This window comes from Lolium perenne, chromosome 3, assembly GCF_019359855.2.
Source record: "Lolium perenne isolate Kyuss_39 chromosome 3, Kyuss_2.0, whole genome shotgun sequence".
Lineage (NCBI taxonomy): Eukaryota > Viridiplantae > Streptophyta > Magnoliopsida > Poales > Poaceae > Lolium > Lolium perenne.
The window spans coordinates 143,602,400-143,674,488 of NC_067246.2; the positions used below are offsets into that span (position 1 = coordinate 143,602,400).

General features: G+C 44.6%; 3 protein-coding genes across 3 annotated transcripts; all 3 read left to right on the plus strand.

Moving 5' to 3' along the window:
• Positions 1–11,176: 11,176 nt before the first annotated feature.
• LOC127326925 (uncharacterized) lies at positions 11,177–13,233 on the plus strand. The gene has a single exon (XM_051353708.2). It carries the CDS (start codon positions 11,336–11,338, stop codon positions 12,938–12,940), a length of 1,605 nt encoding a protein of 534 aa, XP_051209668.1. The 5' UTR covers positions 11,177–11,335; the 3' UTR covers positions 12,941–13,233.
• A 14,977-nt stretch (positions 13,234–28,210) lies between these two features.
• Positions 28,211–32,520, plus strand: LOC127327084 (protein ABC transporter 1, mitochondrial). Its single transcript, XM_051353866.2, has 8 exons — positions 28,211–28,802; positions 28,921–29,146; positions 29,232–29,384; positions 29,508–29,666; positions 30,147–30,306; positions 31,388–31,497; positions 31,722–31,838; positions 31,938–32,520. Exons 1-8 carry the CDS (start codon positions 28,300–28,302, stop codon positions 32,325–32,327), a joined length of 1,818 nt encoding a protein of 605 aa, XP_051209826.1. The 5' UTR covers positions 28,211–28,299; the 3' UTR covers positions 32,328–32,520.
• Positions 32,521–32,766: 246 nt separating this feature from the next.
• LOC127327085 (pectin acetylesterase 3) lies at positions 32,767–38,366 on the plus strand. Its single transcript, XM_051353867.2, has 9 exons — positions 32,767–33,338; positions 36,263–36,345; positions 36,423–36,552; positions 36,631–36,919; positions 37,012–37,126; positions 37,242–37,319; positions 37,553–37,658; positions 37,749–37,888; positions 37,962–38,366. Exons 1-9 carry the CDS (start codon positions 33,134–33,136, stop codon positions 38,061–38,063), a joined length of 1,248 nt encoding a protein of 415 aa, XP_051209827.1. The 5' UTR covers positions 32,767–33,133; the 3' UTR covers positions 38,064–38,366.
• The last annotated feature ends 33,723 nt before the right edge of the window (positions 38,367–72,089 follow it).

Here is a 72,089-nt window from a genome sequence, read left to right on the forward strand (position 1 = left end):
GAACTGTTAACACTTACGTCAAAAAAGTTGAATTGTTAACACAAGAATTCATCTCCTTCAAAAATATCTTGCAACAAAAGAGCCATGAAGAAATAATTAAATATGTGCAAGAAGTTATAGATAAATCTTGGGAAACTTTGAATGCTATGGATGAAAATGGAACTCTGATGCTTGATGGGATTCGTAGCATAGAAAACAAAAAAATTCCTACGGCAAGAACGAATAACAAGCCAAGATCTAATCTAGTAGATGGTAGCAACGAGATGAAGATGAGACTAACCCTCGAAGATTCCAAATCCTACGAGATTAGATCTCGTTGTTGATGTAGTCGATCACTTGCCGCTTTCAAAAGCGCGTAGAAGATCTTGACGGTGCCACAATCAGGCAGCACCTCCGCACTCGGTCACACGTACGGTGTTGATGATGATGTCCTTCTCCCTGTTTCAGCGGGCAGCGGATGTAGTAGATCCTCCGTGGAATCCCGCCAGCACGACGGCATGGTGGCGGTGGTGGTGGAGAAATCATGCAGGGCTTCACCATAGTCGTGCAAGAGGGAGGAGGAGGAAGGGGCGGCTAGGGTTTGGGGAGAGGGAGCTTGGGCTACGACTTGTGCACCTCTTGGGCCCCCCCTTGCCCTCCTTTTATAGGTGGAAAAGGTCCTTGGGTCGTCCAAGACCTGCCCCCAAAGTTTGGGAGAGTTCCGGTAGGTTTCTGTCAGCCGAAACCTACTAGAACTAGGACTCTTTTGCCAAATCCGAATCTGCCTTAGGGGAAACTCCTTAACCCTAAAGGAAAACATGGATACACCTATTATGGAACCCTACGGACCTCCTTAGACAGCCCGGGTCGTCCCGGACACTTCCGGAACCTTCCACAATATTCCGGACTATTCCGGTCCTTCGAAAACCTTCTAGAAGCTCCGGTCAAAACACCGGACTTTTTCCGAACCCCGGAAAATGACTTCCCATATATGAATCTTATTCTCCGGACCATTTCGAAACTCCTCGTGATGTCCTGGATCCCATCCGAGACTCCGAACAACATTCAAACTCCATTCCATATTCCATATCTACTTAAAACGACATCAAACCTTAAGTGTGTCACCCTACGGTTCGAGAACTATGCGGACATGATCGAGACTCCTCTCCGATCAATAACTAATAGCGGGACCTGGAGATCCATAATAGCTCCCACATATTCAACGATGACTTCATGATCGAAAGAACCATTTACATACGATACCGATTCCCTTTGTCACGCGATACTTTACTTGTCTGAGGTTCGATCATCGGTATCTCCATACCTAGTTCAACCTCGTTACCGACAAGTACTCTTTACTCGTACCGTGATATGATATCCCTTGTGAACCAGTCACATGCTTGCAAGCTATTTGGATGTCATTCCACCGAGTGGGCCCAGAGTATATCTATCCGTCATCGGGATGGACAAATCCCACTCTTGATCCATATGCCTCAACTCATACTTTCCGAATACTTAATCTCATCTTTATAACCACCCATTTTCGTAGTGGCGTTTGATGTAATCAAAGTACCCTTCCGGTATAACTGATTTACATGATCCCATGGTCAAAGGACTAGGTTACTATGTATCTGAAAGCTTATAGCAAGTTTGAACTTGATGACTTGATCTCATGCTATGCTTACTATGGGTTTGTGTCCATCACATAATTCACCTAATGATATGATCTTGTTATTAATAACATCCAATGTTCATGATCAAGAAACCATGATCATCTATTAATCAACAAGCTAGTTAAACGAGAGGCTTACTAGGGACTCCTTGTTGTTTACATAACACACATGTATCAATGTTTCGGTTAATACAATTATAGCATGGGATGTAAAAATTTATCATGAACACTAAGATATAACAATAACTAATTTATTATTGCCTCTTGGGCATATCTCCAACAATGCTTACCAATGATAAAAAAATGAATAATTTAAAAATCTTAGTGAAGTTAGGGAACCACTCTTGTATCTTGATAAATGTAGCTTGAATGAATCGATTGCTATACTAGAAATTTTTGCTACAGATCCCACTATCAATGTTAATCAAGCTGGATTTTGTTCTTATATTGCCAACTATGTTATTAAAGAAAATATTCAGAGGTATAATAATAAGGCCATGATACCACCTAACCTTGGGGATGTGTGGATTCCCAATATTTTAATATCTATTGACAAAGAAACACACCATGCTATTCTATTCTTGATCTAGGATCTAGTGTTTCTGTTATCTCTAAAGAGCTATATGATTTACTTAACCTTAAAAATATGGAAAATGCTCTATTGATTTATTACTTGCTGATGATTCAACCAAAAAAATGCATTAGGAAAATTAAAAGATGTTATTGTTGAGTTACATATGACATATGTACCTGCTCATTTCATTGTTATGGACATAGGAAGAAATGCCTCTAGTCATATTATCCTTGGAAGACCTTTTCTAAGAACAACAAGGGCTATCGTTGATTCAAAGGAAGGGAATGTTAAGTTTTAGTTCCCTCATAATAAATGTACGTAACACTTTCCAAGGAAGAAGGAGGTATAATTTATGCTACCCCATAATTTTCATGTCACTTGAATCAAATAAGTAAGCCTAGCCATATGGCTATAAAGAAAACGCTTTACGGGAGGCAACCCGAGATGTTTTTATTTGTGCTTTTTATTTTGCATGCTTTCTGTAGCATGTTAGTTTTCTTTTAGTTTACTCTCTGAATTTTAAATAAAATATCAAGTTTTTACCCATTTGGATGTTTAAAGTTGCAAACATAATATGTAGTTGTTGATTCCTGCGCTGCATTTTTTAGTGCACGATTTTTCTATTTTTACTCCTAGCTCCGAAAAAATTGTCCTTAATACTGTAGCTTAAACCTTTTATCATCTATATTTTTGTAAATTTAATTAATTTTATGAGGTGTCTAAGTCAAGCAAAAAGTTCAGTTTTGCTGCAGCAAAAATTCTGGACAGTTTCTGCCTTGTTTTGATAGATGCATTCTTTTGTGTATCAAAGTGATTTTTACTTAGATCTTTTGATATGCTAGAATGAGTAGACCATTATTTTTTGTCTGTTCATGAAGATATAATTTTATTCTTGAGTAAAATATCAGCAAGCATGATTTATTTGTACCTCTAACGTCACCCATAGAAAAGAATGGGCAGAAAAGTTTGTGTTAAAGTTTTTTTTACAGGGAATGGAGGAATATCACACTAAGATGATTCAAGTATGATTAAGATCATAATCTTGGGGATGCACATGCAACCCCACTGCACTCATTTTAAAGTCCTGGTTTGAGCAATATAGAATTTTCGCAAAAACTTGAAGCGTCCTTGTTTTATTTGTGTCTAGTTTTGTTTTGTTTTATTTTGTTAGAGGACCATCATATTTAGTATTTATGATGCATATGCATGATATACTGGACCAAAATCTTTATCTTTGAATTTTCAAACTAAAATAAGTTGCATACTCTTAAAGAAAAGAAGGAATGCCTAAAAGCTGAAATTTATTTTTGTGTATTGTATCTCTAGTTTCACATGCTCTTTTGAGTGTTGATTTGTTATGTGACTCATTTAGTAATAGTTCTTGCTAGTATACATATATGTTTAACTTTAAGTATCATTGTTTGATTATGAATGAATAGTCTATGGATATTATTGCATGCTTTTAGACCTCTTGCTAGCCAAAAGATTTGAATTCTTACACAAGCATAGACTTGTTTCCAAGCTCAACTCAAATTTAATGGATATCATACCTACCTACATAGCACTTTATATTCCAAGTATAATGTGTGTGTTTGCCTCCAACCTTTTCAAAATTTCCTTTTTTGTGTAATTTAAAGCTCATAAGAAAGTAAGATTTGGTAGGGAATACCACTATGCATCTTGTTGGTTTGACTGATTATGAGTAATGAGCTAGACTGTAACCATTTTACTGGGGAAGTGTTTCAACATTGGACTTTTGGGGTATTGCACCCTTCGTTGATCATCATTTATTTTGTCTTGTTGATGCCTATCTCTTGTGAAATAAGTATAGGTTTATTTAAGCAAGTAAGCATGCATTGTTAGAGAAGAGTAATGGGCCGCTAACCGAAGCCATGCTTAATCATGGTAGAAGTTTCAGCAACGAGCATTCTCAATTGGAAGAGTGAAAAAAGAGTTGTGTGGAAGAAAAAAAAGAGTTGTGAAAAAAGAGTTATGTGAAAAAATAGTATGAGAAAAAAGTGAGAGAGAGTTAGAGAGGATGCTCATGTTTGTTGTTCATGTTGTCCCGTTATGGATGGCCTATAGTTGAGATGGTTGAGATGCACATCTCCGTTGGTCCGTTATACAGGTGACATGATGCAGCCCGACCTTCGGTCTTCGCCACATCATGTGCATCAACGCTGACGCGTCACGCAAAGGTGAATCTTCTCCTTTATGCGTGCCTACAAATGTCCATGTGGAATGGTATGCTACTTCATAATCCATCCTATGCTTATGATAGGGATGCATCGACAAGCACAGAGGGAAGGGAGGATGCCATGGATGCTCGAAGACTCAATTCCGAGGTCGTGGAATCATGGAAGAGGAGACAGAAGAAGAGATGGTCAAACCGGCACCACCGGATCCCGCGCCGATCCAAACTGGTGCCCAATCCGGAGTGCGGGAATGCACGTCGAACTACACCAGCGCCCAGCCCGGCACCGCCGGTCTTACCGCCGAAACACATCACACTATGTACCTTTATCCCTATGTATGCCTAAACTACCCCTCCTTTAGTGGCTCCCTATATATAGGCTCCCACCTCCCCTTTCATGAGGCAAGAGTTGAACTAGAGAGAACTTAGGTTTATGCCTCCACCATCCCTTTGGGATAAGGGAAGCCCCCTCCTTTGATTACCAAATCTATTGTATCATGGCACTCCTTATATGATTAGTCTCTCACATTTGTGATTCTACCGCCGGTCTCTCACTCGTGTGATTCTACTGATCATATACCGATCTTTCTCTCGAGAGATTCTATCATGACAGTGGTTCGAGCTGTCGGGAGTAAACCGAATTGTATCGGGTTGTGTTTTGTGTGTGTTCATCATGTTCTTCGCCGAGTTCTTCGTGTTCACCCCTCTCCCCCTCATGTTCTGGGTCAAATTCATGAGATCAGGCCACACAATCGAGGCTTAGCCTGCATCATATGGTATCAAAGCAAAGGTTGCCACGAATTTGAGACCCCAATTTCACCAATTTCGTCCAAAAATTACCCCAAAAAATAGCTCGAAATTTGATCTCCGGATTTGTTTCATTTTTTGTGGTTTTGGTCCACTGCTTTGATGTCTTTTGTGCTGATCTACTAATTCCTCCATTTTTCTCCTTTTAATTCCACCAATTTTCGTCAAGATCTGAGGTTTTTTTTGCTTTGTTTTCGTGAAGAACACTGGAGGAACAACTTAAGCTGTTCTTGGTAGTTTCGGTCAATGCCAGCAGCTTGTCTCCCCCGCGTGCGGCCGCCCTAGCAATCACCATTGTGTGCATTGGCTGCCGGTAGGACCTTGCCAAGCCCATCCGCCGCCGCCCCTAGCCCATCGCGCCGCTAGCCCGCATTCACCGAACCACGCCTGGCCGCCCGAGCCCCATTACGACACTTCGTTAAAACATATATGTCGAAAGGTCTTGGTAACCCGGAGTTGAGTAATAAGAGGTGTAGTCCTTAGCATTCAAGAAAATAAGGCAACACTTACTCTTAAGAGGTCAAACTCATGACACATAGATATCTTTATACATGAGATAATTGGTACCCCATCCTTATTATTATTGTTGACTTGAATTGCATATCTCAAAATCATTTTTTATGATCTATACTTTTTATTTTTGTTGGAGGTTTAGCACATGCATTCCCTGCTTACTTTCTTGTGTTCAAGAGTCAAAAGAAATATTCCTGAAAAGAGGACACACGAGTATTCCAACAATTCCATAGGATCTTCTCAAGCATGCTTTATGATTCATAATACTTGTCATTCATGTTACTTACAATGCTATTTACTTTTATGCATGCTATGTAGAATGTAAGAGTTATCTATTTATGAGTTCATGTTACTTGTTGTTATTCTTTATTGATTGAACCTTGTGATACTTTGCATGATTAAGAAGCTATATATATATATTATAAACTCCAAAGTTCATGCTAGTTTTATCACCTTTATGCTCGGGGCGAGCATAGGTTAAGCTTGGGGATGTTGATGCATGTAAAATGCACACATGAACTTTTTTCCTTTATCATATTGAATTCCCACATATTTGCACATATATGATGATAATACCATGTTTTACATTGATTTATGGGGATTTACCAATGATCCCATTTATTTGGTTTATAACCCTGCAGAATAGGAAAACTCTGTTTCGCGTATTTTTTCACTTTTAGAGACCTATACGGAGTCAAATTGACCTGAGATTTTTGGAGCATCATTTATTGGAAGGAACTTAATGGAATTTTGGAACACACCTGGAGAGCACCACAGAAAGACAAAAACACCAAAACGGAGGCTGCTGCAGAGAAGATTTGAGGGGGAAACTCCGCCGGGATCACCGCCGGAGGGATCTCCACCTTGTCCAACATCTTCATCACCATCATCGTGACCAAGGGAGTAGTCCACCTCTGGACTACGTGTTTGTGGCAGTGGCTTGATCTATTTCTCTCATGTTCTTCATAGTACTTAGTGCCATATGAGCTGCCTATCATGATCACGGTCATATTTGTAATACCTATGTGGTGGATCCTAATACCTATGTGGCGGATCATTTTTCTATGATATTGTTATATGAGATTTGATCGTATTATATTTGTGAGATGTATTGATAAATGCATATTATGTACCTCGTTCTTAAGTTTATGTTTCGATCCAACATATATGCAAGAACGTGTGTGGGGTGATGTGTTCGTTAGATGAAGTAGCAAGGTTTTAGTAATTGGATAGTGATAATATGTTCAAGAGCTATTATGGATTTGCCTTTCTTTTGCTACCTCATTAGGGATAAAGTGAATGCATGTGATATGTTCATCATGTGACAACAATGATGATCTTGTTTGTTCAAGATAGCATATTTGATATTCAAACTTCATGTCAAAGTACTTGTTGCTATGCTCTGTTAATTCTTAATACAAGATTGATGAAGTTTCATTCTTATGGAGCATAAGAAGGTTGTGTTGCATCATCTCTATACTAGAATGTGATGCCCATATTAATTATGATCTTACATATAATATGATTTGCACCTTCATATCTCGTTGATGAATTTCTTTTTGTCCACCACAACTTTATGAGAGAATAGTTAAGTGAACCCATGAACCTCGGTCCATTTTTTGTCATAAGGAACACATTTATCTTGCATTTACATTGTTTTCTATTAGCTGCACTATTTTGTTCCGAAAATATAAAAATATTTACTTTTCTTTTTTGCATTCAAAACACCAAAAAAATCAATCTCTTTACAGTTTTTTACTTTGTTATTTTATCTAGTTTAGTTTACTACTTGTTTTTATTACTACTTGTGTTATTTACTTATGCGAAACCTTGTGCTTGACAACCACACGGTGGAGTTGGGGAGATAAGGTATTTACTTACTTGCAGGATTGCTTGAAGAAGATAGAAGAGAAATACTTTTCCATCCAGTTCCCCGAGAGTTCGATAAAAACCCTCGAGTCACCCTTGTGGGGAAGATACTTCCTTGATATTACACTCTGCACTTGGAGCCCAACGTATCAAGATGTTTTTGGCGTTGCTAGTAGCCGTCATCAAGTTCCAAGCATCTTTTGTTTCAGAGATTCTATGGTTTATGTGTTTAACATCCTACACGTTGAATGTCTCATCATGAGTACCCACACTACATGCAAATTTAGTTAGGATCACTTAATTAAGCTTGTCATTGTAAACATATAATTTCCTCAAGAGCGTCAATTGAGGTACCTCTTGCCCCTTGGTAGGAATAGCCATGTTTGATTTTTTTGGCGGGTCATATCCATACTTCAGAAGACAAGAAAACCGACCGATGAATCATCTCAGCACTTCTTTTTATTTACTATATGCATAGCTTTTTATAAAAAGGCTTCACAGAATGTTCATGCTGTAAACTTCCATAATGATGCATACAACACCGTGGGTTTCCCAATGAAGCGATCAACCCTAGCCAGCGGCGTACACGATGTATATATAGAAGGAGATAACGATTCGTACCACGAGGGTCTCACTTCGCCCATCATAAGTTTGCCACATTTATGAATTTGGATCACAACAGAACTCAAAACTGAAGAGGTTTGTAATTTGGACAAATGCTTCTCAAGATATTTTGTTTTGAAATTTCAGTTTAAAAATAAAAGGGAATGCTCCATCGCACCCGTCTCGTGTCCCCCCTCTCTCGTCCGAACCCCACTTTTTTGGTTGCAACACTTAGCATGAACACGATACTTATCATGAGGAGAGATTTTGATACTATTATATACATATTCAAAAAATATTAATCATATAAATTATTATTCTAATAATCTTGATCTACTCATACTAAATCTTGGTCAAACGAAAATGTAAAATGTGTGTGTGCCTTACAAATAATGGGAATTTCGAGTACGGAGTTGGGCCGTCGTTAAATATGATAGGTCAGATCTTGTGTGGCACTATGCAATTTGATGATGAAGTTATAAATGCTCAAAATTTGAAACCTTCATAGTTTCTATTTATGATGGCCTTCTATTAATGGAAGGAATTTCAGAATAAATTCAAGGTTTTTGTCATATAACATCTTAGCGTCACGAAAATATGCCATCATAACATGCCAAATCTGACGTGAGATTCAGGATCCCCCATCACCCCCATCACGGCTCCTGGTACCCGACCGACCACCAAAAGCAAGGGGAACCGACAAAAAGGATGTTGGAAAATCTCTTGCCCCTCCTGTGCGATGACGTCTAGGGTTCCCTTCTCGGATAACATGGCATAGGTCCCTAGCCTCACCACATCACTAGCATCGGCTCATTAATAAGCTCTCTCGTCGGGACCCCACTCGTAGGGTAATATCAACCCACAGAAAGTTGGAGTTATTGCTATCATAGATATGACCTTCCATAGCATCGTAGCAAAATAACAAAAACTGTAAGGTTGTCAACGCATTTTCTTCATACTATTAAAAAGGACATGCATGTAATTTTGCATAAGTTGCATATATTCATGTTGTTGTAATCTCCATTGCGGATGGACAAACATTATTATTTATGGATCTATATTCAATGTCGAAGCTCGACATGCTATTAGTGCGGGCATTTCTATTTGCGGAGTATGACCCGACACTCAAATTATAGCCAAAACACAATTAGCTTGCAAATGAAAACTGGAACTAGGTCAATGTAGAGTTACCACTTTTGCACAATTCTCCCCTCCACTCGATAAAATTAGGTCAAATCAAAATCCATCATCCTCCCCGTGAGGGTGACACTTAACAAAAAGATTTTTAGCAGTCTTCCAATGATAGCTTTGCTCCCAACTTTGTCAGAACCATGTTCGAGAAAAAATAATCTTATTTTTCCTGAACTTGCAAGAGAAATAATAATCTTCAAAGGGTTTGTCACAAATTACAACCATGGTTATTTGATGAATTTACTAAGTCTTTGGAGCCTCATGTAAGAATCCACATGGCTAAACCACAACCGAGGGTCTTTCCTGAATTTCTCCTAACTTTTTGGGTCTCACGTAAAATTCCACCTGGCTAAACCACAACCAGGGGAAACCGGGGCCGCCGTTGTTTCTCAATCCTTTCCGGATCTTCTGCGCACACCCGGCTAGAAACTGAACTAGAGATACAAAGCTACACTAAGCAAATAATCCACGAGTGGTTTTCGTAAAATATGATATGTCGGATCTTGTGTGGCATTGTGCAATTTGATGATGAAGTTATAAATGCTCAAAATTTTGAAACCTTCATAGTTGCTATTTATGATGGCCATCTTTTAATGGAAGTAATTTCAAAATAAATTCAAGGTTTTTGTCACAAAACATCTTAGCGTCACGGAAATATGCCATCATAACATGCCAAATCTGACGTGAGATTCAGGGTCCCCCACCACCCCCCATAACAGCTCCTGGTACCCCGATCGACCACCAAAACCAAGGGGAACCGACAAAAAGGACGTTGGAAAATCTCTCCCCTCCTGCGCGATGACGGCTAGGGTTCCCTTCTCGGGTAACATGACGTAGGTCCCTAGCCTCACGACATCGTTGGAATCGGCTCATTAATAAGCTCTCTCGTCAGGACCCCACTCGTAGGGTAATATCAACCCACATAAAGTTGGAGTTATTGCTAGCATAGATATGGCCTTCCATTGCAATCGTAGCAAAATAACAAAAATGTAAGGTTGTCAACGCATTTTATTCATACTATTAAAAAGGACATGCATGTAATTTTGCATAAGTTGCATATATTCCTGCTATTGTAATCTCCATTGCGGATGGATAAACATTATTATTCGTGGATCTATATTCAACGCCGGAACTCGACATGCCATTAGTGCGGGTATTTCTATTTGCGGAGTATGACCCGACGCTCAAATTACAGCCAAAACACAATTAGCTTGCAAATGAAAACTAGAGCATGTAGAGTTGCAACTTTTGCACAACTCTCCCCTCCTCTCGATAAAATAAGGTCAAAATCGAAAGCCATCATCCTTCCCGTGAGGGTGACGTTTAACAAAAAGCTTTTTAGCGGTCTTTCAACGATACCTCTGCTCCCAACTTTGTAAGAACTATATTCGATAAAAAGATAATCTGATTTTCCTTGAACTTGCAAGAGAAATAATAATCTTCAAAGGGTTTGTCACAAATTACAACCATGGTTATTTCATGAATTTACTAAGTCTTTGGGGCCTCATGTAAGAATCCACATGGCTAAACCACAGCCGAGGGTATTTCCGGAATTTCTTCTAACTTTGGGGGTCTCACGTAAATATCCACCTGGGTATACCACAGCCAGGGGAAACCGGGGCCGCAGCTGTTTCTCCATCATTTCCGGATCTTCTGCGCACACCCAGCTAGAAACTAGTGCGCAAAGAATCCACGGGTGGTTTTCGGCGTATCTGTGGGCTCCCCACAAAACCGACACCGGCCGCGCCGAGGCTCCAACGCTGAAACCAGCGGCCGCGCCCACGCCGCCCACTGTCCAGTCTCCAGTCTCAACGGTCAGCCCCTCGCCCTTTTTATACGCTGCCTGTTTCCACGGTCAGGTCAGCGCTCAAACACAATAGTCGTGAGCAACAAGACGACCAGTGCTTCAACTTCTTCTGCTTCAACTTTGCAGATGGAGAGAGGCGACGGAGGAGCGGGGATGGGGCAGCGAGGGGTGATGCCGTCGTCTGCGGCCGCGGCAATGCTGGGGATGGAGATGCACCTCTCCCACCAGCCGCAGCAGCAGTCGCAGATGCACGCCAATTCCGCCTTCCAGCAGCCGGACCACCACCACGTCGCCGGCGCCGGCTTCCAGCACCATCAGCCCGTGCCGGTCAGGCAGCACGCACCGCCGTCCTACTCGTCCTCGCCATCGCCATACGCGGCGCCTTCATCGATGGCCGTCAAGGCGGGAGGGCACAAAGAGGACGAGATGGGCAACGGCAACGGTGCTGGCGCGGCGCAGCAGCAGCAGCAGCAGGCTGGGACGGGGGCTTGCCCCTGGTCGCGGATGAAGTGGACCGGTGCCATGGTGCGGCTGCTGATCACGGTGGTGTACAACGCCGGCGACGACGGGGAGGGTGTTTCTGCAGGAGGTAGGACGGCGGCGTCGCATGGGAAGGCGGCGGCGCACGGCCATGGCGGCCACGGGCAGCAGGCGGCGGCGCAGCAGAAGAAGGGCAAGTGGAAGTCTGTGTCCCGGGCGATGACGGACAACGGCTTCATCGTGTCGCCGCAGCAGTGCGAGGACAAGTTCAACGACCTCAACAAGCGCTACAAGCGCGTCATCGACCTGCTCGGCCGCGGCAAGGCGTGCAGGGTGGTGGAGAGCCCCGCGCTGCTCGACGGCATGGACGAGCTCACGCCCAAGGCCAAGGAAGAGGCGCGCAAGCTGCTCAGCTCCAAGCACCTCTTCTTCCGCGAGATGTGCACCTACCACAACCCCGGGCCCGCCGCGGCAGCCTCGCACGGCAACGACGACGGCGCGGCCTGCTTCCACCACCCGAGGCCGGCGTCAATCGCGCCCTCCGCTGCTGCTGCTGCATCGTCTGCCGCTCGCCAGGTGGTCCACTCCTCCATGCGCGCGGAGGTGGACGACGACGACGACAGCGATGACATCCGCAGCAGCAACGAGGTTGAAGAGGATGACGACGACGATTTGGACGACCGCGGCGGCCACATTGATGGCAGCAACCGCTTTCACCAACAACCCAGCAACGGGTACCACAAGCGCCGCCGTGATGAGAGCGCGGCGGGTGCGGGGGAAGACGAAGAAGAGGCCGACGGGAACAGGCGCGCTCGTAGGAGGACGCGGGTGGCCGAGGATGGGGCGTCCGCCCTGCAGCAGCTGCAGATCGAGCTTGCCGCCGTGATGGCGGCTGGCAGCGACCAGCAGCAGGTGCGACACTGGATGCGACGGCGCGCGGTGGAGCTGGAAGAGCAGCAGGTCATGTACGAGTCCTGCGAGTACCAGCTCAGGCGGCAGCGCCTCAAGTGGGAGCGCTTCCAAGCCAACAAGGAGCGGGACATGGAGCGCCAGCGCCTGCGGAACAGCCGCCTCCGCCTCGAGGGCCGCCGCATGATGATCATGCTCCGCCAGAAGGAGCTCGACTTGGACATGGCCGAGGCCAACTACTCCTCCTCCGTCGACCACCACACCGGCGCGCAGACCCCGCCGCTCGCCGCCTTCCACCAGCAGCTCGCATCCAGCCCCTCTACCACCGGCCACCCCAACTAGGAACCAAACACCCATGCAAACCTTTGCTTTATCTTTCCATTCCTACCAACCAGTACTATAGTAGCTGCTTTATCTTTCCATTCCTAGCAACCAGTCTTTCCATCCCTAGCAACCAGTCCTTTCCATTCCTAGCAACCAGTACTATAGCTGTCTCTCCTTTTAGTAATTTTAGTAAGTACTAGTAATATGATGATCAAAGTAGAATTATTCCAGTTCTAGGTCGAGCAGGTGCGTGTTTATGTCAGTCTGTGTGTGCCCGTGCAATGTCAGAAACTCATAGCAACATCATTTCACTTTTTTGGGTTTACCTGACTCTAAAGAATTTGTTTAATCTCAATATTACTTTACTCTTCATATAATATTTAGTCTAAGTCAACGGAGTATGTTTTAACCAAATATATATGGTAATATACCAACAAATATGATATCGATATGATATGATATCAAATGCAGTAATATATAGGATGAAAGTACTGATTTAATATTATAGTATCTTGATAGATTCTCTTATATAATTAGTCAAACTTTGCACCATTTAACTTTAGTCAAATTTAATTTATATGCAGAATAATACGGAATAGAGTTAGGTCGCCTAGCTTTTGGTAGTGTAGCACGATCTTTGATTTTGATCTCTTGTGTGCAGATGTTGCATGTCGTGAGTCGTGACACAACTGTTCGTGTAGTCTTTTGGTTCGCTACTCACTATTTTGCTCGAAAATCATGATACAACTGTGTTTTTTTTTAACTCTGTGTGATCATTGTTCTCCTGGCATTCTCCGGCTGGAACCTCGAGATGAAACATCGCCGAGGCATCTCAGGGACCGAGGTTACGCTATGTGCCGCCATGCCGCTATATGAAAGAATTCTCAGTATACGTCGGCAACATGATTTGGAGAATGTGAGTGGGGAAGCACTTAATAAAATCAAAATAAATAGATATGATCGAGTTATTTTTCTTTTAAAAAAACTAGTGTTCACCTAATAAAAAGTAACCTTGGCCAGCGCTGATGCTAGAACTGATAAAATCATGATACTATTGGGAAAATAAAGAAATATACTAACCACTCTTAACAAAATGCAAAATATTTGGTTATGATTTGATGGATCATTTTTATTAGTACTACCTCCGTATCCCGGTTCATAGGACTTACGCGTATCCCTAGGTTCTTAATTTGACCAACATAATATTATGATTTGATGGATCATTTTTGTCACAATCGCTAGATCTTCATAAATGCACCTAAACAAGGCACAACAGTTAAATTGGAATAATTTTACATCAATACACCACATACATTAGATCAACATAATCGTATCAAAACAGATTGTATTCCTTACTCTTCATAGTTCGTTCATAACCCATTAGATCACATAGGTTTACCTAAACAAATTATTATCCAGTATAGATCACATAGGTTTACCTAAACAAATCATTATCCACGATATTCATATAACTGCATCTAAGCAAAAATCACATCCATTATATCTACATTTTCCTGAAAGGGGAACGGAGCCCCATCTTTTGCATCAATGCGATTGTTATATCTACATGTATCATATAAAGATGTATCAGGCACGTGTTTAGATCTCTGTAACTGTATCTAATCATATCACATGCATCCATCGTAGTATAGTTGTAGACAATATACCATAACAGATAGATCTACAACATGATAAATCTAAACTTTAAGATCATCATAGTCACATTTAGACATATTCGGTCATCATTTTGGTAGATCATCTATTTACTACTAGATATAAATATTTAGAACTTAATAGCCATACCTAAACAGAGCACATCCGTTATATCCCCGTAATTATGAATAAATCTACCACTTTCATTGGATCTTCATAGTTTACGGAAATCAGATCAAACATGTTTCTGATGAGCGGCTTTTACACTCATTTTATGCTCTTTTAAACCGCATAATTATCAATATTTGATGAGATTATTTCTCTTACCTTCCACTAATCATGAATGATTGCATATATGTGCAAATCTCCCTTGTCATGGGTTTCCTTGTAGAAATTGACGTTTTGATTATGAAATCTTAGTAACATGGGAAGAATGGCGTGATGCAAAGTTCCCCAAGTCAAGGGGATACCGAAGGAAATCAAGAAGCGACATAACAAATGGTGTTACGGCCAGGCGTGGCTATATTGTGGCGCCATACCACACGCTGGCGGCTTCATCAAATCAAGACTTACACCTTTCGTGAAGTGGCCACCATCAGAATCGCATCACAAGACCTCTGAAACCCTCTCTCGTCCACTACCTATATAAAGGAGAGGGGGCAACCACCGAGAGACACATCCATCCATTCCTCGGCGCGAAGCAATACCACCACCGTCACCTCCATCTCCATAGTCATTCCCCTAACTTTTTTCATAGCCATACACTTATACTACTGATTTCTCCCCGGTTGTCTATTCATCTATTATCAATTACAATATCTATGATTGTTGAATTAATCACTATGTGGATATAGTCCTCTCGTGCTAAAGGCTAAGGCCTAGCCTCACATCACACATGCACTTTTGATATGGGGTTGTTAGTTTAATTGGTTCATTATGTTGAATATATTTGTTATTTTACGTAGACATTGATCCTAGGACATGTAAGGTACTCAAGATCCTAAAAGAGTGATCACGGTTGAGGCACAAGCAGAGCAGAGTGAAGCTATGCGTGAGAGTAAGAGGGTACAATAGCTGAACGCAATTCTCTATGGAACAATGATGATGTCACATAATGCTAATGTGTTGGTTTGTTTATCTTAATAATTAAGGCAATCCCGCGTCAACAGAATAGGGGCTAAGCTTGGACAATCGCATCACATTGCTGCGGCAGTAGGATGTGGTGCTCCCGGATCACCCTCTTATATACATGTTTACATAAGTATCTATTATTACTAACAGATACTTAATTCTTTATCTTTTATATCCCATTATGCGTGTGCACAATTGAGGTGAAACCTACGCTTGGCTTGTTTCCATTTATTTGTTAAACTTAAAAGATATTTTTTGTTCAAGTAAACATAAAACATTTTATAATTTAGAGACTCCTTAGATACCACATTTCCAAATAGTTACCTACTGGTTAGATAAAACCTAGTTCTCTAGGGGAAAACTAGTATACTACACCCGTAATCCGGATCAAACGTATCAATTACTACCTCAAACCCCTCTCGTAAACTGTTTCTAATGGTGGCATGGTGAAACCCTTCATTGGTGCCTCTTACGAGTGACGGGAAGCCTATCACTTGTGACCGAAACAAATGACCTAGGTTCCTCAAATACATCAACATGAAATTATAATAGTTATGTGCCAATGGTGGTGTTCACATATGTGACAATGTGACATGTTTTACCAGATGAGCCGGCCAGAGGTAAAATTCATCACTGGTAAAGTCCACATGAGTGATAGTCCTAGTAAATAAATCTTCACTTGTTCCAACCATATCATTCTACTTGATAAAATACCAACTTTTTACTCTCACTCACTCTAGCATATGAAATCTAACACATTTCACCTCCCATTATATTTATCACATCCTAACGGTACCTCTCTTATCTCATGATCTATCCCGAACACATCACCTTCTAGTATTTCCCATCCCTACCAATTCCCATTCTTATCCTGATATGGATCCACTAGATCCGGGCGCTTCAGAAACAATCTTGCGACCTTGAAGCACTCAGTTTCATGGCCATGGAGTCACTCGCATGCTCCGATGATGTTGGTATCCGTCTCTAAAAGTGCATCAAGCACCATGTGTGATTTCGGTAATTATTAACAATTTCTATGGACTAATGTTTCATTAAGTTAAATTTGAATTGTTTTTCCATAAGCAATGCTTGAAGACCATAGTTGGATTCAAGGTTACCAACAGAATAAAGTGAAAGAAGATGGAGTTCTTGTGTGAAACTCAAAGCTTGTCTCTCGCTCTAGCTTATTACTTAAGCCATCGTGATTTGGCCAGTGGTGTTATAGTTGCTAGTCCAACCAATATCTTCCCAGGGGAGCACGTCCATACCATTCCCCACCATAAAATATCATTTACTAAAAAACACTCGTATTAATGTGCATGAGACATTTCCAAAAGGAAAAATGTTGTGGGGTTTATTTTGACTATAGGTAACATTGTGGAGTGAAGGTATTTATTTAGGGGCAAACTGATGTATTATGTCCAGCGAATGAGCAATGCCAGCCACTGTCACATCTTCATCTCTAGCAAAGGAGAAAAGATGGGGGAATTGATCACAGAGCAAACCATTGTCATGCCAAGAATCCATCCAAAATAGCACTGTGGCATCACTGCCAATAACACATTTAGTGATACTTCTGTAATCATGGATGAAACTAAAAACATCTCGCCACCAGAAAGGTCCCCTGCTCGAATGTGCATGAGGTGCACCTCTAGGGTATAAGGACCAAATTAGATTTACCCAAAGGATGTTTTCTTTGCAGTAGAACTTGTGAAGTCGCTTCAAGAGAAGAGCTTTATTTTGCAGTTCCAGGTTTAGTACTCCTAGCCCCCATAATTTTTGGGCTGGCATACCATAGCCCAAGCAGCCAAAGAATGAACCAGACTCGAGGCATCCTCCTTTGTGAAGGAGATATGCCCTAGAGGCAATAATAAAGTGGTTATTATTTATATCTTTATGTTTATGATAAATGTTTATATATCATGCTATAATTGTATTAACCGAAACAGTAGTACATGTGTGATATGTAGACAACAAAGAAGTCCCTAGTATGCCTCTTAAACTAGCTTGTTGATTAATGGATGATTAGTTTCATAATCATGAACATTGGATGTTATTAATAACAAGGTTATATCATTATATGAATGATGTAATGGACACACCCAATTAAGCATAGCATAAGATCTCGTCATTAAGTTATTTGCTTTAAGCTTTCGATACATAGTTACCTAGTCCTTATGACCATGAGATCATGTAAATCACTTATACCGGAAAGGTACTTTGATTACACCAAACGCCACTGCGTAAATGGGTGGTTATAAAGGTGGGATTAAGTATCCAGAAAGTATGAGTTGAGGCATATGGATCAACAGTGGGATTTGTCCATCCCGATGACGGATAGATATACTCTGGGCCCTCTCGGTGAAATGTCGTCTAATGTCTTGCAAGCATATGAATGAGTTCATAAGAGACCACATACCACGGTACGAGTAAAGAGTACTTGTCAGGAGACGAGGTTGAACAAGGTATAAAGTGATAACGAAGATCAAACCTCGGACAAGTAAAATATCGCGTGACAAAGGGAATTGGTATCGTATGTGAATGGTTCATTCGATCACTGAAGTCATCGTTGAATATGTGGGAGCCATTATGGATCTCCAGATCCCGCTATTGGTTATTGGTCGGAGTGAGTACCCAACCATGTCCGCATAGTTCGCGAACCGTACGGTGACACACTTAAGGTTTGATGTTGAAATGGTAGAACTTGAAAATGGAATGGAGTTCGAATATTTGTTCGGAGTCCCGGATGAGATCCCGGACATCACGAGGAGTTCCGGAATGGTCCGGAGAATAAGATTCATATATAGGAAGTCATATTACAAGTTTGGAAATGATCCGGTGCATTTATGGCAGGTTCTAGAAGGTTCTAGAAAAGTCCGGAAGAAATCACCATGGAAAGTGGAGTCCCGGAGGGACTCCACCTTGCATGACCAGCCAACCCTAAAGGGGAGGAGTCCAAGGTGGACTCCCCAAAGGGTGGCCGGCCAACCCCCTAAGGAAGGGGTAGGAGTCCCACCTTGAGTGGGATTTCCCCCCTTGAGTAGGTTTCCCACCTATGGGAGGTTTCATTGTTGGGGTCTTATTCGAAGACTTGGATACCAACACTTGGGGATTTCCACCTATATAATGAGGAGGAGAGGGAGGGGGCTGCCCACTCTTGGCCGCACCACCTAGGGCTGCCCTTGGGCGGCGCCCTAGCCTCCCCCTCTCCCCAAACCCTAGCCTCTCCTCCTCCACATAATACTCCCGCAGCGCATAGGCGAAGCCCTACCGGAGTTCTCCACCACCACTGCCACCACGCCGTCGTGCTGCCGGATTCAAGGAGGAGCTACTACTTCCGCTGCCCGCTGGAACGGGGAGAAGGACGTCGTCTTCATCAACACCGAACGTGTGACCGAGTACGGAGATGCTGCCCGATCGTGGCACCGTGATCAAGATCTTCTACGCGCTTTTGCAAGCGGCAAGTGATCGTCTACCGCAGCAATAAGAGCCTACTCTTATAGGCTTTGGAAATCTTCAAGGGTTAGTCTTGATCATCCCCTCGTTGCTTCCGTCTTCTAGATTGCATCTTGGCTTGGATTGCGTTCTCGCGGTAGGAAATTTTTTGTTTTCTATGCAACGAATCCCTACACTTTGCCCACAGGCAGGGCCTTCTGGAGAGATCAGCAATATGAATGATTTTTTTCTGAACCTTTAGGGAACAAAGGTAATGCAATGGCAAGGACGATAATACTGAGCATACAAGCTGTAATCTGCCACCAAAATCAAGGAATCTCGCGCTAGCAGTAAGCCTTCTTTCAATCTGATCGGTTATAGGTGATAGGTCTTGAATTGATGGTTTTGTTGTGCCCAGAGGGAGGCCGAGGTAAGCAAACGGCAGGGTTCCCATTGCCGTTTCGAAGCATCTCGTGATGATCGGGTGTGATAGAATCAATAAGTACATACAACGGGTGCAAGACAGTTTTGCACATGCGGATACTAAGGTGGCCTTGACGAGCCTAGCTTGTACAGACATGGACTCGGAACACGTGATACCGAAAGGTAGAGCATGAATCATATGGTTGATATGATGAACACTTTGAGTGTTCGCCATTGAAATCACACCTTGTCTCGTGATGATCGGACTTAGGTGCGGTGGATTTGGTTCGTGTGATCACTAAGACAATGCGAGGGATATTGTTTTGAGTGGGAGTTCACCTAGATTTTTAATTATGTTGAATTAAAATTTGAACTCAATTTATCATAAACATAGTCTGAGTAGTATTTTAAATTAATTTATAGAATTGGCATCCGTTTACTACTATGCGTTAGTCTTGTAATTGAGATAGAAATACTGTTAAATCTGACAAATAACTTTACGGACTGGTGCCGTATTGTTAATGAATCAAGAAATGATTAAGTCCTATTGCAAACTTTTAGTAAACCTCACATTGCTGATTCAAAGAGCTATGGTTTCAATTAGTACCTAAAATTATCTTGTCTCCGTGAAACTTGAAGTTCAAATCTATTTGAAAAGTAAGGAGCTGAAAATTTAGTTTTCAGAAATAATCAAGGTATGAGATATATGTGATATCTAAGACCTTATTGCAAGATGATAGAATATAATTTGGTGAGACTACATAAACTCATAAGATTTATGGGAATGTACGAAGGTTGAAGACGCAAGGCGTCCCAATCCTCCAACCATTGGGGCACTAACAATATTCGCATATCCATGAAGTGATCGTCCTTAGTATGCACCATTGCTATGACTCGTCGTTTCGAAGCATCACGTGATGATCAGATGTTATAGATTCTACGTGTGCATACAACGGGTGCAAGCCAGATTTGCACATGCGAATACCAAGGTTAAAACTTTACGAGCCTAGCATGTACAGACATGGTCTCGAAAAGTCGTCATGATATGATGGATAAAATTATGAGTGAAGTTGTTCATCACAGTACAAAGTTACTAATAGTGAAATCTGAAACACTTGTCATATGATGATCAACTTCAAAGTAAGAACCTCAAGGTTATTGGTATTTGACCAACAAACCTAGAAGTTATTGATGTTGAAGTGTTTTTCTGAATAATGAGGAAAGCTAAAAGAGAAACTGCAAAAGATATTTTGGCAAAAAGAAAAGAAAAGACTAGAAAGTCTAGCTCAGGTGTATATAAATGATATACATGTTATGGTTGTATTCCTAGTTAAGTCACACTATGAAATTCTTGGGTATTAGTACTATATTGGTTGGTATGAAGTGTCATACAAAACAACGCAATACAAGAATACAATGGCCTAAGTGACTGACAAGGAATATGATAAGGATGCACGTCTGGAACAAAATAAAGTGTTATTATGTTCGTCGTTAGCATTCTATCTAGCCCTTAGAATTTATAATAAAGAACTTAATAATTGTTATTTTGCTCTGGTCAAATGAAAACAATGGGTTGTTCAAATTATGACATTACTCCATGTACGATGGATAAGTTATTATAAATCTTAATGGTGAAACACACATACATAACACTGATGCTAAAATGCCATAAGGCAAATGATTTGAATTCCACTTATTTGTGGAACCGCCATTTAGGTCATGTTAGAAAGGAACGCATGAAGGAACTCCATGAAAATGGATTTTGGAGTCATTTGATTTTTGAATCATTTGGCGCTTGCAAATCTTTTCTAAAGAGAATGATTAAAATACCGTTCATAGGCCAAGAGTTGAACGGGCAACTAACTTAGTGAAAAATACATGATGATGTATGTGTTTCACTGGGCATAGTTGTGTGCGGAAGATTCTTCTACTTCATGAAAACTTTCAACAATGAATTGAGTATATATATGTGGATATATTCAATAAGGAAGAAGTTTGAAATATTTGAATAGATTCAAATAAATTCAGCATGAAGTGGAAATCATCGTAATAGAAAAGTCAAATATCTATGATTGGATCATGGTGGAAATATTTGAATTACGAATTTTAGCGAATATCTAAGAGAGTTATGAAGTTGTTCTACAACTCACGTTTCTTGGAGTATCATAGTGATGATGAAGTATCCAAAAGACGTATCCAAACCTTGTTGGATCAATGATGAGATAAAATATTGATGCCATTATATTTTGTGGATTATGCTTTAGTGACTACCGCTTTTACACTTAATAGAGCATCATCATGATCCGTTGAAATGACACCATACGAGTTATGGTATGGGTATGAATCCTAATAGTCTTTTCTTAAAATTTTGGTATGCATAGCATAAGTAAATAAGTTTACAACCAAACTCGGATGAATGTCTTTGTCGGTTATCCCAGAGAATTTAATTGGGAATTCTTGCCACGAGACAAAGACAAAAGTGTTTGTCAATGTTTCTTATTTCTGAGAAATTGTTTCTAGTGAAGTATTTGAGTGGGAGGACAATATAATTTGATAAGGTTTATGAACCTGAGCATAATGATCAGAGTAGCGCAGCATCGGAATTGGTTTCGGAAGCGGCCATTACGATCATGGCTCCCATGACTACAAAAGTGTTTTAGCCATGGAGATCGAAGTACATATTGAATCTTGTAGGTATGGTTTACTTTGTGATCAAATAAATGATTTGTGAACAAAGGATTGATTTTGAACAATGATAAACCAACTACAAACAAAGAAGTTATGATGGGCCCTGACTCCGTTAAAATGGCTATACGCCATGAAATCCAAGATAGATGAATACTTTTTGAAAGTAAATGGATCTATAAAATTGATGGACTTGGATGAAATATCTTTGAAGAAGCTTGACTTGTCGAAAAGTTGTTTACGACAAAGTTCAAAGAGTTGACTACGACAAGATTAGATCTTCCGTAGCAATGCTTATAGTCTATATGGATTATTCTAGTAATCACTACATATTTCTTTTATGAGATATGTTAGTAGGATGGCAAAATACATTACTTATCAGAAGTGTGTATTAAAGGTGTATACAAGATACAACCAAGAGTTTTGCTGGTCCGTGGAATACTAGATAGGTATACGAACTTCAATTGGATGAAGTAAGTATCACGGAGTTGGAATCTTCACCAGATGAAATAGTCAAAGAGTTTTTGATTTCATCAGAAACGATGAAGAGGCTTGCATTTGCAAAAAATTAAGTGGGAGCGCTAAGACATATTTATAATACTTTATGTAGATGACATATAGTTGGTTATAAATGATGTAATTATATACTTGATTAAAAAGGTTTCATTGAGAAATTAACTTCAATGAAAAGATATGGACTGAAACAAATTTAGTGTCAAGATCTATGAAGATAGATTGAAACACAAAATAAGTTTAAGTCAAAGTACATAGAATGGATATTGAAATAGTTCAATATAGAAATAATAAGAAGATGTTCTTGTCATGTGAAGTTTTAACAAGACTTGAGTGTATCTGACACTCAATGAGTAAAAACACATGAGTGATTATAGATCACGAATAATATGTACACAATCAGATATCATGTGCTATAAAGTGTTATGAGCATATACCAGAATGATTCATATGATGATCATTGGACGAGAGTAAGAATATCCTTGAGTACTTTAGAAGAACTAAGGATATATATATATTTTTGTATGAAGAAATGACAAACAAATCGCTGTAAGGTGTTACACCGATATTGGTTTTGTCACATATAAAATATAATTTCAATCTCAAATTAGACTAAGTGTTGTTTAAAAGGTAGCACAATGAGCTAGAAGTTGTCTATGCTAGATTTAGAAGAGTTCTAAATATTGTGACGGATTCTACAAAAGAAGGCAGAGTATATCATTGTTTTGACAATGACAAAGGATGTTGAGTCAAGAGGTTCTTTGAGAACTTGGTGTAGTTCCGACAGAGTCAGAACTTTGAAACTATATTGTGTGTGACAATATTAGTGACATATTTCAGACCGTGGAATTAAGGTTCCACCAGAAGACCAAACATATTAATGCCGACTCATTTGGAAATGAGTGATGCGTTGAGACGCAAATGAATTACAAAATACATACGTTTCTGAGCGTGTCAGATCCGTTGACTAAAACCTCTCCCGTGAGCAATACATGATAAAGCACCAGAAGGCCAAGGTGTTATATCTTTACAAATGTAAACTAGATTATTGACTCTAGTGCAAGTGGGAGACTGAAGGAGATATGCCCTAGAGGCAATAATAAAGTGGTTATTATTTATATCTTTATGTTTATGATAAATGTTTATATATCATGCTATAATTGTATTAACCGAAACAGTAGTACATGTGTGATATGTAGACAACAAAGAAGTCCCTAGTATGCCTCTTAAACTAGCTTGTTGATTAATGGATGATTAGTTTCATAATTATGAACATTGGATGTTATTAATAACAAGGTTATATCATTATATGAATGATGTAATGGACACACCCAATTAAGCATAGCATAAGATCTCGTCATTAAGTTATTTGCTATAAGCTTTCGATACATAGTTACCTAGTCCTTATGACCATGAGATCATGTAAATCACTTATACCGGAAAGGTACTTTGATTACACCAAACGCCACTGCGTAAATGGGTGGTTATAAAGGTGGGATTAAGTATCCGGAAAGTATGAGTTGAGGCATATGGATCAACAGTGGGATTTGTCCATCCCGATGACGGATAGATATACTCTGGGCCCTCTCGGTGGAATGTCGTCTAATGTCTTCCAAGCATATGAATGAGTTCATAAGAGACCACATACCACGGTACGAGTAAAGAGTACTTGTCAGGAGACGAGGTTGAACAAGGTATAGAGTGATACCGAAGATCAAACCTCGGACAAGTAAAATATCGCGTGACAAAGGGAATTGGTATCGTATGTGAATGGTTCATTCGATCACTGAAGTCATCGTTGAATATGTGGGAGCCATTATGGATCTCCAGATCCCGCTATTGGTTATTGGTCGGAGTGAGTACTCAACCATGTCCGCATAGTTCGTGAACCGTAGGGTGACACACTTAAGGTTTGATGTTGAAATAGTAGAACTTGAATATGGAATGGAGTTCGAATATTTGTTCGGAGTCCCGGATGAGATCCCGGACATCACGAGGAGTTCCGGAATGGTCCGGAGAATAAGATTCATATATAGGAAGTCATATTCCAAGTTTGGAAATGATCCGGTGCATTTATGACAGGTTCTAGAAGGTTCTAGAAAAGTCCGGAAGAAATCACCATGGAAAGTGGAGTCCCGGAGGGACTCCACCTTGCATGACCAGCCAACCCTAAAGGGGAGGAGTCCAAGGTGGACTCCCCAAAGGGTGGCCGGCCAACCCCCTAAGGAAGGGGTGGGAGTCCCACCTTGAGTGGGATTTCCCCCCTTGAGTAGGTTTCCCACCTATGGGAGGTTTCATTGTTGGGGTCTTATTCGAAGACTTGGATACCAACACTTGGGGATTTCCACCTATATAATGAGGAGGAGAGGGAGGGGGCTGCCCACTCTTGGCCGCACCACCTAGGGCTGCCCTTGGCCGGCGCCCTAGCCTCCCCCTCTCCCCAAACCCTAGCCTCTCCTCCTCCACATAATACTCCCGCAGCGCATAGGCGAAGCCCTGCCGGAGTTCTCCACCACCACCGCCACCACGCCGTCGTGCTGCCGGATTCAAGGAGGAGCTACTACTTCCGCTGCCCGCTGGAACGGGGAGAAGGACGTCGTCTTCATCAACACCGAACGTGTGACCGAGTACGGAGGTGCTGCCCGATTGTGGCACCGTGATCAAGATCTTCTACGCGCTTTTGCAAGCGGCAAGTGATCGTCTACCGCAGCAATAAGAGCCTACTCTTATAGGCTTTGGAAATCTTCAAGGGTTAGTCTTGATCATCCCCTCGTTGCTTCCGTCTTCTAGATTTCATCTTGGCTTGGATTGCGTTCTCGCGGTAGGAAATTTTTTGTTTTCTATGCAACGAATCCCTACACTTTGCCCACAGGCAGGGCCTTCTGGAGAGATCAGCAATATGAATGATTGTTTTCTGAACCTTTAGGGAACAAAGGTAATGCAATGGCAAGGACGATAATACTGAGCATACAAGCTGTAATCTGCCACCAAAATCAAGGAATCTCGCGCTAGCAGTAAGCCTTCTTTCAATCTGATCGGTTATAGGTGATAGGTCTTGAATTGATGGTTTTGTTGTGCCCAGAGGGAGGCCGAGGTAAGCAAACGGCAGGGTTCCCATTGCACAACCAAATGCATTTGCCAGATAGTGAAGGTAATTATTGTCAATGTTTATGGGCATCAAACAATATTTTGCATAATTTACCCTAAGGCCGGTGGCAGCAACAAATGTTTGAAGTAAATCTTTTAAAGCCAAAAGTTCATGAGGGCACGCTTGGATAATGAGGAAGGTATCGTCCGCGTACTGAACAATGGGGAACCACTTTCTTTTCCATCAAAGCATTTTCTTAAAGTGGTCCTGTATTGGCTTCCAATCTCCGTTACCGAATTTCCTATAATTGAATGGCATCTTCGGGTATTTGAAATGTAGATATCAACTTTGCAACCAAATAATTGCTTATACATCTTCTTTTATTGTTTCCCTCATCCAAAGACATAAAATATCCCATTTTTGGAAGTTAACTTTTCAACCAAATAATTATTCAAACATGCATAAAATAAGTTTCATGTTCCACCCTTTTTCTAAGTCATGTTCTATGAACAAAATCATACCATCCATATATGAAAAATGGACACTCCACCTTCAACAAGATGAGGAATCTATCCACCAACATGGCCATATTCTTTTGCTCTCGCTATTAAAATGGCCAAAATAAGGACACCCCTCCAGAACTTTACTAATTTTGATGTAATGGCTAATATGATCACTGACCTTTACTGCAACACTACATCCCTGCACATAATTGACTATCCATGGACACTATGTTTTCCCTAAACCTCCAGTATGCCGTACTCGTTGCAAAAAATATTATTTTACTTTATCCCACATCTTTTCAAAATAATTTTAGACAATACACGACCTGTTTTATTCTAAAAAAGCCCATGCATATGTCGTCCGACATAAAGTTCGATTGGATGGGCCGAATCACTTTATGTGCAACTCTTGCAATGATTCTTGGTCACTTTCATGAAAATCCTAAACCTTACATTAAGTTAAGATGACAAATAGGAAGATACCGCTAAATTTGAACCACATTTGTCTGCATGCGTGACAAGCACTTCCTTTTGCGTTAGTCGCCCAGGATTGAAGGCGGCAACCGTCCCGGTTGTCCTATTTGCCCACATTTAGCGTCGTGTACAACACTGACACCTAAAGGAACTGCAAGATGGTTTGGAGCCCACCTCGCATGCATCATCAACGCATTCATCTTATCCACCTCCGATCTCTTCGCCGGCCGCCACCATCTATGTTGCCCGCCTCGCCTCCACTGCTGGCCACAGTTACATGCTCCCGCACGGAACTGCGCATGACCAATGGTATGCCTCAACATACCGTGCCGCAGATCCATGTTGGTTCGGATGTCTCGAAGATAGAAAAGTAGTAGCCTTGAAAATAAAGTTATAACTTGCAGAGGAGGCGGGATCTTGAGCCAAACGTGGGAAAAAAAAGAAAGAGAAACATGACATAGAGGGACCAATGAGGCCACATATAGATTATATGTTAATGATACAAGAGATAACCTCAGCTATAGAAACCTATTCGACTAACATATAGAAGTAGCAAGCATAGGCCACCATTGCTCGTACCCTAAGATCCATTGTCGGCGAGCTCATGCACCTGCCCCTAGCTAAGTTTATTCGTCACCGAGAACAAACTTGTGGTTGGGTGGTTACGAGGGCAGTGGCACCCCAGACCACTAGAGTTTAAATCCTAGGTTTGATACTTTAGTGTCTCATTAAAGACGGAACATTCTTCAGTGGGAGACGATGTTTCCGTCGACGACAAGGCGTCTGTGGTGGCTTCGTCAATCTCAAGACCTATCGGATGAAATTTCTTGGACGCAGGCGTCTGTGGTGGCATTCATAGATGTGAGTGTATGTACGTATATGTGAGCGTCTACGTATGTACTGTGTTTCGCAAAAACAAATTATTGGTCACCTCCACCGTAGGATGCCACGGCCAGCCACATCATCCCTGTTTCAGGTGAGATCTAAAGCCTGGCATCGCCGGTGACACCGCGGCTGGCCACGGCTGCGGCGTGTCCACGTGAGGCAAGGTGGATGCGTCATCTTCTACTCCTCCGATGTCTCGGTCATTGTCCGCTAGCAAACGGTCATAGGCCTAGAGCTCTCCGCGTGAGCGCGAGCGCGATAGCTGACAATGGTACGTGCGTCGAATAGAGTTTGACCAAGCGCCACCGCCTATGCACATAGATTCTGATCCTAGCGCCCGTCCGTTTTTGAGCCCCACGCTGTGGCTTCTGTAAGACGAGACGAAGACTACTAGTACTATTACCATTTTTTTTTCTCTGTGGGGTAGACGTGGCCAAATCCCTCAAGAGGCGGGGAAGGCGCCGTGGAGAGCAGGAAGCCATTCGTGGGCGTGGGCCTACTTCGACCACGGCCCAAAAAAAGGAAACCGTCTTCTTGGTCCCGAAGCCATCCACGCGACGCGCCTCCTTCCCTCGCCTCGCCTCGCCATGGCCTCCAGAGATCTCCGCCGCCTCATCGACGGCGCGGCCCTCGTCGCCCGCGAGACTGCCCGCCGCTCTTCCGCTCGCGACGTCCTCAGCTCTGCCCTCCTCGCGGCCACCGACCTCGCCGGCCTCACCAGAGGCACCCCGCGCCGGCCGCCCCTTCCTCCCGGACCCCACCCCGGGGCAGCACCCGAATCCCCCGGCCCTTCCTCCTCCTCCTCCGTCGTCTACTTCTCCCACCAAGACGCCCCGCCGCGACAACCACCATTGGACCAGCAGCTCCTGCCTCACGACTCCCCCCAACCCGCCCAGACTCTCGAGATCACAACCACCCATACAGCCGCCGCAGAAGCAGATGTTGCTGAACGCCAAGCCTTGGTGGTCGATAGATCCAACGACGACCCATCACCGTCGACCACGCCGACGCCCTCGCCAGCGCCGGCGGAGAAGAGGCGCCGCCGAAGGGAGCGGAATGTTCCCGCCACGCCCTTCACCCGAGCCCTCGGGTCAGTCCATTACACCCCGCACCAAATCGAACCGAACGAAATGCTCATCTTTACTTCCTCAATCTACGATTCCCACGCCGACTAAATCCCAGGCGCTCTGCCGGAAAAAAAAATCAAGCTTTGCAGGTCTCGGCGCCGGCCTCGCGTGGGGAGGCCTCCAGGAATCGGCCCGGCGGGTGATGTACGGCGCACCGGCTGGGGATGGCGACCGCTCAGCGCTCTCGCCGTTTTTGTCTGACCAGAACGCCGAGCGCGTTGCCCTTGCGCTGTGCCGGATGCGTGGAGCGGCGCTTAAGGTGGGGCAGATGCTGAGCATCCAGGACGAATCGCTCGTGCCCCCGCCGGTAACATCCGAACCCAATGCTATTTCTCTATCGTTATTATGTGCTCGTGATGTGCCATTGGATTCATGGTGCTGATTCAATATAGGTGTTGGCAGCTCTTGATATTGTTCGTCAAGGCGCCGATGTCATGCCCAGCAAGCAGCTCAATTCTGTCCTTGACGCTGAGCTTGGACAAGGATGGTCCTCTAAGCTCACGAGTTTCGACTATGAACCACTGGCTGCAGCGAGTATTGGACAGGTTGGTCCGCCTCTAGCAACCCTCTTATATTTCATTCTTTTGAGGGTCATCAACAGTTGAAGCTTGCTGCTCTGAGAATTGAGCCGTCTTTTGCTTATCTGTTCAGTCTCTCCATTTCATCAGGTCCATCGAGCGGTCTTGAAGGATGGTTCAGACGTTGTCATGAAAATACAGTATCCTGGGGTTGCAGACAGTATAGAAAGCGATATCGAGAATGTTAGGCTACTCTTGACTTACACAAATCTCATCCCCAAAGGTCTTTTCCTTGATAGAGCTATAAAGGTAAGAAAAAAACAGATTTGGAAAGCAGCATGGATAATTCACCTTCTCACTTATTTTTTTTTCTCATTTTACATATGCTTACTGTTTTAACGTATATTTGTCTTTGTCCAAACTCTGTCTCTCAAAATGGTATTTATTTTGCAAATGATGATACAGAGATGTGCTATGTGAAGTAGTGTACAGTATGTTGTGGCATTTGCAAATGCTGTAGGCTATACACGAAATAATGAACCCATTCTTACTTCATATTCAGCTATAATCAGAATGAAATTTGAAATTGCTCAAGTCATGCAAAATATTACTGTCATTCACAGCGTTTCTCCGCACATTTTGTCATATTATGAGTTCTGAATTGAAACAATGCTATTTAAATCTTAATGTCATATGTTTCCAGTATTGTTGTGCTAAAGTATTCATGTCATAGTTGTTGCAAATTTTCAGTTGACAGAGCATAGTCTCTTCCATGCTCATGTTATACAGGTCGCAAAGGAAGAACTGGCAAGGGAATGTGACTATGTCATAGAAGCTAGTAACCAGAAGCGGTACAAAGAGTTGCTCTCTGATAGTGAGGGCTATTACGTCCCTAAGGTCACTGATGAATTGTCAAGCAAAAAGATTCTGACATCAGAGTTTGTTCCAGGTGCTTTTGATATTTCATTCTGCATTTTTTTTAATGTAATTGTATCGTTTACAATGCTGTAAGTTCTTAATGATTTTTCTTTTTAATCCTTGCCAATTCAAAAATTGATATGGGGTACTTTTACCTTTATGGCATATTTAATCAGAACTGTCAGTATTATGTGAAAGCTAAGCATGCTATATTATTGCCAGACAAACAAATTGTATTGACATCTGAAAACTTTCTTATAGCATTTTGATAGAGAGCACGGACCATTATCTCTGGCATTTCATAGTTTGTACCAAAAAGTTGAAGTACCTGTTGTATTTATTCTGTAGATAGGTTCACAGTGTTATACAAAACATTTTCTGCTGGAGGCATTATTTCAGTAATACAAGCCAGACCAAGATTTTGAAGTACCGTAAATATGGGTATCTGAAAACTTTTGTATGACATTTTGATATGGAGCATGAGCCATATCTATGGTATTTCATACCATAAACTTGAAGTAACCATATATCATATATTCTGTAGGTAGTTTCACATTGGAATACAAATCATTATCTGTTGACATAATTTCAGTAAGGGACTTTTTTGGTATTTTTATGCTGAGGCAGCTATGCAGCAACAGCCTCAGTAACCATTCAAGAGCAGAGCTGCTCTGTCTGATTGCTCATGATCTTAATATTTTTCTTGTAAAACTGAACAAAACAACCAATGAGGTTGCGAGATGTGGATGTAAGTTCTCATCTTAATTAGAGCCGAGCCTAACAGATAAAATTGAGTCCTGACAACCAGATACGCTATGTATCTTAATTTCTATAAAAGTATAAAGCACCTGAACTAACTATAATCACACTCAGCATTTACTGGACTACTAACACATGCCTCGCAATGCCTCGCAAAGTTCAATTGCATCCTTGATCCTAACTATGCTGCTGTGATGCATGCTCCTTCTGCTGTCTGGATCCACGTCCACAAAGCAAGTTCTAATTTTCTTGCATAAACTTCTAATCGACTGAAACTTTATCCTTATATTTTAGTTGGGAGATTAGCACATATTGTCTGCACAAACCTTTTTTTTATGGCGGGTTCTGTACAGGAGTTCCTATCGATAAGGTGGCAGTACTAAGCCAGGAAACCCGCAATTATGTTGGATGTAAACTTCTCGAACTGACGATAAAGGAGTTATTTGTCTTCAGATTTATGCAGGCATGTTTTGCTTTTCATACCCTCTTTTGAATTTCTAAATAATGAACATGGTAGAGCTTGCTAGTTATGTAATCTGCATCGACATTAAAATCCAAAAAAAATATCATTTCATCATTTGTGGTGCGCTTGATGAAAGTATAGAATTCCTCTCGTGCAATCTACCTTTTTAGGGTAACTGGATACTGCAGACAGAAGGTTTTTTTCTGACCACTCTTTTTATGCAGACTGATCCAAATTGGAGCAATTTCCTTTATGATGATTCTAGAAGGCAGTTTAATCTTATAGACTTTGGGGCTGCCCGTGAATTCCCTAAAAAGTTTGTAGACGATTACCTTCGTATGGTAAGCAGTGACTCTTAATCCATGCATCCATTAAAAACTCAATTTGCATTTGCGTAATTTTAGTGTGTTCAAGATGCTGTCTGATTGTGGTATTGCCAGGTAGTTGCATGTGCAAATAGAGACAGAGACGGTGTGTTAGAAATGTCCCGCAGACTGGGATTTCTCACAGGCGAGGAGCCGAAGGTCATGCTGGATGCCCATGTCGAGGCGGCCTTCATCGTTGGGGTGCCATTCTCAAGACCTGGTGGCCACGACTTCCGTGCAAACAACATCACGCACAGTGTCTCAAACCTTGGTGCTACCATGCTGAAGCACAGGATGACTCCGCCTCCAGATGAAGTCTACAGCCTCCATAGGAAGCTGTCAGGTGCATTCCTGGCCTGCATCAAGATTGGTGCAGTTGTTCCCTGTAGAGAAATGCTGTTGGAGGTTTACGAGCAATACGATTTCAGCGAGGATCACTCGGAAGTTCCTTCAAGCACTGTGTAGAAACATGAAAGCCGTGATTTGTTCTTTCCTTCTTTCTAAATCATCAACTGGATACATGCTAGTTGCAGCTCGTTTTTTTGTTGTTGTTGAAAGTTTTGCAATCGGCTCCTCTATTCAAGTTCAGACTGAACTGATAATGTGACAAATCATATTCTCCATAACATGGAAATTGAAGTGATGTGATTTTTGTCTAGATGAGCACTTATGTAGTCCACTGTGGGCGGTGAGGCATCGAAATCAACCAGCGTACACGCAAGCATATAATCAATTGTTCAATACGTATACGCACTCTGTTTTCCTCTTATTGGATCGCCATATTTGTGCGCTCTCAGTAGGTAGATTTGTTCGATCGCCATATGCGTGCGCTCACAGTAGGTAGATTTGTTCTCTCTAACCGATTCGGCTGGTACATGCGCGTGCTCACTCTCTCTTCTCTTCTGTTCTGCTCCCCCTTGCCGTTTATGACCCAGGTACATGTCCAGTCATAATCATGCATGCTACAGCCTACATGCCTGCCTGAGTGCCTGGCCTCCATGTATGCTTCTCTACTGATTAATAATTATCTGCCAAAATTGCCCCAAAATAATTAGCTGGCAGGTAATTAACACAGTTGATTTGTCTATGCGGTGTCCGTCCATATACTATTTGGAAGCACGCTACTCCTCAATTAGGTTCTTGCTTGATTTACTCCTTATTTATTTGTAGCTATATAGGTGTGTCACTCCCTTGCTATGCGTGCGTTAAATATCCGCCCACCCCACTGATTTCCTCTTGACCGGTGCGTTGCTCCATCCATTGATGCCAAGATGAAGACGACCGTCAAGCCATGGGCTCTTCTCGCTCTTCTTCTCCTCCTCGCCAGCACCTGCGTGCAGGCGGCGGACGAGGACGAACAGACGTACGGCGCTGGCAGGAGGAGGAGGAGGAGCCGGCGACGTTCCACCGCGGGGGCGCCACCCAACATCATGGTGCCTATCACCTTCCTCAACTCCTCCGTCGAGAAAGGAGCCGGTATGTACTAAGCATTAGGATTCGTTTCTTCTCGCTCGATCGTCTACTCATTTCCTTTATTTGTGTTGCTTACTATGGATAATATTATCTGCTTAATCGATTCAGCTTGCTAGCTAGTGAATGCATAGCCATAGCGGCTGGTATATAAACATTTCTGAATATATATTCAAATTAAAGTAGTATATAGTACATAAAGTGGAAACGATTTCAGTTTTCCCACGTAGGGTTAATTAGCCTTAAGTGTAATTTTTCGTGGTACTCCAGAGTTTTTCAAGCCGCGCCCAGTATACAAAAATGGAGGGAGTAGGTACTACCTCACGTAAAGGGCCGTATCTTTTTGGTTGGCATTTCTGAAACTTTGCATTCAATACCAATAAAATTAGGCTGCCTAATATTCTCACTATGGGATCATCCCCTTTTCGCTGGGCCTTGACTAGTTGGCCGTATCTTTCAGTATTTCTCTTCCACCATGATATGTACTCGCCGCGCTGCTATCCTAGCTAGCTCGCACAAGGATGATTTGCAGGAATGCAAGTTGTCACTTTGTCAAGATAGGATCGATGGCTGCAAAGTGGTGGATTTCATGGTAGATTGTGACTAGACGATAAGGAATGTACGCATGCATTTGAGCAGTTGTACCCGGATAGTCCCAGACTAGTCCACTGTTGTCGACTCTGACAGAAGACTAATCTGGGAAAAGAGTAGGCACTCGGGGCTCGTAGACAATTTGGTCCAGCCCGATAATGTACGCGAGTAGGACTGTCTATAGTCCGATTGGGCTGGAGAAAGGCCTGCGTAGAGTGAGAGGCCCAAGAATATTTCATCCTACCGACTATGCGCGTCGAAAAGCGATACATAAAAAAGAGTTTCGGAGTCCACTATCAACTCATTTGTTTGTCCAAAGATTTATGGCTGACATAGAAGAAGCAAAGGCTGTATGCAAATCTCATATTCCAGTTCGGAGTCAGCCGGATGAGCTAGACTCTCAATGGACTCCACCGCCTGAAGGTTTTGTGAAGGTAAAAGGTGAACGGAGCTGTATCTAGGACAGCAAATTCCGGTTCTTTCAGTGCTTCCTTGGAGCTTCAGCAATCTTTGTCATTGGAGTCTCGGACCCGGCAGTACTGGAAGCGCTAGCCTGTCGTGAGGCACTGACATTGGTTGCTGATCTCGCCTACACCAAGGTTGTTATTGCATGTGATTGTAAGGGAGTAATTGATGACATCAGAAATTGTAGTGATGACATCAGTAATTTTTTCGAAAAAAAGGAATATATTTATATCAAAAGATACCAATTACATCCAGCCTCTGCAACAACACACCACCCTAATGACACTACGGATGCACACAGCCAAAAAAAGAAAAGAAAACTAAGAAACAAAAGTCCCTCTATAGTATCTCGAGCCTAACAACAACAATACATCCACCACCAAGACAACACCTGAAATACAGACTCTCCAAAAACGACGCCTTCAAGAAGGGAACAATGCTCTAACACCGTCGTCGCCCGATCAAAGATCTTAGGTTTTCACCCCGAAGATAGTCCCCGCTCTCAAAACAATGCCTCCAACAAGGTCATTGCCAGGCACAACCAGTTAAGGCTAGACCTTGGGTTTTCACCCTGAAAGGTAGAACTCTGAACTTCACCTGTGTTGTCGCCCCCACTTTCATACCGCAAATGTGAAGCCCGGAACACCAAGCAAGTCCCTCAACAACACGGAGACTTGAACCTACCTTAGGTAGTCCTCCCATCCGGCCTTCATGAAATTCTCTTCTTCCGACTTTCATCATGGATCCATAGTCACTTGATGTCAACACAGAAAAAGAGCTTCGCGCCGCTCCCTCCAGAACCAAATGGTTGGAATAAAAGAATGGGTGTGTGCGACCGAGTACCACCCGATCCAGCGAACTCCAGACATAACTGTTCCATTCGCCGATGGAGCCTTCTGGAACTCATCACTCCGGCTCGATGAAGAAGATCAACCTCCAGAAGGTCTTCGTCTTGGCGCGTGAGGAACCCTAGGACCACCGCCATTACACAGGCCGAGCCCCCACGCAAACGGCCATCCTCGCCGCCTGTCACACCGAAGATCCGGCAAGACGAATGACCCTGGGGTGCGGGAACCATCAGGCTACACAACCGCGATCAGCCCTGGTCGCGCCGCCACCGGCTGCACTGAGGCCACCGCCGGCAGCAACCAACGAGGACCGCCACCGCCGTAGCGCCTTCTCCGCAACCCTCCGCTGATCGATCCACCCCCCTACACCCCTCCGGGCCGCCACAGGACGACGGGCCTAGGTGGGGGACCTAGACCCGCAGCGAAGCCACCGCCATCAGCGAGTAGCGCCGCCGCCGCCAGGTTGGGGACGCCGCCCCAACCTCTGCCAACGCCGAAATCCGCGCCAGTCGCACCGAAGAACCGCCGCCGCTCCTCCACCCCAGCACCTTCGGCGCCAAGGGCCGCCGCCACCGCGGCAGATGCCGGCGGCAGCGGCGGGAGGGAGCCTGCTCGAGGGGAGGGGGTGTGGTGGTTGGGCTTGGCCCCCCGGCGGCGCCCTGGGGAGGGCCACGGGAGGGAGGTTAGGGTTTCGAGGGGATAATCCATGACCTCAGTAATTGATGACATCAGAAATTGTTATGCAAGTGTCATCTAGGAGATCGAGGTTTCAGCTAAGGATCTCACGTTGTACACAAAGGCAGACGATCAAACATCGAGGAACATAGGCTAGCAAAGCACGCATTATGTGTAAAATGAAGGACGCCATCGGTGGCTAATCCATCTTCCTAATATATTATCTATATCCCTGTAAATATTATTGATCAATAAACTAAGCGTGTTTCGCCCTAAAAAAACTTTAGCCTGCCAAAGAAAAATTACATCATGAGCGAAATTCCTGAAGTGAATCGAATGATACTATTACAGTGTGCATGGATGGCACACCGGCGGCTTATCACCTAGACCCAGGCTCCGGGGCAGGGAACAACAGCTGGATCATCAACCTCGAGGTGCGTTGCCCAATCCGAACCTATCCATCCAAGTGATAGATAGCTGATGCTGATGGGCAGTGAGTGGCTCATGGCAGGGAGGCGGGTGGTGCAACAACGCTCGGACGTGCAAGTTCCGGACAAAGAGCCGCCACGGCTCCTCCGACTTCATGGAGCGGCAGATCGCCTTCACCGGCATCATGAGCGCCAGCTCTGCTGACAATCCAGGTCCGTACTCGATCATCTGCAAAAGATGAATGCAAGCCATGGACAAAATGTATATTCATCGTTTCTTCGTTAGTGCAGACTTCTACAACTGGAACCGGGTCAAGATCCGGTACTGCGACAGCGCGTCCTTCGCCGGCGACACCTTAGACAAGGGCACCGGGCTCTACTTCCGGGGCCAGCGGATTTGGGAGGAAGCCGTCCAGCACCTCCTCTCCCTCGGGATGGCCTCGGCCGATCAGGTGCTTCTCACGGGCTGCTCCGCCGGGGGCCTGGCGGCGATACTGCACTGCGACCAATTCGGCGCCTTCTTCGCCGGCCGGAACACCACCGTCAAATGCCTCGCCGACGCTGGCCTTTTCCTAGACGTGTACGTCTACTCATGTGCTCGATCGCCCCATCGTATCATGCATCATCACGGACTCACCTCACCTTCTTGATCGGTTATGTCGTTGTGTGCAGTGTGGACATCTCCGGAGGCCGCAGCTTGAGATCCTACTACGCTGACATCGTGTACATGCAGGGAGTAGCTAAGAACCTTCCGCCGACATGCACCGACCATCTCGACGCTACCTCGGTACTTACAACCTAGCTATATCGGCTTGCAATGGATGCAAGAGAGCTCATTATTTGTGACTTTTTCTGCCTCAAGTCTCAACTGACCCTCTCGATACCTTTTTGCATGCCTGCAGTGCTTCTTCCCTCAGAACATAATCGACGGCATAAAGACGCCGATCTTCCTGCTTAACTCAGCATATGACGTCTGGCAGGTAAACATATTTGGATGACCTTGCTAGGTGATTAATTGTAACACGGGGAGAAAATGAAACTCACTGGATTTCCGTTTTGATGGCGGCCAATTGATTCACATGAAACTGACTAAAATAATCCAATCAAAGCTTTGGAAAATTTTGACAAAAAAATTAAATTTATTTGAATTCTTGTACACTACCGGAAGGAACCAATTTTTTGTTTCCAAAACTGGTGTTGAAAAAATAATCAGATCGAAGAAAGTCTGGCCCCGAACAAAGCAGACCCCAGCGGCGCCTGGCGAGCCTGCAAGTTTAACCGCTCAGCTTGCAACGCATCTCAGATAAAGTTCCTGCAAGGTAAAGAAGAACCATACATATCCAGTGAAACGAAGATCGATCGGCACAACTCCTGAGTAACCAATTTTGTGTGCACGTATACGTTCGTAGATTTCAGGGAGCAGATGGTGGCATCTGTTAAAAGCTTCTCCGGTTCCAAGAGCAACGGGCTCTTCATAAACTCGTGTTTCTCCCACTGCCAGTCCGAATTGCCGGCTACCTGGAATGGCTCCCCTGCCATTCAGAACAAGGTACAGAACCCAACTCTCAGACACATTTGTTATTTGTTCATGCATATAAATTGTGTTATTTTTGCAAGCACAGGGGATAGCGAAATCGGTGGGTGACTGGTACTTTGGCCGGGCCGAAGTGAAGGCGATCGATTGCCCCTACCCTTGCGACAACACATGTCGTCACATCATATGAGAAGAAGATCCTGCAAGCTAGGGCTGCTTCGAACGCATAGACTTGTCGTGTGATTAGAACTTAGAACCCATTGAAAGGTTTTGCTCATTTTCAATGGAGAATTAAGGCAGGATGATATGAACATTCTCTTTCAATCCTTTCTGTTGTTCATCTTGTTTATCCAACATACATGAGATCAGCCCCCGTAAATGACGGGGCTTCGGATGATCAGAATGATTGCTAGGTTTGTTGATCAAAGGTAGCAACGGTCTTGGTGATCCGACTAAATATAGATTCATCAATGAAATTTGTGTAGGAAGATAATTTGAATTTTCTAGCTTTTTTACATACTAGAATATCTATTTTTTCTTCTCCTTTTAGCCATATTAATGGTGGCTTCGATTACAACTGGTTTTGCTTACCACCTCATGGAAGGTCTTGTGGAATTTTGCTAGGAGTCAATTCAGTTGTGCTTGAAACTGTAAAGGCCTACGCAGATCGCCATCGGCGAGGTGGCAGGAGCCGGAAAGGGAAGAGCTGAATGGTCCGTCCCGCCAAAATGAGATGTGTAGTGCTGGTCGCACTCGGTTTGGCTGTGCAAACCGTATTTTCACGGTTCATGCGAAGAATTTTTCAGAGACTTGTATTTTTTTTCCGGTTCACGTCGGTACACAGGATCTGCTTGACACGCGAAACGAGAACTGTAAAGAAACAGTAATTTCACGAGGTCTGACGAATTTACGGTATCTGCGAGTTGCTCTTAACTCTCTACGTATTGGCCAACCGTGCATCTATTTTAGTACATGCTAACAAGAGACAATTACCTCACTCAAAAATAAATAAATTCTTTTAGAACAAGGGGATGTTGAAGCTGGCCGTGGTGTGCAGCGTTGGTAGGGGCGCGTTTGGTAGCCTGAGCCCGAACCTTGGCTCACTGACGCAGTGGTGCGAGGGCATCTGCGTGTCCGAAATGAGCCACGGGCCGAAATTGGCATGTTGTTTGGTAGGTCGAGCTGCATCATTTCAGCCAAAAATGTCTTTTTGTTTGTTTGGCCGCAGCCAACACCAAATCTCGATGAAGATGAGATTATAACTATTTGGTACCATCTAGACATGCCTAAGGTCACCTCTTCTCTAAAACTGGCAGCCTTACCATGCTATCACCTACTATCACACAGAAATCAGTTCATGACAGTTGCAGACTAACGAAGCTAGCAGTTCACGAAATCAGCCCTAGCTAGTACGATGGTAATTCATAACGATGCTCCCTAGCTGCTACGAATGACAGTTTATCATCACAGGGTAGTTCAACATACGGGGATTTACATAGGTATGCCTAATGGGCATGCCGAATAAAGTACCCTGGGTCTATAAGAAAGTATGAAGCCCATGGACTCGGAGATTTGGAGGCCCAGAAGGTTAAAGATCTTCGGGATAGGAAGTAGAGTTGTAATAAGAAACTTGTATCAATATAGGGGCCCAATACGGTCGAACATTTTGTAACTTGTACGACACGAAAAGCCTCGTCTTTGCCTCCTATATAAAGGGGAAGCCGAGGGAGAAAGTAGGGATCAAAATCATTGTAACCCTAGCCACCATAATCTTGAGTTGAACACCTTTGTTCAGCCGAACCTTCAAGATCTACTTGCCCTCTACTTCTTACGAAACCCTAATTCTACAATCTGTAGGCATTGACGAATTAATTCCTCGTCAATTGGCGCCGTCTGTGGGGATTGGAGGCAGCAAGGTCCTGATCTCGATGGCATCTTCAACATCATCATCAACAGCAAGCAACGCGATGGACGGAGGTAAACGAGTCCAACCTGATCTCACCGATTTTGTTCCTCACCCTCCCGCCCGTTTGCATGCATATGCTGATCTGGAGGAGTCGACGGAGATGACGTTCGAGAGCTTCCGCTTCCTCGTTGGGAAAGAAGGATCGCATCGTCTCGCGGCACCGATTTTTTCGGGACCGTTGGCAATCGAGCCTGATTTCACAGTATCGTCAACATCATATATTGAGTCAGGCGATGAAGAAGTTTCGCCGCCACGCTTCACCAAGCCCGTTGACGGCGGAGCACTCGCCAATCTGTTTGGCGACATGACTTTAAGGTCGTTCATAGAAACCGATCTGGACAGCGACTCGGAAAGCTGCACCAACTTCGGTTTCACCAAATTCGACTTCACCAACACCAACAACTCTACTGCTAGTAGGGAGGTCTTCTCCGATCTATACGACGGTGTCACCGACCCTGAGGCTGACGAAAACATAATAGCAACATATCATCAGATCTGTGTAATTATGGGAGCAGGTCATCAAGAGGTTGCAGAGTTTGAGACTTTCGATGATTTGGGCAACCCCTACGTCGATCCCGCAGATCTCACGCGAGGAACGGGAAATAAATACATTGGAACTGAGTCGCGAGAAAAAGTACAGCTATCGTAGGAAGCGTGGGATAGAGCTGCAAGAGCCATGAACGGCACGGAGCCAATGACTACACAAGCTTCGCTGCAAGCATATCAGTATAAAATCGCTCGTTTCACACGTGATTAGAAAAAATGCAGCGAAAACTTGAAGAAAGAAAAGCTGCAGCTGATGCATCAAGCGAGCGCAGAGCCAACCTAAGTCGACGCTCGAGGACCTTAGGAGATAGTCACAGGGACACCAACGCAAGAGCAAGATCTCGGTTGGCAGGTATACCCGAGCAAGAACGGGAGAACCTGATTCAAAACTTCGACAAGTCCTTCATGTCAATAGACACGAGAGGGCACATTATCTGGAAAACAGCAGAGGCAGATTATATGGCGACACATGCATTCCTAATGGCATCTAGGCCACCTCCAGGAGATCCTAGATCATCACTATACTAGATGGCTATGGCAGGAGTCGGTGTTATGGGTGCAGCGATAACAGGAAGGGAAATCGCACCACAACCCGAAAGTGCTCCACGCCGGAACAGTCCAAGACAAAATAGTTCCCGATGCATTGTGGCAACAGTGCGAGATGCTCCAAGAGAAGGCGATGCGAGGAACACAGTATCTCAAGCTCGAGTCGACAGAGCACGTGAGGAAAGAAGTCGCGAAAACAGAACACGTGAACATCGGCATACACCGGAATATAGTGATGAGGACTTGTGCAGACTCCCTCGCTTTACCCGAAGGGTTTGCAAAACTCGAGTGCCCACTAGCTTCAAATTACCCGACAATTATAAAAAATTCGATGGGCTGCAAGATCCAAAGGACTGGTTAGTCGATTATCTGGAGACGGTAAAATTGATGGGTGGAAGAAGAGCAACAGCTATGCAGAGCATTTAGGTCCACCTCAGTGGAGCCGCAAGATCCTGGATGAAGAAGCTGCCAGAGGGATCCATAGATAGCTGGGAGACTTTCGAAGACCTGTTCGTGAGAAAATTCAGGTCCACTTGCAAAAAACCAGCATCAATAGAGCAGCTAAGGACTTGCAAACAGAAGTCGGATGAATCAATGAGAACGTACATTCAGCGGTGGAGTATCATCAAAAACTCGGCTGAGCACATGTCCGATGAAAGAGAGATCGACGCGTTTGTTGCAGGGATCCGAAGGAGAGACCTAGTCGAAGAGTTGGGGAGGTCCAACCCAGGGACAATAGCAGAACTCATGGAAATAGCGAATCGTTGGGCCGACGGAGAAGATGCTGTTCATAATAAATGGCAGAGGTCACCCGAACCAGAACAGGCGACGTTTCCGTAACTTTGCGGAATGTGACGGTCCCGGCCAAATAGTGGTTGGCTTCCGAGGAAACAGTGGAGGAAATCATCGTGATGACTATCACAGGAGCAATGACCAATGAAGTTGTAACATCCCAAATTTCAATAAAAAGAAAGTTAGAGAATTCTAGAGAGCAAAATTTCAAACAAATAAAAACTTTTTAAATTGCATATAGTGCCATGCATAGGACTTGTGCATTTGATTGATATGCCATGATAATTGTTATTACTTGTATGTGATATACTCTAAAACCCTAATGTGATCATATGAAGATCACCAACCAAATAAAACAAAAAGAGAAAGAAATCAAATAAGTGAAAAACCCTAAAACCCTCACATATGCTCTATGGCATTTTTATAAATTTTAACCCTAGACCAATTTGGTCTTCAACATTAGTTGAATAATGTTACTAAACACTTATTACAACTTTTGGAATCAAAGAATCACAATTCAAATGAATTTCAAACACAAATCTTGCTCACATATGATAATGGTCAAATCTGCCCCTTTTAGTCTGATCACTACTTTGAGCCATTGCAGTTCAATTTTCTCAAACTAAATCTTGCTAACTCTTTGCACCACTTCAAAGTCAACATCAAGGTGAACACTTTTTGTAAAGATCACCATGCCAAATTCTTTCTGGATCATTAGCTATGCTCATCCAAAGTTTCAACTTTTTAACATATTCAACAATCTCACACTTGTCATTTTGAGCCATTCTTTGAATTCACAAATTCCACCACCACCTCTCATCACCTCTGGCCATTTCCAACTCATTGAAATACTTACAATTCAACACTTGCAACATTTTGAATTAAATCAAATTTGGACAAATTTTGCAAATAGCATCTATGGCACTATTGGCCACTATTTGAAATAGTGATCTACCTAAACTTATTCTACACTACACTACCCTAAATGGTCCCCTGATCCCCTCTCTCACTTAATACCACATAGGAACCCTAAGGAGAGAGGAGAAGCAAGCTATGGCATGGCCATGCCGACCACCTGCCACACGTCGAGCTCCCCCCTCTCCTTTCTTCTCCAGCAACGGCCACCATGTCCCAGAGCTCCACCTCGCTGCCCTAGCACCGCCTAGCATCGCCACGGTCGAGGAGAAGCTCGACACTGGCCGGAGACAGCGCGCCCAGAACGCGCTCGCCATGCCAACGATGTCGCGCATGCATGTGCATGGACACGCCCTGGCCACCGCTCGCCTGGCCACCTCGCACACGCCCTGGACCACCTAGCTGCGAGTTGAGCATCGCCGCGTCGCCACGCAGCTCGCAGACACGTGCTCGACCACGACCCGAGCCCGCCGCCGCCGGAGATGATGACCACATTCCGTGAACGCCGCGGCAGACATGGAAGCGAGGCGACCATACCAGACGTCGCCCGACCACGCTGTCGCCGCCAAACGCATCGCCAGGAACCGCAGAATAGCGCCACGCCCTCGCCTAGCTCGCTAGCTCGCCGGAGACACCGCGCCCATGTCGACCACCACCCTGCCCCGCAGCACTCTCGCTCGCCTATAAAAGGAGGCATCGCCTCGTCGATTCCTTCACACCACCACTCCTCCCTCTCCTTCCTTGATCTCCCAGCCACCTCGCCGCTCCACATTGACCACCAGAGCCGCCCAATTTCTACCTCACTGCCGCACGCCGCTGCGGAAGCTCGCCGACGATTGGAGCCACCTCAGGCGACGCCACCTGTACCTGGAGCTTCGCCGTCGTCCACATCTGCCTCGAGCACATTGCCAACCCTTGCTGGAGCCACCGTAAGCCCTCCGACCCCCTAGGCTCGCCGCCAATACGTCGGATTCTCGTCGGAGACGACGATGAACCACGACCGTCGATCTGCCATCTAATCCAACGCATCTTATTCATCCATACCGCTTCTGGTTTTAAGACTCGCTGACATGCGGGACCCCCTGGTCAGGCAGCCCACGCGGGCACAGACGCGTGGTGGGCTGGCTTGGGCCGTTTGATTTGAATCTGGCCCAGTTAGTTTTCCCGCCGGCCTATTTAATTCAAATTCCATTTAAACATTTCCAAACAATTTTCCATACTGCCCAAACTTTGAAATTCAATAGATTCAAATTGGCTAAACAAAATTCAATGAATTTTATATTGTTGGAAAGCTAATAAAATTATCTACAAAATGCGACTGGTCCCATGACCAGATTCATTGTAGAATTAATTTGATAAAAAAGAGAAGGCAGGGACTTTTCCCTATTCAAATAATTATTAAAAATCAACCAAAATAGATATTAAGTTAATTCCAACTCTAATAGCTCACATTTGACTTACACTAATTGATTATGCAATAAAATGGTGTGATCACTTTGCATGATCATGCCCTAGTTTAATTAATGGATAATATGGCTAGTTTAACTAGTTGATATTGTCCAAAACTATTAAGTAATTCATATGAGGTCTTATGCTTCATTTAAACCTTGTCTCATATGAATTCATGGGATGTTTGGACCCCTGGCCCAAACTCTCTTATATGAATTACTTAGAGATTTAAATCATATGTAGTGTATTTAAATAATATGAGGTGATCCACCTCATTTAAATCATTTTCCCAAATGATGATGATGAACATTTGACTTAGGTCAATATAAGTTCATATATGATTGTTTGAGAAATTAAATCTTAAGAAGATTTCAATGAGAGGAAATTATTTCTCAAGAACCCTATGGAAACTATCATTTACATATTAAATAAAAAGAAGTGAATTCTATTCAAATCACACACCCATGCACCCTAGTTAAATTATTTGTGTGCATAGAATAGTTTGTGTGTTTGTATGTGATATATGGAATAGCCATTGAATTAGTGAGTAACTATACTCGTATTCAAATTTAGACGCTAGCACCGGAGAGTACACCGAAGAAGAAGGTTGCTACCAAGAGGAGGAGGAGGAGCATTTTGAGAACTACCAAGGCAAGCTAATATTCTTGCAAAGTGCAAAGCCCCTTGGGGCAAGGCACCATGAATCTTACCTTTTCTTACATAAGCCTATCCCAAGTTTATACCTTACAAGTTTTTACTTGTTTTCTCAATAAGTTGCTTTTATAGTTAACTTTGGTCAAAGTAAAGAAGTTTACTAGAGTAGTAAAGTTAGTCTCCATCAAGCAAAGCAAGATAGCACCCCTCATGATTTAGAGCTAGTGCTAATGAAATAAAACTTGACTACTCTAGACGGGAACAATGTGACTTGAAATGAATTTGAAACCTTGGAATGATGAAGCATTCCATTGAATGATTTTTGAAGGTGAATATGACCAAGAGAAGATGGTGATTTTTGATAAACATGATGTTGGTTTGAATGCGATACCTTTCCAATTATTAAGTACCCCCACAATACCTGATTATGGGTAGGGCTTAACTGGAAGTTTATGCATCTTAGTATGGGTTCCCTCTGAACACACGTCATAGGGGTTATGCTTGGGGCTGCCTCCGTTGTTGAGAAATGATGTGAAATTGAGGTGAATTGTACGGCCAAGCCCTGTGCAGTTCCCAGGTTGACAGTTGGTCTTCACTGGGAGGCCAAGCTCATGGGGAGAGGTGCTCATACTAGGATTCGTAAGTGAAAGGTTATGGTTGATGATCCGCGTACTGTGCTACGATGATTCGGGGTGATCCCGACGGATGAAATCAAATGTTGTGGCACAAGTGTGCAACCTCTGCAGAGTGTAAACCTATTCGAATAGCCGCGTCCACGGTTACGGACGGTTGGAAAGGCCATATAGTTTCCGATGTCATACCTTTGAAAATGAAGTTGAAAGAAGATGGTGAAATGACTTGTGGTGAATTGAACTGAAATCACCACTTGAATGGTGGGAATGACACTAATGTTCCTACTTGAGTTAGTTAGCACTTGAACAAGATTTTCTCAAACACTTATGAACTAAAACTAGCTTTATGCAAATAAACCAGAGCTTAGCAAACCTTACTAGCATGTCTAGCACTTACATTAGTATTAGTTTGCGAGTACTTAAAGTACTCACGGCTTTGTCCCTGGCTATTCAAATGGCCAGAGTATGAAGATGAACAAGGAGATGACCAGCAGGACGCCTACGACAACTAGGAGTCTTCCGATGTCAAGCGTTGGCCTGTGGACTAGAGAGTCCTTGTATCTTACGCTTCCGCTATGAACTATGAATTTGTGTTTGTTCGTTGATCAATAGATCAACTATTCGTGTAATATGGATCATGTGATTCCAATTTGTAAGACCTTATGGTTTGTAATGAATGATGACTGTGATACTTAACTATTATGCCTCGCAACAACAATATTCCTGGGATTGCGATGTATGACATAATAGGCATCCGGACTTAAAAATCCGGGTGTTGACAAGTTGTTATCAGAGCCATTGTTTGACCTTAGAAGACCTTAGTTAGAATGGGCGTTCTGAAAAACTTAACTTTGAAATCAAATGAAAGAAAATATTTGTGAAAATTTACTTACACTCTTGTCTTTGAGACTTTGCCAAAATTTGATGAATCATGTTCTATCTTATTTGAATCAACTTAAAATGTTACCACACTTTGCACTCTCTAACTTACTCATCCAATTCTCTTTCAGATGGAGCCGAATGAACCCATCAACACCAAGTTTTACCAGCTTGGGAACGGAGGGAGCTTGATCTTCGAGCACGACCTCAACGCCGTCTCTGACTTCCTTGGGTGCCCACACCCCGAGTTCCACGGGGTTCAGCTGGACGACACGCCCGGAGGAGAGTTGCAGTGGGTGATCACTGCCGACTTGAGGGGCAAGATGGAGCCTCCTACTTCCGAGAGGATCCTCTTCTCCTTCCGCGAGAGCAACTGGCTCGACGGACTCGCACGTGGCCTTCAGGAGGCACTTGCGCGCCTCTGTGGACAGAACGTGGTGCGCATCCTCGCCTCTCGCTACGCGCATATCGTGAGGCGTGATGCCATGGGAGTGCCCATGGAGCTGCAGCCGCACCCGGAGTTGAGGCACCATGCTGAGCACCTGGACTTCATGCTCTACCAGACTCAGAAGGACCTCGACGCCACTCGCGCTTACGCGAATCAGACCCATGCTCACATCATCGAGCAGGGTGAGGCGATCAAGCTACTCAACAACGACCGCAAGAGCCTTCGCCAGCAGCGTGCCAAGAAGGACGCTACGATTGTGCGCCTTCGCGCCAAGATCGCGTCACTCGAGGCCACTGTCAAGGCCCAGGAGGATCAGATTCGTGAGCTGGAGGATGACGACGGAGGCATCGACCTTCAGGGAGGAGGAGCCTTCCTGAGCGACGACGATGACTTTGAGGAGGACGAGAACACCGAGGAGGAGGACTACGAGTTCCTGGAGGCAGGACCTGACGACTACGTCCCGATCGATGTCGAGGATGAGGAGTAGTTGCACTAGTCTCACTTATGTAGGTGTGAGTTGTATCCCGTCCTTTGTATCGTAGCATGAGAATGGTTCTTAAAACCATTGGAGTATGTGTGTGTTAGTTTGTACTATGTGTTGAATGAATGAATGAATGTTATGTTTGTCATGAAAAGATTACAAGTTTTCAAATGTTTTCAAACTTAACCAAAATGAACCATAGAATGTTCCCTCTTATCTCATGATCTTCTATATCTTCAGATGGCCCCTCCCAATCGCACCAACGACGCGATGATGCAACTGTTGCAAACCCTGCTTGCCGACAGGGAGACCGAAAGAGCTGAACGCCAAGCCAACCTCAACGCTTTGCAGAACATCGCCAATCAAGGCCATGGAAATCATGACCACCCTGGATCCAAGCTCGAGAACTTCCAGAACACCAACCCTCCGGTGTTTAGCAAGACCGAGGAACCCCTCGATGCCGACGACTGGCTCCAGACCATGGAGAACAACCTGGAAGTAGCCGGAGTGGAAGCCAACGAGAAGGTCTTGTTTGCAACCCACTATCTCGCTGGACCAGCCCGCGCTTGGTGGACAAGCACCCGTGCCATGAACGGAGGTCAGTTCATGACTTGGGAGGATTTCAAGCTCAAGTTCAGCAAGTACCATGTACCCCCGGGTCTTATCAAAAAGATGAGGGATGAGTTCCGTGAACTGAAACAAGGTCGCATGACGGTGGTTGAATACCGCGACAAGTTTCTTACACTGTCGAGGTACGCCCCTGATGAGACCGACACCGTTGAGAAGAGGAAGGAGAGATTCCTGAACGGACTGCATGATGGGATGCAGACTGTCCTCGTCAACATCCCCTTCGCCGACCTTGAAGCCCTTGTTGACTCCGCCATCCAGATGGAGGGCAAGCTGAACCAAGCCAATGAGAACCGCAAGCGCCGCATGGCGAATCAAAGTGGGTCTAGCCATACCCAGAAGTATCGCCCTAGCTCAAGCGGAGGTTTCACTCCGAGAAACAATAAGCCACCGATGCAGAACTCGCGCCCCGGTTATCAGAACCGGAGTGGAGGAAACTCCAAGCCAGGAGGCTACAACAACAACAACAACTACAACCGCGCTCCGCCCAGAGCCCCCAACAACAACAACAACAACACCAACACCGCTCCCAGAACCGGAAGCAACTCCGTCCCCGTTGCGAACAAGCAGGACAAGACCACCATCACTTGCTATGAGTGTGGTGTAGTGGGGAACTACTCCAACGAGTGTCCCAAGCGTCTTGCCAAGCTCGCCGGCAACACCGCTGCACCTGCTCAGCAGCAACGCCGTGTCTCCACCGGCAAGAAGTTCGCCCCCAACAACCCCAATAACCACAACGGCCGCCTCTACCACATGAACGCCGAAGAAGCCCAGGAAGCACCAGATGTTGTACTGGGTATGTTTTTTGTCAATCACATCCCTGCCAGAGTGTTGTTTGATTCCGGAGCATCTCATTCTTTTGTCACCGAAGACTTTGCATCAACAAGTAAAATTCAACCTCTCAGTTTGAAGCATGTTATGATAGTTCAAATCCCCGGATCAACCACCAAAGCCAGAAAATTTTGCAAAAATGTACCAATCAAAATTCATGATGTAGATTTCTATGCCAATCTAATCATTCTGGGAACCAAAGGCTTGAAAGTCGTACTAGGAATGGACTGGATGTCCAAGCACAATGGATTGATAGACTGTGACAAGAAAGCCATAACCATGACTAGCAGCACCGGTATCGTAGTAGAGCACGTCTCTGAAAAACTACCCAAAAAATTCACCTGCAACCAAAGTGTATCCAAGCCAACTCTGGATCAAATCAGGGTCGTTTGTCGCTACCCTAATGTGTTTACGGATGATCTACCCGGTATGCCCCCGGATAGGGATATCGAGTTCATCATCGAGTTAATCCCCGGAACTGGACCCATAGCCCAGAGAGCCTACAGCATGAACGCAACCGAGCTTGTGGAGCTGAAGAAACAGATAGATGATATGTTGGCCAAGGGTCTGATTAGACCGAGTGCATCCCCCTGGAGATCACCAGTTTTGTTTGTGGACAAAAAGGATGGTGCAAATCGTTTATGTACGGACTATCGTAAGCTTAACGATGTCACCATCAAAAACAAATACCCCCTACCCAAGATAGAAGACTTGTTTGATCAACTCACCAGAGCCAAAGTTTTCTCCAAGATCGACCTTAGAACTGGATACCATCAGCTGAAGATCCGAGCCACCGACATTCCAAAAACTGCCTTTACCACCAGATATGGGTTGTATGAGTACAACGTCATGTCGTTTGGACTAACCAATGCCCCCGCTTATTTCATGAATCTCATGAATAAGATCTTCATGAAATTTTTGGATAAGTTTGTCGTTGTTTTCATCGATGACATTCTCGTCTATTCCAAGTCCGAAGAGGAACATGAACATCATTTGGAGACTGTCCTAGAAACCCTTAGACAGCACAAGTTGTATGCCAAATTCAGCAAGTGTGAGTTTTGGTTGGAAGAAGTTGGATTCCTGGGACACATCTTGTCTGCAGGAGGAATTGCCGTAGATCCCGGCAAAATCAAAACTGTTATGGAATGGCAAGCCCCAACCACCCAAACCAAGGTCCGCGCTTTTCTTGGATTAGCCGGCTATTACCGCAGATTTGTAGAAGGTTTTTTGAGCATCGCTCGACCAATGACCCATTGTTGAAGAAGGACAGAAAGTTCGAGTGGACCGACAAATGTGAAGAGAGCTTTCAACAGCTCAAGAGTAGACTAACAACAGCCCCAATCCTGATCATGCCAGATATCGCAAAGCCCTTTGACGTATATTGCGACGCCTCCAAGACTGGTCTTGGATGTGTGCTTATGCAAGAAGGCAAGGTTGTATCCTATCTTTCAAGACAACTGAAGTAACACGAACAGAACTACCCAACCCATGACCTCGAGCTTGCAGCCGTGGTCTTAGCCTTGAAAGTTTGGCGTCATTACCTCATGGGTAATCGATGCGAGATCTACTCTGACCACAAAAGCCTGAAATACATATTCACCCAGAAGGAGCTGAACATGAGACAACGCCGATGGATCGAATTGATCAAGGATTACGACATGGAGATTCACTACCACCCCGGCAAGGCCAATGTGGTAGCGGATGCTTTGAGTAGACTGCCGTGTCAGTTGAACTCCATGCTCGCAACCGAACAGCTCAGCTTGCATCAAGAGTTTGAACAGTTTTGCCTAGAACTTGTTAGCGAAGGATTCCTAGCCAGCATCAAACTACAACCCACCTTGGTTAGTCAGATCAAGGAAGCCCAGAAGGACAACGCTAGCATTGACGGAATCAAGAAACAAATAGCCACAGGAAAAGCCCCCGGATTCACCGTAGACGGAGCCGGAGTTCTTTGGTACAAAGAACGTCTCTGCGTACCATCGGACTCAGACTTGAAGCAAGTCATCCTACAAGAAGCCCACGACACCCTTTATTCAATCCACCCCGGAGGTACCAAGATGTACCAAGACCTGAAGGAGCAATTCTGGTGGCATGGAATGAAGAGAGAAATCGGCAGCTATATCACCAAGTGTGACATCTGTCAGAGAGTCAAGGCAGAGCATCAACGACCCGCCGGACTGTTACAACCACTCCAGAATGGAAATGGGACTCCGTAGGAATGGACTTTATCACCGGACTGCCCAAATCCAGCAAAGGCAATGATTCCATATGGGTAGTTGTCGATAGATTGACCAAAGTCGCCCATTTCATCACCGTCAAAACCACCTACCAAGGCCCAAAGTTAGCTGAACTATACATCTCCAGAATAGTCGCCCTGCACGGAACCCCGAAATCTATAGTGTCGGATAGAGGATCACAGTTCACCTCAAGATTCTGGCAGAAAGTGCACGAAGGACTAGGAACCCGTCTGAATTTCAGCACCGCCTATCACCCCCAGACCGACGGACAGACTGAGAGAGTCAACCAGATACTGGAGGACATGCTGAGAGCATGTGTACTGGAATACGGATCCAAGTGGGAAGACTGCTTACCTTACGCAGAATTCTCTTATAACAACAGCTACCAAGCTAGCCTACAGATGGCCCCCTTTGAAGCCTTGTACGGAAGGAAATGCCGTACCCCCCTGAACTGGTCGCAAGTCGGAGAAAGCCAAGTTTTTGGCCCAGATGTTCTTCGTGAAGCCGAAGAGAAAGTACACAAGATTCGCGAGTACCTCGATCAAGACGGTGCAATCAAGGCAGAAGAGCTACGCCGACAAGAGACGTCGGGAGATGACCTTCGAGATCGGAGACTTCGTCTATCTCAAGGTATCCCCCTTGAAAGGAATGCAGAGATTCCAGCTGAAAGGAAAGCTCGCACCCCGATATGTCGGACCTTTCAAAGTCCTCAGCCGCCGAGGTGAAGTATCTTATCAACTGGAGTTGCCTGAAGAAATGTTGGCTGTGCACGACGTGTTTCATATCTCACTCCTCCGGAAGTGCCTTGAAGTCCCGGAGAAGACCGAAGTGTTCAAGAACATCGATCACCGATCGGTGGATATCAACAAGGATCTGACTTACCGCGAAGTGCCGATTCGCATCCTGGAGGAAGCTTACCGAACCACCCGCACCCGAAGCATCAAGTTTCTGAAGATACAATGGAGCAATCATACCGAGGATGAAGCCACATGGGAACGCGAAGACTTCATGAAGAAGGAGTACCCAGATCTCTTTAGTACCTAACTTTCTTTTCGATCTCGGGACGAGATCTTTTTTAAGGGGGAAGGGTTTGTAACATCCCAAATTTCAATAAAAAGAAAGTTAGAGAATTCCAGAGAGCAAAATTTCAAACAAACAAAAACTTTTTAAATTGCATATAGTGCCATGCATAGGACTTGTGCATTTGATTGATATGCCATGATGATTGTTATTACTTGTATGTGATATACTCTAAAAACCTAATGTGATCATATGAAGATCACCAACCAAATAAAACAAAAAGAGAAAGAAATCAAATAAGTGAAAAACCCTAAAACCCTCACATATGCTCTATGGCATTTTTATAAATTTTAACCCTAGACCAATTTGGTCTTCACCATTAGTTGAATAATGTTATTAAACACTTATTACAACTTTTGGAATCAAAGAATCACAATTCAAATGAATTTCGAACACAAATCTTGCTCACATATGATAATGGTCAAATCTGCCCCTTTTAGTCTGATCACTACTTTGAGCCATTGCAATTCAATTTTCTCAAACTAAATCTTGCTAACTCTTTGCACCACTTCAAAGTCAACATCAAGGTGAACACTTTTTGTAAAGATCACCATGCCAAATTCTTTCTGGATCATTAGCTATGCTCATCCAAAGTTTGAACTTTTTAACATATTCAACAATCTCACACTTGTCATTTTGAGCCATTCTTTGAATTCACAAATTCCACCACCACCTCTCACCAGCTCTGGCCATTTCCAACTCATTGAAATACTTACAATTCAACACTTGCAACATTTTGAATTAAATCAAATTTGGACAAATTTTGCAAATAACATCTATGGCACTATTGGCCACTATTTGAAATAGTGATCTACCTAAACCTAATCTACACTACACTACCCTAAATGGTCCCCTGGTCCCCTCTCTCACTTAATACCACATAGGAACCCTAAGGAGAGAGGAGAAGCAAGCTATGGCATGGCCATGCCGGCCACCTGCCACACGTCGAGCTCCCCCCCTCTCCTTTCTTCTCCAGCAACGGCCACCATGTCCCAGAGCTCCACCTCGCTGCCCTAGCACCGCCTAGCATCGCCACGGTCGAGGAGAAGCTCGACACTGGCCGGAGACAGCGCGCCCAAAATCGCTCGCCATGCCGACGACGTCGCGCATGCACGTGCATGGACACGCCCTGGCCACCGCTCGCCTGGCCACCTCGCACACGCCCTGGACCACCTAGCTGCGAGTTGAGCATCGCCGCGTCACCACGCAGCTCGCAGACACGCGCTCGACCACGACCCGAGCCCGCCGCCGCCGGAGACGATGACCACATTCCGTGAACGCCGCGGCAGACATGGAAGTGAGGCGACCAAACCAGACGTCGCCCGACCACGCTGTCACCGCCAAACGCATCGCCAGGAACCGCAGAACAGCGCCACGCCCTCGCCTAGCTCGCTAGCTCGCCAGAGACGCCGCGCCCATGTTGACCACCACCCTGCCCCGCAGCACTCTCGCTCGCCTATAAAAGGAGGCATCGCCTCGTCGATTCCTTCACACCACCACTCCTCCCTTTCCTTCCTTGATCTCCCAGCCACCTCGCCGCTCCACATTGACCACCAGAGCCGCCCAATTTCTACCTCACTGCTGCACGCCGCCGCGGAAGCTCGCCGACGATTGGAGCCACCTCAGGCGATGCCACCTGTACCTGGAGCTTCGCCGTCGTCCACATCTGCCTCGAGCACATTGCCAACCCTTGCTGGAGCCGCCGTAAGCCCTCCGACCCCCTAGGCTCGCCGCCAGTACGTCGGGTTCTCGTCGGAGACGACGATGAACCACGACCGTCGATCTGCCATCTAATCTAACGCATCTTATTCATCCATACCGCTTCGGGTTTTAAGACTCGCTGACATGCGGGACCCCCTGGTCAGGCAGCCCACGCGGGCACAGACGCGTGGTGGACTGGCTTGGGCCGTTTGATTTGAATCTGGCCCAGTTAGTTTTTCCGCCGGCCTATTTAATTCAAATTCCATTTAAACATTTCCAAACAATTTTCCATACTGCCCAAACTTTGAAATTCAATAGATTCAAATTGGCTAAACCAAATTCGATGAATTTTATTTTGTTGGAAAGCTAATAAAATTATCTACAAAATGCCGTTGGTCCCATGACCAGATTCATTGTAGAATTAATATGATAAAAAAGAGAAGGCAGGGACTTTTCCCTATTCAAATAATTATTAAAAATCAACCAAAATAGATATTAAGTTAATTCCAACTCTAATAGCTCACATTTGACTTACACTAATTGATTATGCAATAAAATGGTGTGATCACTTTGCATGATGATGCCCTAGTTTAATTAATGGATAATATGGCTAGTTTAACTAGTTGATATTGTCCAAAACTATTAAGTAATTCATATGAGGTCTTATGCTTCATTTAAACCTTGTCTCATATGAATTCATGGGATGTTTGGAACCCTGGCCCAAACTCTCTTATATGAATTACTTAGAGATTTAAATCATATGTAGTGTATTTAAATAATATGAGGTGATCCACCTCATTTAAATCATTTTCCCAAATGATGATGATGAACATTTGACTTAGGTCAATATATGTTCATATATGATTGTTTGAGAAATTAAATCTTAAGAAGATTTCAATGAGAGGAAATTATTTCTCAAGAACCCTATGGAAACTATCATTTACATATTAAATAAAAAGAAGTGAATTCTATTCAAATCACACACCCATGCACCCTAGTTAAATTATTTGTGTGCATAGAATAGTTTGTGTGTTTGTATGTGATATATGGAATAGCCATTGAATTAGTGAGTAACTATACTCGTATTCAAATTTAGACGCTAGCACCGGAGAGTACACCGAAGAAGAAGGTTGCTACCAAGAGGAGGAGGAGGAGCATTTTGAGAACTACCAAGGCAAGCTAATATTCTTGCAAAGTGCAAAGCCCCTTGGGGCAAGGCACCATGAATCTTACCTTTTCTTACATAAGCCTATCCCAAGTTTATACCTTACAAGTTTTTACTTGTTTTCTCAATAAGTTGCTTTTATAGTTAACTTTGGTCAAAGTAAAGAAGTTTACTAGAGTAGTAAAGTTAGTCTCCATCAAGCAAAGCAAGATAGCACCCCTCATGATTTAGAGCTAGTGCTAATGAAATAAAACTTGACTACTCTAGATGGGAACAATGTGACTTGAAATGAATTTGAAACCTTGGAATGATGAAGCATTCCATTGAATGATTTTTGAAGGTGAATATGACCAAGAGAAGATGGTGATATTTGATAAACATGATGTTCGTTTGAATGCGACACCTTTCCAATTATTAAGTACCCCCACAATACCTGATTATGGGTAGGGCTTAACTGGAAGTTTATGCATCTTAGTATGGGTTCCCTCTGAACACACGTCATAGGGGTTATGCTTGGGGCTGCCTCCGTTGTTGAGAAATGATGTGAAATTGAGGTGAATTGTACGGCCAAGCCCTGTGCAGTTCCCAGGTTGACAGTTGGTCTTCACTGGGAGGCCAAGCTCATGGGGAGAGGTGCTCATACTAGGATTCGTAAGTGAAAGGTTATGGTTGATGATCCGCGTACTGTGTTACGATGATTCGGGGTGATCCCGACGGATGAAATCAAATGTTGTGGCACAAGTGTGCAACCTCTGCAGAGTGTAAACCTATTCGAATAGCCGTGTCCACGGTTACGGACGGTTGGAAAGGCCATACAGTTTCCGATGTCATACCTTTGAAAATGAAGTTGAAAGAAGATGGTGAAATGACTTGTGGTGAATTGAATTGAAATCACCACTTGAATGGTGGGAATGACACTAATGTTCCCACTTGAGTTAGTTAGCACTTGAACAAGTTTTTCTCAAACACTTATGAACTAAAACTAGCTTTATGCAAATAAACCAGAGCTTAGCAAACCTTACTAGCATGTCTAGCACTTACATTAGTATTAGTTTGCGAGTACTTAAAGTACTCACGGCTTTGTCCCTGGCTATTCAAATGGCCAGAGTATGAAGATGAACAAGGAGATGACCAGCAGGACGCCTACGACAACTAGGAGTCTTCCGACGTCAAGCATTGGCCTGTGGACTAGAGAGTCCTTGTATCTTACGCTTCTGCTATGAACTATGAATTTGTGTTTGTTCGTTGATCGATAGATCAACTATTCGTGTAATATGGATCATGTGATTCCAATTTGTAAGACCTTATGGTTTGTAATGAATGATGAATGTGATACTTAACTATTATGCCTCGCAACAACAATATTCATGGGATTGCGATGTATGACATAATAGGCATCCGGACTTAAAAATCCGGTTGTTGACAGAAGTGATCACAGAGATGCACCGAGTTCCAGCAGGAAAAATAATCGGCCGAGGTTCCCAAGGCCATACAATGTGTCACCCAAATATTTGCTGAACGGGCCTTGCTAGATGCACTTCTACGTCGACAATGATGGAAGGAGACAGTCGGGTCACCTCCATAAGGACTGCCGAACTTTCCAAGCTTTGTTAAGGGCGACAAAGAGCACAAATGTGGAAGCAGTAAACAGAGGATATGTGCAAGGACCAAGGAGCGAAGTACATGTACCTCTACCACCACCACCCGCAATTACTAGTGCAAACTAGTATCAATTGCAAATTGCGGGTCCTCCGGGCACCAACGATGACTTCACAAGCACAAGAGGAGCAGTATCAATGATACAAAAACATAGAATTTTGAATAGGTCACAGAAGCTAATTTCTCGACAGGTGTACATGGCAGAAAAGGCACCTCCACCAACTACTGAGTACCTCAATTGGTCGGGACAGCCAATAGGATTAACTATAGAGGATCACCCACCCCAAGTTCCACGTCCAGGACATTCAGCGATGATACTACCAGCGGTTATCGAGGGATATGATGTCTCTCGCATATTTATAGATGGAGGAAGCAGTCTAAATCTCATATACGCGGATACATTGCGGAAGATGAACATCTTGCTGGCTAACTTGGCACCAACGGACACACATTTTCACGGCATAGCACCCGAAAACCAAACTATCCTTTGGGCAAAATTGCACCTGACGTGCAGTTTGGAACAAGAGAGAATTTCAGAAAGGAAAAGCTGGAATTTGAAGTCATTGACTGGCCGTCGCAATATCACGCCCTCTTGGGACGACCCGCATATGCTAGGTTTATGGTTGTGCCTCATTACACATATCTGTTATGGAGGATTCCTGGACCTAAGGGCCTAATAACAGTAAAAGGAAGTTTTGCCCTGGCAGATAAATGCGACAAGGACTTTCACAAGCTTTCCGAAATATTCGGAATGCAAGCTGAATATGAGGCATCCAAGATTTCCACCAACTATGACGTGTTACCAAACGGAGGTAGATCCTTGCAGGAGCAAGCTTTCGATACCTCCAAGGATTCCAAGGAAGTGTAGATCCACCCGACAGATCCTAAAAAGACGACATCCTTCGCGACCAACTTGGGTAGCACATAGGAAAGTGCGTTCGTCGAGTTCCTCCCTGAGCGCTGGGAAATCTTCGCATGGTGCTCAGATGACATGCCAGGAGTACCTAGGGAACTTGCCGAGCACCCTCTTAATCTGGATCCAAGAGCCAGACCAATTTGACAACCTTTGCGGCGTTTCTCCGAGCCAAACCGCAAAGCTATGTTATTTGAGATCCGTCGACTCAAAGAAGCGGGTTTCATCAAAGAACTACACACCGAGGCCACATGGGTCGCTAACCCAGTGCTGGTCCTAAAGAAAAACACTGAAGTCCTTCGCATGTGCGGCGATTTCACATGTCTCAATAAACATTGTCTAAACGATCACTACCCCCTCCAGAGGATCGATCAAATTATCGGTTCCACGGCAGGTTATGAACGTCTTTCCTTCCTGGACGCGAACTGTGGTTACAATCAGATCCGTCTAAAAGAAGAAGATGAAGTCAAAACAGCTTTCCTTCAAGAGGAGCAGTATCAATGATAGAGAAACGTAGACCTTCGAATAGGTCACAGAAGCTAATTTATTGACAGGTGTACATGGCAGAAAAGGCACCTCCACCAACTACTGAGTACCTCAATTGGTCGGGACAGCCAATTGGATTCACTATAGAGGATCACCCATCCCGAGTTCCACGGGCAGGACATTCGGCGATGATACTACCACGGTTCTCGAGGGATATGATGTCTCTCGCATATTTATAGATGGAGGAAGCAGCATAAATCTCATATACGCATATACATTGCGGAAAATGAACATCTCGCTAGCCAACCTAGCACCAACGGACACACGTTTCCACGACATCGCACTCGAAAAACCAAACTATCCTTTGGGCAAAATTGCACTTGACGTGCAGTTTGGAACGATAGAAAATTCAGAAAGGATAAACTGGAGTTTGAAGTCATTGACTGGCCGTCGCAATATCACGCCCTCCTGGAACGACCCACACATGTTTGTTATGGAGGATCCCCGGACCTAAGGGCCCAATAACAGTCAAAGAAAGTTTTGCCCCGACAGATAAGGGCGACAAGGACTTTCACAAGATTTCTGAAACATTCGGAATGCAAGCCGAATAAAAAAACATCTAAGCTGACCACCAACTACGACGTGTTACCAGACGGAGGTAGATCCTTGCAGGAGCAAACTTTCGACACCTCCAAGGATTCCAAGGAAGCGCAGATCCACCCGACAGATCCTAAAAAGACAACATCCATCGCGACTAACTTGGATAGTGCATAGGAAAGCGTGCTCATCGATTTCCTCCGTGAGCGCTGTGAAATCTTCGCATGGTGCCCATGAAAGTATAGAGATGGTAAACCTAGAGGGGGGTGAATAGGTTTCTACAGATTTTAATTCTTTCTTTGCAATATTAAGCTTTGCGGAATATAAAGGTGAGCCTAATGCAAACTAGGTGAAGCAACCTATATGAGGATACAACTAACTCGAGCACGAAGGCTCTCTCAGGCAGTTAAATCACAAGTAAGGAGTTAGTTTAGAGATAACCGATAGCACGCGGAGACGAGGATGTATTCCCGTGTTCCCTTCCTTTGCAAGAAGGTACGTCACGTTTGGAGGGGTGGAGGTCCCACGAAGGATTCCCCACGCCACGAAGGCTCACCCTATTCTCCGGAGCCTATCCCACGAAGGAATAGCCCACTCACTTGTGGTAGACTTTGAGGTAGCCTCCAAACCTTCACAATCTTGCCCGGAGCAAATCCACAGCCCGGATGCTTCCGGACTCCTCTTGCCCACCTAGGGTTTCCAAGGAACCCTAGGAAGCAAGCTTCTTGATGAATACAAGGGGGAATGAGATTTGGCTTGGTAGAACAGTAGATCGGGTCCTCCTCTAGTGATTCCCCGGAGGGATTTGAGTTTGGGTGGAGGAGGAGGGAGATCGGAGGCTTTTGGTGTTTCTAATAATGGAGTAAGAGAGAGAGAGAGCTCAAGAACAGCTTGTAGTATAGTGCCTAAGTATTCTGAGGTAGGAGAAGGCCTATTTATAGTATTCTTCGAAATATGGCCGTTGGTCACTTGCCACCTCAGCTTTCTTCTCGTCAAACCCGGTCAACCGGATCCCTGGCCGGACTGTTCGGTCTGGAGTCCGGTCAGACCGAACCAGTGACCGGACCAGCCGGTTGTGACCGGATGCTGGGCCGGATCCTCTTTTTCTTCGTCCAGGAACTCCTCCGGTTGACGCCCGGTTGGCGCCCGGTCGACCGTACCGTGCGCCGGACTCGCCGGTCAGGAGGCCGACTGACCGGGCGGCAAACCGGATTCTTCAGCGTTGGTTTGCAGCCCGGTTGGCGCCCGGTTGGCGCCCGGTTGGCGCCCGGTCGACCGGACCGTGCGCCGGACAGGCCGGTCTGTGACCCGGTCCAACCGGGTGACAGACCGGATTTCTTCTGTAGACCCCTTTTCGATTGTTGTTGAAGTGGGGGGTCTCCTTTAGCCTTCTTGTTCCTTTGATAGACCATTTATGCCTCTTTGCCTAATACCCGAGATAATCCTTATAAACGTATTAGGTCAAATACTCTAGCACGGTGTCATTGTTACCAAAATAATGGATGAGGGTAAAAACACCTTACAATCTCCCCCTTTTTGGTATACGATGACAAACCGAGCTAGAGTCACATATAGATATTATGATAAGCTCTAAACCTTGATTCCATATAAGATATTACGACAGCTCCCCCATAATGTGTGCACTTGGAGAATTTGCGTTTGAATGCAAAGTGCACCATATGTGTAATATGAGAAGCTCCCCCAATATATTTAGGAAACAAGCATGGTATGGACAAGTATATCAAGATATATAAGCATAAAACATGATTATCCTAATAGAGTGAATAAGCACACACATAGTCGTCCATACACGTCCATACACAAATTATTCAAAGTAGCAAATGATTCTCGAGAAATCGAAACAAATAAGCACAAGCCATATAAGATCCAAATAAAGCAACTCCCATGGCTTGTGACAATCAAGGAACCCCGTGGTCCTAGACTCTACTCTCTTCTCCCCCTTTGGCATCGGGACACCAAAAAGGCGAAGAAAAGAGGAGAGAAGCTACCGCACCCATCAATAGAACTGATGCCCGACGGAGTAGGAGCTCTCGTCATCATCGCGCGCAGCCGCACCACGATCATCCTCATCATCATCATCAGCAGGAGGGGAGGGAGCACGAGTAGTCCGAGGAGGAGGGCCACCATGAGCATACATGGAGAAGTCAAAGTTCTGGAGCATCTCATCGGTAATGGGAGGCATCTCCCAAGCTGGTGCAACCATAGGCTCCATCTCAGGGCCAGAAGGAGGAACAGGAGCATGCCGTGCAGCCATGAACTCACTCTGTCTCCTCCGTGTCTCCTGGTTAATGGCAAGACTCTGATGTGCAAAATCATTGGTGTTCTTGCACATCTGCCACATGCTGGTGAAGAAGCGAGCGGCACCACGCTGAGGGCGCCGAGTGGAACTGGGGCCTGCTGCAGGATCATGCTGTTCGTTGGAACGGCGCTCAGTGGTGGGCATCATGGAAGGGACTTCTTGGCGACCATCCTGAGTAGGGAATCTGAAGGGTTCCATGATGACCTTTTCATCAAAAACGTTGAGAGGAGCAGGAACAATGGTGTTAATGAGCCGCTGAATATACTGAGCATAGTTTGGAGTCATGCGGTCCATCACTGCACGCTTGATTTCACAGTAAATAAGATCACACCCATCAATCTTCCTTATCTTGGCGGGGTTGCAATAGTACATCAGGTTCAGGTGATAGTTCCTGACTTCACTAGAGTCTCCTGACTTGCTGATGAGGCTTTCACGGAACAGCTTGGCAAGGACAAGGTATGAATAGTACATCCCGGAGATGGTGGGAGGCCCAGCTGTTGGGTTAGTGGGGTAGCAAAAGGAGATGTCACCCCTAGTCATCTTGGACCGAGAGTGGATCTTGTACCCTGGAGCACGGTCACCACCACAACCCAAGGCCGCACAGAACTGTGTGTAGGTGCAAGAGTACTTCTCCTTGCCAGTCATCCAAGTCATGGTGCGGTCGTCATCTTCATGAAAGTAGACAGTGCAATGGAACTGACGGACTAGCAAAGGACAATAGGTGGAATCTTCTTTTGTATCATCGGGCTTGAGGCACACAAGGTCATATAGTCCTAGACCCTTCAAGGTGTCAACCACAAAGCGGTACTTTGTGGCTTCATGCAAGGCAAGTTCCTGAGGATTGATGGCCTTGGGCATCACAACAATCCCATTCTTCATACTGTCGTGATCATCATAGAAACCATGCCATAGGGTTGCTTGTGTCTTGGTCCAGAAGAACTTGTCCCCACCCATGTAAGTCCGGCGCTCATGGCGATATGGATTCACCAACCTCACTTCCCGCCACTCACCACGGTGTGCATCTGCAAGATTGAAAGTTGGCACTTCTTCATCATCTTCTTGGGTGGCATGCTTATCCTTTTTCTTACCACCCACTGACTTGGTTCTTCTCCTCTCTGAGCTGCCAGTGTCAGTAGCCTGATGAGCTACAGGAGGTACGCGACCACTAGACCGGCGAGGTGGATTCTCAGCAGTCCGGCCTCTCTTGGCAACAGTGCCCCGTGGTTTAGGTTCACCACTCCAACTTCCTGTGAATGAGAGAATAGAGCAAGGATAGCAGTGGGGTAAGTGTACATGTCATCAATAAGAGAGGAACCAAAAAGCATAGCATATATTCAAGTGTATTGATGAGATTGTGCGAAAAACTAGGCGATCCGGCGCACAGGCCGGTCCAACCGGGCGGCAGACCGGACGAGCCGGTTGCCAATCCGGTCAGACCGGACGTCACGCCGGGCCGGCCGGTTGAGGGGCCAGTTGACCGGGCGGCAAACCGGATCTGTCGAGTTGTAATGAGTTGCCCAGATTTTCTACCACAAATTCATGCAAAAACTCAAAAACTTGAACATAGACTATAGCAATAGAGTGGAGTATGTGCTTTGTGTTGTGAGACACTCTAAAGGCATGAGGACTTGCAAACCCTAACCCTAACCCTAAGATCTCCTCAAATCTTGTCAAGAACTAGCAATGTGTGAAGAGGACTAGAAATTAGGGAGGAATGGAGAGTACATTACCCGAAGACATTGTCCTCCTTGATCAAGAGAACAAGAAGAACACAAGGTAGGGCTTGAAAACCAAGAACTCCAAAAATTTCCAAACTAGCTTGAGAGGGCTCAAATCCTTTGGTGGAGACGTCTCAAAGAGCCCGATCTATGGTTTGGTGGAGTTTGGGGGGGGGGGGGTTCTTGTGGTGGGAAAGGCCTAGATCTTGGTGGAGGTGAGCAGGGCGCCGGCCATGGAGGTGTGGAAGTTGGGGAATAATGGGGAAGATGACCCCAAGGGGTATCCCTTCCCAAATTTATATCAGGCCGCGCGGCCGGTCGGGCGCCCGGTCGACCGGACCTGGCACCGGCTGATCCGGCCCAGAGCCCGGTTGGCGCCCGGTCAACCGGACCATCCGGTCAAGAACCCGGTCCAACCGGGCCAGGGACCGGCCAGCCCAGATTTGTCTAGTTTTGCCTCGTTTTGCCCCTATGCTTTGTGTAAATGTGTGTGAGTGCTCAGATGATGATATGTACATATAGATAGATAGATGATGATGAGATGAGCATAGACATGGGGTTGGAAACACAAAGTTCTCTAGGCATACCCATTGGAGAGAAAATCCAAACAAGATGTGAATAGCAACAATGGGCATGATTCGAAGTATATATCAAGAATCATAAGTCATTTGGAAATGATGTTTGCAATAAGATCATTTGGCCTTATATAGTCAAATCAAGTTGTAATGAAGGCTCAATGAGGGGCGGGGGATTACTCCCCCTATGTGAAAGCGCAAATGTCATGAGACCTCGAAGAGACATGCTTGGGTCCATATAATGACATTGGGTCTATTTATGTTGCACACAAAGGTATGCATCGTACCAAGACATGGTAGGATGACTATCCCCATATGTGCTATGTCTCTAAGCTAGATAGCAAGATGAATGCAAGAATATAGTGCAAGAAGTTAATCAATCCAAGTTTTTAGGATCAAGAATACCAAGTTCTCCTCTCAAGTTAACAAAGCGGGCTTCATCCAAAGGCTTAGTGAAAATATCCGCCAATTGGTAGGTTGTTCCCACATGAGTGAGATCAATATCCTTATTGGCAACATGATCACGTAGGAAGTGATGGCGAATGTCAATATGTTTGGTGCGACAATGTTGAACCGGGTTGTTGGCGATCTTTATTGCACTTTCATTGTCACAAAGAAGAGGTACCGTACCAAGAGACACACCATAGTCTTTCAAGGTTTGCTTCATCCATAACAATTGAGTGCAACAAGATGCCGCGGATATGTATTCGGCTTCGGTGGTGGATAGGGCGGTGGAGTTTTGTTTCTTGGATGACCAACTCACCAATGACCGGCCAATAAATTGGCAAGCCCCGGAGGTAGACTTCCGATCAACCTTATCACCGGCCCAATCGGAATCCGAATAGCCAATGATTTCAAAGGTTGACCCCTTTGGATACCATAGCCCGAGAGTAGGAGTGAGAACAAGGTATCTTAGAATCCGTTTGACCGCCATTAAATGGCTCTCCTTGGGAGCGGATTGAAAACGAGCACACATCCCTACACTTAGCATGATATCCGGCCTAGAGGCACAAAGGTAGAGCAAGGATCCTATCATGGAGCGGTATACCTTTATGTCCACATCCTTCTCACCGTCACATGAGCCAAGTTGCCCCTTTACGGGCATGGGTGTCTTCATTGGACTCGCATTGGTCATGTTGAATTTCTTGAGCATGTCCCTCACATACTTTTCTTGAGAGATGAAGGTGCCTTTTGCAAGTTGCCTCACTTGGAAGCCTAGGAAGAACTTCAACTCTCCCATCATGGACATCTCAAATTTCCTAGTCATCAATAGCTCAAAAGCTTTGTTATGATTGGGGTTAGTTCCACCAAAGATAATATCATCAACATATATTTGACATATAAAGAGGCCACCCCCTTTAACCCGCTTGGTGAAAAGTGTGGAATCGACCGTACCCATGCAAAACCCATCATGTAGTAAGAAATCCCTAAGGAACTCATACCAAGCACGTGGAGCTTGCTTGAGACCGTAGAGTGCCTTATGGAGTAAATACACGTGGTTGGGTCGGCATGGGTCTTCGAAACCCGGGGGTTGAGCCACATATGCGGTTTCTTTTAGGGACCATTCAAAAATGCACTTTTCACATCCATTTGATATAATTTGAAATTGTGGAAAGATGCAAATGCAAGCAAAAGACGAATAGCTTCAAGACGGGCTACCGGCGCAAAGGTATCCTCAAAATCCATACCTTCTATTTGGGCAAACCCTTGCGCCACTAACCTTGCTTTGTTTCGTATGACAATGCCATTCTCATCTTGCTTGTTCTTGAATACCCATTTGGTCCCAATGACATTGATGCGATGATCCTTGGGTCTCTCAACTAGAGACCATACTTCATTACGAGTGAAACACTCCAATTCTTCTTGCATGGCAATTACCCAATCCGGATCGACCAAGGCTTCATGTACCTTAAGTGGTTCAAAACTAGACACAAAAGCATGATGTTGACAATAAGTGATAAGTAATGCATGGTGTCTACGAGTTACCACTCCTCTTGAGATGCTACCAAGGACTTGATCCACTTTCATGTCACTTGCCCTTGTAGCGGCCTTGATCTTCTGAACGGTTCCTTCATGATCAATGAATTCATCTCTTGCTAGTGCTTGATCATGAGGAATCACTTGAGCTTGATCATGAGTTGAGGATGTTTCTTGATCATCATCATGGTCTTGCTCCGTGGAATGAGGATCTTCTTCTTGTTCTTCGGAACGTGACTCATCTTGAGTAGAGGATGGTTCTTGAGTTGCACTTGATGGTTCGGCTTGAGTTGAGCTAGGCTCCACTTGAGCCGTGCTTGATACATCTACTCCATCATCTTGATCATCATTATGAACTTCCATGGGACGGATGTGTCCAATGCCCATTTGCTTGATGGCACTAGATGGATCATCATCATTACCTGCAACACATGGAACAACTTGCTCCACTTGGGAGCCATTATCCTCCAAGAACACCACGTCACAAGATACTTCAATAGTCCCGGTGGACCGGTTGTAGTATCTATAGGCGTGAGAGTTCTCCGCATATCCAACAAATATACCCTCTATGGTTCTAGTTTCAAATTTACCGAGCTTTCCTTTGTTGTTCTTAACAAGACATTTGCATCCAAAAACACGAATGTACATGACATTAGGCTTGTTACCGGTAAGGAGCTCGTATGGAGTTTTGTTGTGGAGGGGACGGAGGAAGAGCCGGTTGGAGTAGTTGATGGCCATAGAGATGGCTTCTCCCCAAAAATTGTGGGGTGAGTTGAATTCACTCAACATGGTTCTTGCCATCTCAATGATAGTCCGGTTCTTACAACACCATTTTGTTGAGGGGTGTATGGCGCTGAAAACTCATGCTTGATGCCCTCATCATCAACAAACTCTTGCATAGTGTAGTTCTTGAACTCGGTGCCATTGTCGGTCCTAATTGCCTTGATCTCGGATTCATACATACGTTGAGCTTTCTTGGCGAAGATGATGAACTCTCTATGGGTCTCATCCTTAGACTTAAGGAGAAAGACCCAAGAGTATCTTGAGTAATCATTAACAATGACAAGTCCATACTTGCTCCCACCAAGAGTATCATAATATGATGGCCCAAAGAGATCCAAATGAAGGAGCTCCAAAGGCCTAGATGTGGTAACAATACTCTTGATAGGATGCTTCTTCTTGAGTTGCTTTCCGGCTACACATGCACTACAAACACGATCTTCCTCAAAAGAAATGCCGGTTAGTCCCACAATGTGCTCACCCTTTAGGAGCTGTTTAAGATTTCTCATGTTAACATGACCAAGGCGGCGATGCCACAACCAACCTTCGTCATGCTTGGCCGCCATTTGACATGTGGAGAAAGAGGGGCTCTCTTTCGAGAGGTCAACCACGTAAAGGTTGTTCTCCACATATCCAACAAGGACCAATTTGAGATTGTCACTCCTAAAGACTTGCACAGAATATTTAGTGAAATATGAATTGTAACCGGCATCGGCAAGATGATATATAGAAAGTAAGTTATAGCCAAGGGATTCTACAAGCATAACCATCTCAAGGCACAAGTCCTTAGAGATTGCTACCTTGCCATACCCAAGTACCTTTCCCTTTGAGTTGTCACCAAAAGTGATGCTTGACTTCTTGTTGATATCTTCAATGAATTGATCAAGCACACCTCTTCCTCCGGTCATATGATTGGTGCATCCACTATCAAACACCCATTTTGGACCACCGGAGGAATACCCCTACAAAATCAAGTAGAGGATTTAGGAACCCATCGATTAATGGGTTCCTTTGCAATGGCAACAATATCTTTTGGTACCCAAATTGAGTACTCTCTATAAGCATAGCCATTAGGAGGGCCAACATAGTTAGCATAGACATCACCATAATAATCAACAAATAATGCATAGTGATCGTTTGGCCCCGTGCGGTCACCACTAGTGGCTTTGCCCTTTGAGGCTTTGCCATTATTAGTGACCTTCTTGTTCTTATCTTGAGCGGGTTTCTCCTTCTTGTAGTTTTTCTTCTTGTGGGACTTGGGAACATATCCAAGTCCATACTTTTGATTGTTTGACCTTTGCTTACTCAAGAGGTCATCCAATCCCATATTGTTCTTGGCGGTGGTGAACTTTGCAAGTTCCTTTGTTAACCTAACATTTTCCTCAAGAATAAATGCTTGCTCACAAGAAGATTCATTAGGATGATAGTCAAGACCATATTTGGTCACCAAGGATTCAAGATATGCATTGGTCTCAACATGCAAAGAAAGTTCCTCTTGTAAACGAACATGTTCCTCAACAAGTTTAGCATGCTCACTAGTAAAGGAAGTGGAGGAACAAGCAAGCTTTTCAACATCAATGGGATCCTTCATTGATCCAAGAGCCTTTTTGTAGGATTCTTGGAGTAGATCATGGTTCTCTCCAAGTTTCTTGAGCTCATCCTTGACAAGCTTGTTAGCCTTTTCAAGGTGGTCAAGATCCCTAGTGAGAGAAGCATGAGCAACTTCAAGCTCCTCCTTTGAGGCATTGAGCTCTTGGGTCAATAATTGAGCCCTATCAATAGTTTCTAGGTCCTTAACTTTACCAAGTTCATAAGTTTCAATTTGTTGCTTAAGGCCTTGAGATATGCACCTTTCGGTTTTTAGCTCTTGTCTTAGGAGATTGAATCTCCGTTCCTTCTCATTCAAATGATATTCTAATTCCTCAATGGACTCATCCTTTTCTTTGAGTGAGTCCATCAAGAAATCAAACTTGACAAGAGCTTCACCACGAAGGGTGCATCTAACATCATAGAGTTCCTTAAGCACAATTAATTCATCTTGATTTTCGTTTTCATCATCAAGAACACTAGATAGGGAAGGTGGAGGTTCCATTACCTTGGTTTCCCTTGCCATAAGACAAGAGCCAATGATTGTAGATGAGGTAGAGTCATCAGAGTCATCATCTTGAGTTATCCTTGCCATGAAGGAGGATCCAACATCATTCTCCGTGGAGTAGTCCTTGGAGTAGTCATATGTGAAGAGTGACCCGGGCTTAGAGAAAGCCAAACCGGCCACCCCGGCCTCCTTCTCCTCATCTTCCTCTTCATCATCGGACAAGTACTCGGCCCCAACAAAGGCTCTTCCCTTGTTCTTCTTGTATCGATCATTGATTGGGTTTGGCTTAAATTTGGCTTGACCCCTTTGATGAATCTTGGCTTGTCCACCCTTTTCTCATAAGGGCACTCATTTGCAAAGTGGCTATCTTCATCACAATTGTAGCAAGTTCTCTTCTTCTTCTTGTCATTGAGGAGCATAGGGAACTTTGCCTTGTACTTCTTGGCAAAGAAAGCAAAGTCGGTAGCCATGTCACTAGTTGAGGTCATCTCTTCATCTTCTTCAATTTCATAGTCTTCTTTGCTTCCATGATCGGCCCTAGCTTTGAGAGCAAGGTTGTGTGGCGCTTCATGGTTGTGTGAGGCTTCATAAACATGGTTCATTGCCATGAGCCTCTTTCCCGCTTTGGCCATGTTTTCATTGGCGGCCACATAGGAGACTAGATCATCGGAGTTGAGGTCGACACTCTTGGTCATGATTTGCAAGTTGAGTGCGAGATTGGTGTCTTCTTGTTTGACAGCAATCATAGCAATGACCTTGGACTTTATGAATGCTTCATTCATCTCGAAGCTGTCATTGTACTTCTCAACACCAAGTCCCTTGACCCTTACTCTAAGAGCACCAAGTCTTGCATAAGCATCGGCCACCGACTCTCCTTCTCGAATCATGAATTGATGGGCCTCTTGCTTTGCGGTCTCATAAAGAGCGGATTGGATCAAATCGGTTCCCTCTTGGAGTACTATGATTCGATCCCACAACTCTTTAGCGGAGTCTATGTCATTGACTTGATCAAGGAGCTTGCGGTTGATGCCACTCCTAATCTTGTCACGTGCCGAGGCGTTGATTTGACGGTTGTAGAATTCGGTGGAGGTCAACCGAATGGGATCTTGTGGCTCCCGGTATCCATGAACAATGATCTCCCACAACTCCACGCTGCAGCTGCGAATATGAGATTCCATAGAAGATTTCCAAAAAGGAAAGTGAGTTCCATCAAAATGGGGAACATTCCCACTATGGTTTATATGAGGCATGGGTGAAGTGTTTTTGGGATAGTCATGGTTGACTTCGGGATAGGGCCCTAGGGAGGCCGAAGCCGTACTAGGAGACCCATTAGTCAAGTTCTTAAGCATGACAGACATCTCTGCCATTTGGCTTTGTAGCTCATCCTCTTTTTTCTTCTTCTCGGCATCATATGCCAAGAATCTAGATTTCTTCTCTTTAACCGAAAGGTTAGAGTCTTCATCTAGACCCTCGAATAGTTTATCCATCTCACTCTTAAGGCGGTGAAGCCCTTAATAAGAGTCCAGGCTCTGATACCAATTGAAAGTATAGAGATGGTAAACCTAGAGGGGGGGGGGGTGAATAGGTTTCTACAGATTTTAATTCTTTCTTTGCAATATTAGGCTTTGCGGAATATAAAGGTGAGCCTAATGCAAACTAGGTGAAGCAACCTATATGAGGATACAACTAACTCGAGCACGAAGGCTCTCTCAGGCAGTTAAATCACAAGTAAGGAGTTCGGTTAGAGATAACCGATAGCACGCGGAGACGAGGATGTATTCCCGTGTTCCCTTCCTTTGCAAGAAGGTACGTCACGTTTGGAGGGGTGGAGGTCCCACGAAGGATTCCCCACGCCACGAAGGCTCACCCTATTCTCCGGAGCCTATCCCACGAAGGAATAGCTCACTCACTTGTGGTAGACTTTGAGGTAGCCTCTAAACCTTCACAATCTTGCCCGGAGCAAATCCACAGCCCAGATGCTTCCGGACTCCTCTTGCCCACCTAGGGTTTCCAAGGAACCCTAGGAAGCAAGCTTGTTGATGAATACAAGGGGGAATGAGATTTGGCTTGGTAGAACAGTAGATCGGGTCCTCCTCTAGTGATTCCCCGGAGGGATTTGAGTTTGGGTGGAGGAGGGAGATCAGAGGCTTTTGGTGTTTCTAATAATGGAGTAAGAGAGAGAGAGCTCAAGAACAGCTTGTAGTATAGTGCCTAAGTGTTCTGAGGTAGGAGAAGGCCTATTTATAGTATTCTTCGAAATATGGCCGTTGGTCACTTGCCACCTCAGCTTTCTTCTCGTCAAACCCGGTCAACCGGATCCCTGGCCGGACTGTCCGGTCTGGAGTCCGGTCAGACCGGACCAGTGACCGGACCAGCCGGTTGTGACCGGATGCTGGGCCGGATCCTCTTTTTCTTCATCCAGGAACTCCTTCGGTTGACGCCCGGTTGGCGCCCGGTCGACCGGACCGTGCGCCGGACTCGCCGGTCAGGAGGCCGGCTGACCGGGTGGCAAACCGGATTCTTCAGCGTTGGTTTGCAGCCCGGTTGGCGCCCGGTTGGCGCCCGGTCGACCGGACCGTGCGCCGGACAGGCCGGTCTGTGACCCGGTCCAACCGGGTGACAGACCGGATTTCTTCTGTAGACCCCTTTTCGATTGTTGTTGAAGTGGGGGGGTCTCCTTTAGCCTTCTTGTTCCTTTGATACACCATTTATGCCTCTTTGCCTAATACCTGAGATAATCCTTATAAACGTATTAGGTCAAATACTCTAGCACGGTGTCATTGTTACCAAAATAATGGATAAGGGTAAAATACCCTTACAGCCCAGCTGACATGCTAGGAGTACTGAGGGAACTTGCCGAACACCCTCTTAATTTAGATCCAAGAGCCAGACCAATTTTACAACCTTTGTGGCGTTTCTCCGAGCAGAACCACAAAGTTATGTTATCTGAGATCCGTCGACTCAAAGAAGTTGGTTTCATTAAAGAACTACACACTGAGGCCACGTGGGTTGCAAACCCAGTGCTGGTCCCGAAGAAAAACACTGAAGTCCTTCGCATGTGCGTCAATTTCATGTGTCTCAACAAACATTGTCCAAAGGATCACTTCCCCCTCCCGAGGATCGATCAAATTATCGACTCCACGGCAGGTTGAGAACGTCTTTCCTTCCTGGACGCGTATTCTAGTTACAATCAGATCCGCCTAAAAGAAGAGGATGAAGTCAAAATAGCTTTCATAACCCATTATGGTGTATTCTGCTACAGAACAATGTATTTCGGGTTAAAAAATGCAAGAGCCACATATAAGAGGATGATGCAGAAGCGTCTTGCCACGCAAATTGGCAAAAATGTGCAAGTATACACTGACGACGTAGTCATCATAACAACACAAGGGTCATCCCTCATCGATGATCTTCGGGAAACTTTTGACAACCTCGACAAGTTCCATTTCAAGCTGAACCCGACAAAATGTTCCTTTAGCATTCCTGTAGGAGAACTCCTCGGATACTTGGTGTCAGCTAGAGGAATCGAGGCTAATCCAGAGAAAATACAAGCTATCCTGGCGATGAGAAAACCAACCAAGCTTAAAGAGATACAACAGCTAACTGGACGAGTCGCAGCTTTGAGCAGATTCATCGAAAGGTTGGGAGAAAAAGCGTTGCCCTTTTACGCACTTATTAAGCAAGGGAAAAGTTCGAGTGGAACGAGGAAGTAGACAAGGCCTTTGAGCATCTGAAGCATACAATTTCAACACCACTAATACTGGTGGGGCCACGAGAAAAAGAACCTTTACTGTTGTACATTGCAGCCACACCTCAAGTGGTTAGTACGGTTCTTGTGGTAGAACGGGAAGAAGATGTACAAAATCCATGAAGTCCAGCGACCAGTATATTTCCTCAGTGAAGTCCTAGACCATCCAAGCAGCGCTACCCGTAGTATCAGAAGTTCGCGTATGGAGTTTTCATGTCAGCAAGAAAGCTAAGACATTATTTTTCGGCACACCCGATAATAGTGGTAAATGAGGCACCTCCCTCGAACATCTTGAACAATCCAGAAGCTACATGATGTGTCTCCCTTTGGGGAATCGAACATTCCCCTCAGGACATCACATACGAAAAGAGGAAAGCAATCAAGTCGCAAATTTTGCCG

Coding starts and splice junctions, on each gene's coding strand:
- LOC127327084 (XM_051353866.2), top strand. CDS start 28,300: ATGGCCTCCAGAGATCTCCGCCGCCTCATCGACGGCGCGGCCCTCGTC. Junction 29,385..29,507: donor CTGCAGCGAGTATTGGACAG/GTTGGTCCGCCT, acceptor CCATTTCATCAG/GTCCATCGAGCGGTCTTGAA. Junction 31,498..31,721: donor TTGTCTTCAGATTTATGCAG/GCATGTTTTGCT, acceptor CTTTTTATGCAG/ACTGATCCAAATTGGAGCAA.
- LOC127326925 (XM_051353708.2), top strand. CDS start 11,336: ATGGAGAGAGGCGACGGAGGAGCGGGGATGGGGCAGCGAGGGGTGATG.
- LOC127327085 (XM_051353867.2), top strand. CDS start 33,134: ATGAAGACGACCGTCAAGCCATGGGCTCTTCTCGCTCTTCTTCTCCTC. Junction 33,339..36,262: donor CTCCGTCGAGAAAGGAGCCG/GTATGTACTAAG, acceptor ATACTATTACAG/TGTGCATGGATGGCACACCG. Junction 36,346..36,422: donor GCTGGATCATCAACCTCGAG/GTGCGTTGCCCA, acceptor GGCTCATGGCAG/GGAGGCGGGTGGTGCAACAA.